This window comes from Arachis hypogaea, chromosome 17, assembly GCF_003086295.3.
Source record: "Arachis hypogaea cultivar Tifrunner chromosome 17, arahy.Tifrunner.gnm2.J5K5, whole genome shotgun sequence".
Lineage (NCBI taxonomy): Eukaryota > Viridiplantae > Streptophyta > Magnoliopsida > Fabales > Fabaceae > Arachis > Arachis hypogaea.
The window spans coordinates 27,284,560-27,356,648 of record NC_092052.1 but is presented as its reverse complement, the minus strand read 5'-3'; the positions used below and the strand labels follow the sequence as shown (position 1 = coordinate 27,356,648).

At 34.7% G+C, this 72,089-nt stretch overlaps 5 protein-coding genes and 1 long non-coding RNA gene across 10 annotated transcripts; 4 read left to right on the top strand and 2 right to left on the bottom strand.

The window, feature by feature from the left end:
• Positions 1 to 25,366: 25,366 nt before the first annotated feature.
• On the bottom strand, positions 25,367 to 26,478 carry LOC112766121 (uncharacterized). 2 transcript variants are annotated; one of them, XR_003184136.2, is made up of 3 exons: positions 26,167 to 26,458; positions 25,865 to 25,891; positions 25,367 to 25,715 (listed from the first exon to the last, which is right to left on the bottom strand). It is a non-coding gene; the product is annotated as an uncharacterized lncRNA (long non-coding RNA). The 2 variants fall into 2 exon arrangements; XR_003184135.2 differs by lacking the exon at positions 25,865 to 25,891 and having other exon boundaries at positions 26,167 to 26,478.
• A 559-nt stretch (positions 26,479 to 27,037) lies between these two features.
• On the top strand, positions 27,038 to 29,885 carry LOC140180928 (pentatricopeptide repeat-containing protein At1g19720-like). The gene has a single exon (XM_072222633.1). It carries the CDS (start codon positions 27,038 to 27,040, stop codon positions 29,732 to 29,734), a length of 2,697 nt encoding a protein of 898 aa, XP_072078734.1. The 3' UTR covers positions 29,735 to 29,885.
• A 145-nt stretch (positions 29,886 to 30,030) lies between these two features.
• Positions 30,031 to 37,421, top strand: LOC112764343 (jacalin-related lectin 3). Of its 4 annotated transcripts, none has more exons than XM_072222634.1 (8): positions 30,031 to 30,462; positions 30,551 to 32,024; positions 33,714 to 33,926; positions 34,882 to 35,433; positions 35,524 to 35,751; positions 35,847 to 36,173; positions 36,304 to 36,525; positions 36,943 to 37,421. In XM_072222634.1, the coding sequence occupies exons 2-8, from the start codon at positions 32,010 to 32,012 to the stop codon at positions 37,234 to 37,236; spliced, it is 1,851 nt and encodes a 616-aa protein (XP_072078735.1). In that variant the 5' UTR covers positions 30,031 to 30,462; positions 30,551 to 32,009; the 3' UTR covers positions 37,237 to 37,421. The 4 variants fall into 4 exon arrangements, with proteins under 4 accessions (XP_072078735.1, XP_072078736.1, XP_072078737.1 ...); XM_072222635.1 differs by lacking the exon at positions 30,031 to 30,462 and having other exon boundaries at positions 30,597 to 30,678; positions 31,888 to 32,024; XM_072222636.1 differs by lacking the exon at positions 30,031 to 30,462 and adding an exon at positions 33,003 to 33,040 and having other exon boundaries at positions 31,950 to 32,024.
• A 1,799-nt stretch (positions 37,422 to 39,220) lies between these two features.
• LOC112763064 (protein FAR1-RELATED SEQUENCE 5-like) lies at positions 39,221 to 41,440 on the top strand. The gene has a single exon (XM_025808832.1). It carries the CDS (start codon positions 39,221 to 39,223, stop codon positions 41,438 to 41,440), a length of 2,220 nt encoding a protein of 739 aa, XP_025664617.1.
• Positions 41,441 to 63,102: 21,662 nt separating this feature from the next.
• LOC112764526 (internal alternative NAD(P)H-ubiquinone oxidoreductase A2, mitochondrial) lies at positions 63,103 to 67,566 on the top strand. Its single transcript, XM_025810183.3, has 9 exons — positions 63,103 to 63,796; positions 64,858 to 65,071; positions 65,185 to 65,345; positions 65,436 to 65,501; positions 65,791 to 65,954; positions 66,372 to 66,486; positions 66,625 to 66,804; positions 66,924 to 67,086; positions 67,195 to 67,566. Exons 1-8 carry the CDS (start codon positions 63,332 to 63,334, stop codon positions 67,074 to 67,076), a joined length of 1,518 nt encoding a protein of 505 aa, XP_025665968.1. The 5' UTR covers positions 63,103 to 63,331; the 3' UTR covers positions 67,077 to 67,086; positions 67,195 to 67,566.
• Positions 67,567 to 67,660: 94 nt separating this feature from the next.
• LOC112764527 (selT-like protein) lies at positions 67,661 to 70,785 on the bottom strand. Its single transcript, XM_025810184.3, has 4 exons — positions 70,524 to 70,785; positions 70,374 to 70,453; positions 69,022 to 69,340; positions 67,661 to 68,010 (listed from the first exon to the last, which is right to left on the bottom strand). Exons 1-4 carry the CDS (start codon positions 70,695 to 70,697, stop codon positions 67,894 to 67,896), a joined length of 690 nt encoding a protein of 229 aa, XP_025665969.1. The 5' UTR covers positions 70,698 to 70,785; the 3' UTR covers positions 67,661 to 67,893.
• Positions 70,786 to 72,089: the final 1,304 nt, after the last annotated feature.

Sequence of the window (72,089 nt, the reverse complement as noted above, 5' to 3'; positions counted from 1 at the left end):
ACTAATCTTTGATCATTTTAGCATTGGCATTGTGACACCGAAGCAATCATTTTTATGTGTTGTGAGTTTTGTGAAATGTTACCTGTTCTATATGTTTGTGTTTTGGATTAATTTTAAGACATTTCTTAATTGTATCATATCATTAATAATTTCCTCTTTTGGTGCATGCGTTTATCTTCTTTTTTTAGTGCTGCTACTAACGCATATACTTAAAATGATGACAAGGCTATGTGTACACCACAAAATCAGTCATGATTTTTCTATTCAATTGTTTATTTTTTTATTAGATAAAGTAATTTAAAAAACATTTGGATATAAGATCTCTCTCATGTCAATTTGAGAGTGAAACACGCAATTCTCTGAATACACGATTTTGACATTGATGGCACAAAATTATAAATAAAAATTTTTAACAAAAAAAATACGACATCATGTATTATTAAGGTATATCAGAATAGCATCAATTTATAGATATTTGCTTGAATCTAAATAACAGTTTTGTTATTTTAAAACACAAGGAGTTGTATTAACATCATACGCATAACCAAATTATTAATTAATAAGTTGTCTTCGGGTGGGTTAATAACTTCGTTCACTTACCATATTTTTCAGGCTCTTGTGACTCAACTCGAACAGTTTACTTATGATTAGTTGATTTATTGTAGAGTAAGTTTAACTATATATTTTATAATAATAACTCTGTTCTCATTGTCACTATTTACGGAAACACTAAGTTTTTTTTTTAATATATTGAATGGTGTATTCATTATATTTTACCCAATTACTGCTAAATCCATTTTTCCAATATATGTTGAATATGTAAACTGTAAATAGGTAACCAAATTTTGCATCATGTTATAATGAAAAGATCTGCAGCAGCAGCAGGCGCTAGACCATTCAATCCATGAAGTTCTCTATACTCAGAAAGACCAGCAAATTTTGGATGAAGCTTATACATACAAACTTAGTCACTTCATAATAACATAGACATTGAAAACACTATAATATTAACAATACACTTCATGAGTTCAAAATATGGTGAATGTAAATTTTAGGATCCCAATCACCCACAGGCTTTAAGATCTTTCAATTGTCAGATCTACCCGGCGGTTCTGCAAGGAGTCCATCTTCAGGATAATGGTGTCATTTTCCTTCAAGTTATAAGTTTGACAACATTCGGCCCAATCCACCCCGAATTTCCACTCTGTATTTCTTCCTTGACTTTTGAGTAGATGGAAAAAAAAGATGTTATTGCCTCCGCTAGATGATGGACCAGCGATTTGCCAAATTGAACCATGTCCAGATAGAGTGAGATGTGCAACAAAACTAGCACCCAGGCACTACAAAAAATGAAGCATTGTTAGTGTTTTGGGAGAAATTATTAAGGTTATGTATCATAAATGGATAATCAGAATTTGATGTGTTTGCATAAAATTGATATGAATTATTTAGAATCAACTTACCAGTCTACTTCTGGTCACGTCAGTACGTGTCAATGTTTTTTTATAGGAAACCTGTGGATTGTACCTGCTTGAGGATAGCTTAAATTGTTAGTCTCCATCCTAAAATTTATCTCAATGTTATCTAGAAATAAAATTTATGGATAAATACATAAATTAAGTGTCACATTATCTATTGTCAGGTATTTCTTCTCTTTCAGAACTGTCTTCGTTCAACTCAATGGTTGAATTGCTTTCATCACACGCAATTATTGGATTGTTAGGGTTATTACCCTCCATTGTTGAATCTTCATCCTCATCTGATGAGTCTTGAAGCTCGGATGGTTCAGACCCGGATAATATCATAACATCAGGTGAGGAGGCGTCACTATTGCTGCTGTAATCTAGATGAAATGCTCTTTTTACATTGTGCAGTGTATTTTGGTCTAATCGGTCCCCCACACAAAAGTTTTTATCAGGAAAAATTTTAATTGGTTGGTTCATTTCATTAAAAAGTTAAATGAAAAATATCCCAAAATCTGCATAGGTAAACTGTATAGTATTCCCTCTCCCGACATAAAAATCCCTAATCAGGTCGAATGAACCGTTTGTTATGGCCTTCTGTTTATTTTTACTTTCTATATCCAACACTAAGTAATTATCCCACCCATCAATTCGTAGCACGAGGACCCTAATTCGTGCCCATAAATTGCTTCAAAACACGGTGGTAGAGCTCTGTCTCCCTATATTACATGTTACAGTTCAAATTAAATGCTGTAACTCACATGCTATTTACGATACATGACATAATATTACATATATTTGGTTACCTGCCCGTCGTATAGTCGAAACCTCAGAGTTGCTTCTTTTCCTTTGATCCAGTGTTCTTGGGTTGCCAGAAACCTCCTGAGAGCATATAATAGCACCATCATAAGTTAGTGAGACTTTAATTATTTGCAATGGAAGAAATTGACCCATGCTAACTTAAGTAAATAGTCATGTTTCGTTGATATATTTAAGCTGTATAAGAATAAAAACAAAAAAAAAAAAAACAAAAAATGCTGGGTATGATAGTAACATATAGACTACAAACATCATTAATGGAATATGATTGTCCAATGATTATTTTGAAACCATATACAAATTGTAGAAACTATAGTTAATTTCAGTTCCTGTGATAAATGAATAGAGTGGTAAAGAAATCTGAACTGAAAAATCTACAGTTAGCCAATGACATAAGTTACTTCAACCCAAGCCAAGCTTGATAAAATATGACATATCAAAAATGGTTACCTAAACAATAATTATAATAAATGAGATTAAAAAATTAAGAAAAATTTTGGTACATAATAACTTATTAATTTGTACAGTTATTTCATGAATCTTATGCTAATATATCTTTTTTTTATTCCAAAGAATTTATTCAAAACAACTACATAAAAAGTTATATAAAAACTACTAAAATAATAAAATTATTAAGAATTATTTTTTGTTGAGTTGGGTTAAATAACAACTATTCTTTTGATGTATATTTATTTTTAATTACTTAAAATCATTTTTGTTTGTCAATATCTCTATGAAGTTAGCTTTCTTTTTATACTGATCTCAAAACAGAGTTTGGCCATTTAATTTGAAGGACTTGTTCCAAAATGTGGGATAAGAGGACTCGCAATTTTACTAATCTAGAATAATAAGTTTCTATGTCATGTACCAACTGAGTGTTACTTGATGTTCAATTTTTTTATACACGCAAATCAAGTATCAATCAGGATTCAGATCTTTACCTATTGGCATCATTCCTATCTGCATGCATCGCCATCCAATTTTATGATGTTGCTAATTGCGTTCTCAGCACTGAAGAATAGACCAACGATTTTTTTCTCTTAGTATAAAATATTGTATTAGAATAATTAATAAAAAAAGGAATTTTTTTTGGTTTCTTTTTGTGTTAAGAGAGACGGTTAGAAGTTAGAGAGAGAGAGGAACATTTCACATGGATGGTGCAAACCTTGCTTTGCTCTTCAGAAGGATCTTGGATAGATGCTGCTGGTCTAGATTCTTCTTTTGTACTTCTACTGAAATTCTTTGCTTTCTAATCTTTGGTTTGCCTTGCTCACTAAAGACAGAGGAGTTACACTCTTTCATTCTCATGGACCCTAAAGAAAAATTCAATGGACATTATTTGAGCATGTGCGTTTACAGTTTAGATAGGCCATATGTTTTTTTTTTTTTTACTTTACATATGTGTGTATTTTTTATTTTCTTGGGCCCAACTTTGGGTCTTCCTTTATTTTTTTTCAATTTGTTGTTGGAAAAAGCTACAGCAATAATAGAAGTATAATGTCTAAAATTAGTTTTAGTATTTAAAGTATATAACTATAAGTTCTGGAATCAATTTGGGAATAATAAAGTTTATTACAGTGCACAAAATGAAGTAACCCTTCCTTACCTATTTTCTTCATTTATTTATTCTAATTCTTATCTCATTGAATTAGTTTATTGATATGTGTTTTGGTGCGTTGATATGGGGATTTTGAAATTGGAAATCTGCCTGGGCTATGGATGCTTTGTGTGCCATTTTTTAAGAGATACGATTAGAATTCAGAGAGACAGGAACATTTCACTTGGATGGTTTTGATGTAGCGATAGAAGTTAACCAATTTAGAGATTTCAATTAAGAGGACAGCGTTGCACGTATAGCTCTTAACCAGCTAAGATCTGCCTCACCAATTTAAAAAAGGGTTGTCACAAATTTTAGAAATAAAATACTGGGAGTATGAGTCCCAGGTCGTCTCCCAACGAGTTGTAGGAAAGAGTGCTATTTTATTAACTAGGGAGTTTCAGAAAAATTGAGTTTTGATAATGAGCAATTAAAATGATTAAAAATTAAGGTAGTAAAAATAAACTAAGAATAGTGTAGTGTAAAAAGGTTGTTGTTCTCACTCGGTTACCCCTTACTAAATAAGGAAAAGTATGGTGATTAAACTAACTCTTACCCTCAATTCCTAGTCCTCTCCCGTAGGGAGGTCTAGTGTTAGTAGGTATGGAATTAGCTAACAACGTCCAATTCAACCAAGCACTTGAGCATTCCAACTCAAGTATCTCCTTTTAATCAACCCCCATGTCAAGTAGAAATTTTACTCCATTGACATGAAAGAAATAATCATAAAAATATGAGAAGACATAATTAAATAAAATAGAATAGAGAATTAAAATTAATTAAAATAAAAATAACTTCATATATTAATAAATTCAAAATGCAACATAATTATCTGAATAGAGTCAATGAGTAACTAATTAAAAATAAGGAAGTAAAGAAACAAACTAAAGTAATGTCTTCAACGGAGGTAATGGCTCTTCAACATCCACAATCCCAAGCAAAAGCATAAACTATCAATGTAACACTAATCTAGATTCAGATCTAAAACTAAGAGTAATCCTAATGTGATGAATCTCAATGTGTGTGGATGCGTCCTTGAGTTTCTGCATGTTCCCTAGGTTTAGTCTGTGTTTCTGGGCAAAAAACTAGGTCAAAATGCGGCCCAAAATCGCCCCCAGCGTATTCTGTAATTTCTGCAGATCGCGCATGTCACGTGTACGCGTCGTCCACGCGTTCGCGTCATTCAGTGTTTTTCCTTGCCATGCATTCGCGTCGTTCACGCGTTCGCGTCATTCGTGCAAACTCTAATCCATGCGTTTACGTCAGGCACGCGTCCGCGTCGCTGCGAATTCTCCATTTCGAGCGTTCGCGTGGGCCATGCGCTCGCGTCATTTCTCGCTGGTCATCTCCTTAGTTTCTTGTGTTCCTTCCATTTCTGCAAGCCTCCTCTCCAATTTCCAAATCATTCGTGCCCTATGAAGCCTGAAACACTTAACACACGGATCACGGCATCGAATGGGATAAAGGAGAATTAAAATACATAATTAAAAGTCTCTAGAAAGTAAGTTTTCAATCATAAACAATTTTTGGGAAGGAATTGTAAATACATGCTAATCGTATGAATAAGTGGATAAAGATTTGATAAAACTACACAATTAAACACAATATAAATCATAAAATAATAGTTTATCAGGTTCAAACCTTGCTTTGTTCTTCGGAAGGATCTTGGGATAGATGCTGCTGGTGTAAATTCTTCTTTTGTATGCCTTCTGAAACTCCTTCATTTCTTATCTTTGGTTTGCCTTAGTCACTAAATAAGAAGATGAAGAATATTTTGGATATCAAAACTTAGTCCATGAAGGTGATGTTTTTTTTAAAGGAAAATTTAGCTAATTTACTAACCAACCATGGTTAGTAAAGTAACCTCTTGAGTACTGTTGTGTTGGAAGCCATCATTTCACAATTCATATTTTAAAGCAGCCTTATTTGTTAACACAGATACTTCATGCACAGGAAGTATAGTTTACAGCTATCTATTGTTTTGCTACTTAGAGTTAATAATACCCCAAAAGAAAAAGTAAATGTCATTGTCAACCATTAATGTTTGTTTTCAAAGGAAACATGTAAATTGTATGGCTTCTAGATAGCAAAGTCATAGAGTTTGTATTGTCCTTGCGATTGATGTGGTTCCATCCATTCTATTAATTGCACCAAGTTCTTAATAACAACATACATTTACAGTAGATGATATAAATCATAATTTAAAAACCTATTGAATAACGTTGGATTAATTTTTGGTTTGATTGCATACTCTAAACATAGACACTTTAACAATTTGACAAAAGTATCGTCATTTTTTATAAATATTAGTCTTTTGAAAAAAAAAATTTCATTAACTTACTTCATTATTATTATTATTATTATTATTATTATTATTATTATTTAAATTTGTGTTATGTCCAACAATTTATATAGTATAGTAGAACAAAATTATAAAAATTTCCAAAAAATGTTTTCTAAAGGGTCATTTGTTCGAAATTAAAATAATAATATAATCACATCATATGCAAATTATGAAAAATGATTAAAAATTCTAATTATACTCTTATTTTTTAAATATATAATAATTTAATGATTAATATTTGAGTAAATTAGCTTATACCATATATTTTTTTTATCTTAATTATCAGTTATCACAACTATTTTAAAAACATTTAAATCATTATGAACAGTTATTCTAAAAAAATTGTCTAATTATATATTGGAAATAATTAAATAAATAATAAAGATAAGATAAAAAAATTGTACAATTGTTACATTTTTTGCCTTTCAATAATAGTTAAAAGTTTTGAAAATATTCATCAAGGTTTATTTTGTTTCAATTTTGTTCTAGGAGAAGTTTTCACTTTCAATTAAATGTACTCTTCCTGAGTATTTTATAATTTATACACAATTTTGCAATTTTTTATTTATAGTTTTGTTTTTCTATACTATATAAATTGTTGGACACAACATAGCTTTGAATAATAATAATAATAATAATAATAATAATAATAATAATAATAATAATAATAATAATAATAATGACAGGGATGAAGTAAGTTAATGATTTTCATAAACATGATGTTTAAATGTTTACCAAAAGGAAATTTGATCGAAATAAAGATAATAATATAATCACATCATATGTAAGTTATGAAAAATGATTAAAAATTTTAATTATACTCCTATTTTTTAAATATATAATTGGTTGACATTATATAATAATTTAATGATTAATATTTGAGTAAATTATCTTTTATACAATTTTACTGTCGACGATATATTTAATTCAAATTTAAACATTTTTAGGATAAAATTAAAACAAAGTAAAAGTTAGAATATTCCTTAAATTTTAAATAAATTTCAGAGGCAAAAAATATATTTTACCCAAATTTGTAATTATCATCTACTTACAATTCTAAACTCTTTTGGAGGAGTTTTGTAAAAGAAATTCTGAAAATACGATTTTATTATAAACAATTAACATAGTAAGTTGAGTCTTGCTCCTTAAAAGCTCAGCTTTATTTATCCATCCCAACTTTTTCACTATTTAGTATTTTACAAGGTCATTTTGCACTTAATGTTAGCTAAACCATGCAAGACCTAAAACTTGTGAAATTTATTGCATGTTAGGAAGGTAGGTGTGCTTTCAATAACCTATTAACATTCTATAAATGGAGTTCACCAAGCATTGGTCACCACAAGGTATTGTTTGGAGTTTGTCAAGTACTCCATCTTACACTTTATATTTCTCCTTTTAAATTTTTCTTACAGTTTGAGATCAAGTATAAGTGATATACCTCCCACAGAAGTAGAGGTTCCACAACTCCCTGATGAGGTTATAAGTGAAATCCTCTATTTATGTAATGCTCTAACCATTGTCAGTTTCAGTGCTACTTGCCGTTATTTGAGGCAAAGGATAACTTCGTTTGACTTTCTCAGTCAAATCTCAAAGATATGGAATAGGCGTCGCTGCTCACTGTTCATTCACTTTGGGTTTGCATCTCCTGTGATCACGTCAGTGGATTGGATCATGAAGATTGATGCCGTTACCAGGGAAACCGGCTACTTGAACCTGCCTTTTCTTTTAACCTAACACGGTTGGTTTCAGCTCATTGGAGTCGAGATATCCGTTACCCCTCCTTTGGAAAAAGAAGCCACTTGGTGATTTAAAATCCACTTATTCAAATGCCTCGAGTACTAGATGATCCTTTGCAACATAGTTCTTGTGAGGGTTCCTTTACTTATGCCTTTGCGCACTTTTCGAATAGTGTTCATTATGCAATTTTGCATGTTTTTAAAGATGAACCGGAAAGCACTGCTCACACTTTATCTATGTATACAAGTTTCACTAGGAACTAGCATGTTAGGATTTCATGTCCTTCATATGTGCAACAGTTGGATCCTTCGTATGTTGCAGCCAGTGGTGTTATGTATTGGCTTGCTGAACGTGAAGACGGTGATCAACCATACATTGTATCTTTCTCATTGATGACATTGACTTTTGGCCAAATTTACGTCCCTCCTAAAGCTATGTCTCATTGTGGTTGCCTTTTGGTTAGAGATGAATGTCTATGTTTGGCATCAAATAATCACACATTCTATTTATACAACTCAGTTATATGGCAGGTAAGTGACACTGATGAAGGTGTTAACTGGTCACAACTATTTACATATAATGGAATAGGTACTTTGTACGTGCCAACTGTCATGGTTGATCATGATGTTATCCAAGTTATGGAGAGGCACCTACAACTGGTTGGGGCTCAAGTCATCGCGTACTCTCAGTTTTTTTTTGTTCGATATAACCCCATTGAACGCACAAGAAACAGGCTTCATCGGTTTTTTTTATGATAATCATGTTAAATTAGATCTATCCATGCATATGAAGAAACTTTATTTCTCGTATGATAGATTATCTAGAAAGTTGTAATAGTCATGCTTTGCTGCAAATTATGCTTGCTAGGACTTGGGGTTTAAAATTTTAAGGTTGTGTGCTATTTAGAGTTGGTTTTAGTGGAACACTATGTCTTTGCTTATTGTGGTTTATTTAGTGTGTATATGAGTGTTACCACCAATTTCAGATATTGGTTCGACTTGCATTGCCCAAGGAAGACCATGCATGGCATTGCTGGTTCGTTTGTAGTATTTATCCTTTATTTTTAAGTTCATCTGCCTTATTTGTGTTGTAAGGGTTTTTATTTAACTTGGTGCAAAATATTTTATTCATTATGCTATGTTTTTATGGTTATATACTTTGATGGGTTTGAAAAGAAATTGTTCGATCTCTTTCTCTTAAAAAGACATAACACATAGTGAGAGTTTGCCAAATGGTTTCCAGTTGTATACCGTATTTGATGAGTAAGTTATATTTAAAATATAAAATATTAAAGCTTTGGATGACTCAGAGAGTTTGATTTTGCTATGAAACAACTTTGAATAAATGAAAAAAAAAGTTGGTAACACTAACCATAGCATCCGAGTTCATTTTTAATGAAATTGTTTGGAAAGAAAAAAAGGTAAAAAATAATATTGTTTACATAAAATTCTCCTAGCATTTACTACCACAATAAAAAGTTCTTTGAAGAAAGAAAATAAACGATTTTATCATACACACACAATTCTAATAAGATTAAAAAATGTTTGAAAAAACTAAAATAATATTGCTATGCATGCACCAACATTATCACAAACAGAATAACACCTTACACGTTAAAGTACCGTTTTGTTAGTGTATTAACAAAAGTAATTACATTTAATATTTGTTTATGTCCATGCTACTTGAGTTATAATGAACTATGTTAAATGGGTCTTGACTTTCTCAAGATATTAAAAGGTACGTGTAATCATTATTTAACAATCTACTTTTACCTATATGTATATTTATTACTTTGCATCTTTTAAGACTTCACTCACTTATTATTATCAAGTGGTTCAAGATAAAAAATTAAATGAATATGGGACATGAAATATTGCTTCAGGAGTTCAGGTCATTTCTAAAATCTTTTCTTACTTATAGTGGAGTAGTTCAAGACAAAGAATTAAATAGAGATGAGATATGAAAAATGTCCTCCTGTCATTTCAATTTTTCTTACATTGCCTTTAGTATACTTAAAACTTAATAGATGCTAGATTAATATCAAAATAAGAAATAGAATTTGTGTAAGATATGATATTATTATTTATAATTCTACATTTGTTAAGTTTTTTAAATATTATTTACTATTTTTTAGGAATTATTAAGTCATTCAGAAATATAACATAGATATTGTAAAAAAATTTTAAATTCTTCATTATGCAATGACAAATTCATTATCATATCATCTAAAATTCACTTCAGTATACAGTCGATGATAATAATTATTATAAAAAAATGAATTAATAGAGATAAATCAAAATATGTACAAAATAAAATTATATGCTAAAATTGTAGATAATTATTTTTTGTAATTAAGTATTATAAATAAATAATGGTTAAATAGTCTAATTAGTGAAGATGGTTGTGTTCACATCATCATTTATTTTTTTAAGTTTGTTATCATCATTTATTTTTCATACTAAAAGTACAGTGCACGTAGCCATAATTTGGCAAAATATTAACACCAATAACAATAATTAGCCTCTTTATTTGCTTTTTGCCACCTTCACTATTTAATTTGAAGTTTGCATCATCTACTGTTTTCTTTTACATCTATCACATATTTGTCACGTAGCCAAATAATTATAATATTATGTCTTATTAGTTTATTATTTTAATGGTATTTTATGTCTTATTAGTTTTATTTTATTTTTTATACAAAATATTATAATATTATTTAACAATTGCTGTCATTTTATTAGTATAAACTAATGGAACATTTTTATAATTTACAACTTTTAAAGTTTTAAACTTTTAAACTACGTTCTAAGTAATTTTATTATATTTTTGCATATCAGTTTTAAAAATTTTAATAATTCTTTTATATTTAATTAATTTGGTACTATTTTACGGTGTGTTAGTTTTTTAGTTAATTTTTTAATTTTTAAAAAAATATATTCAAAATTCAATAAGAATTGTAATTGGGTGGATATCTCAAGCTGCCGGATTGCGTGTTGATGGAGACGGATAATGGGCCTGAAGCTCGCCAAAAATAAAAAGAAAATAAATGTATGGGTTCTGAGCAAAAAAGTGAAGTTAGTCTCATTCACTTCAACCCGCCCATCATCTCTCTATGTCGATTAGAAACCCTAAATACTATCTTCTCCTTTGTGCTCTCCTCGATAGCCCTGTCAATTAGGGGTGTTCAAAACCGATCCAGAGCGAACAAAACCGATCAACCGAATCAAACAAACCGAAAATCAAATAAACCAAAAAAATTATATTTTGCTGCTTTTTTTTGCGGTTCAGTTCGATTTTCGGTTCTGACTCTGAAAATCTTAACCAAACCGAACTGAACCGGTCACCTAAAAAACCCATTATCCCATTACCCCATAATCCCATTAGCCCAATCTCGTTACCCCACCGGCCCACCCCCATATCAGATTTCCCTAACCCTAACAGCCTAACCTAACGCATTCAAACTCAAAGGAAGCCCTCCTAGCACACAGTCGAACCCAGCCCTCCCATCCCCTCCCAGCTGAGCGCCAAACCCACCTCTCCCAACCTCTCCCAGTTGAGCGCCAAACCCACCCCTCCCAGCCTTGGTGAGACATGGAAGGTGGATATCTCAGTCAGCGATCCTCTCCTCTAGGGATGGTCTGGATATTTGTTTTTGTCTAGTACTGCATCTTTAACCTTTTTTATTTAGGGTTTCTTTTTTCTTTTGGTTGTGTTTGATTTGGGATTTCGTATGTGTTTGATTTCTCCATGGTTTGAGATGTTCAGATTTTTTGTCTCATAAAGTTTAAAATTCTAACCATGTTTTATTCAGATTGGAACGAAACCTTTTTTTTAATAGCTTATTTGTAGTAATATGACCAAGATTGAAAGCGACTTTTGATGTTTCAATATATGAAAATGTGCTTCCATGCTATGGTTGATGTAGCATAATTTACCATGCTTTTTCTAAATTACACTAACATTCCTGTGGTAGTAACTGAATCCGGATGGCCCTCGAAAGGTGGATCCAACAAGCCTGATGCAACAATCGACACTGCAAATACTTACAATAGCAATCTAATAAAGCATGTGCTGAACCAAACTGCAACTCCCAAGTGTCCTGGAATTGCTGCTAGCACTTGCATTTATGAGCTCTACAACGAGGATATGAAGCCGGGGCCATTGTCTGAGAAGAATTGGGGACTCTTCAATGCAAATGGTGAACCTAAGAAGGGAAAGACTCCTGATTCCTGTCACTTCGATGGAGTAGCTTCTATCTCCACCACGGATCCTGTAACACCCCAATTACCCTAAATCTTACCTCTAGCCGTAAAGCAAAGGTTAATCAGAGATTACGACAGTCCTAAGGCTTTTACATATTTATATATATAGAAGAAAATAATATATTCTAGAAGTCTGATGAAGGATTAAGCTAAAAAAACAGAATTTCAGAAGCGCAAAACGTTCACACGAAACTAATGCACAAGACTCAAGGTTTAGATGAAAGAATAAAACATATATATAGATACAAAATTTATTATAATCATAGAGAACTAGCCGCAACTTGCGGAGTTTAAGCCGACTAGTTACAAATAGAAAGATACAGAGGTTTAGAATTAAAATAGCTTATACAACCTATCTCTCAAATAAGCCTCTAAGGCCATAAGATAAATACACAAAAGGTGAGAGAATACTATGACGAAAGTAAAACAAAAATAAACAAGGAACAAACCATACTCCGCTCTATCACCATATCCGCAATCTCACCGAAGTATATTACGACCTGCATCTGAAAAACAACAACAAAGTATGGAATGAGAACCGGGGGTTCTCAGTATGGTAACAGTGCCCAATGATGTAAGATGTAAGGCTCCGGGATGCCGAAGGCAATCCTAGAACTCCACATCACATACAGATATTCAAGCTTAGGACAATTATAAATAAATATATACAGAACTTAAACTATAAACCATAAGCAGGGTTATCTAACTTAGGGGATTTCTAACTAATACTAGTCACACCGCTGTATCCCACAGCCCTCGCCAACCTAACCTCCGTGCGATCCCATCGCCGCCGCCTACCTAACCTCCTTAGCACCAGACAATCACAATTAATACAAACAAGTAAAACACAAATAATATTTATATACAACAAGTAGTTCAAGAAGCAGATAGGCATGTTATTCAATTAGGCAAGCCATTACAAGTAAACACAGCATACAAATAGATAGAAAATGTATATGATGAATGCCTGCCCTACTGGCTGTGATATCACATTGTCGGTTCAACTGCCAACCCGACACATCTCCATGAAGATGTCGCCCTTCGGATTTTCTCATATGGGAACCCTATAGTGCTCGGATCACTGTCCAGGTACCGGCGCCTGCACGCCCTATAGATCCGAAGGGATGCGAGCGGGATCTCTTGCCACCGTCCTCACATCTAAGCGCAAGCGGGATTAACCACCGTCCTTACGCCGCCGCCGCTACCTCGACAGGCGGGATTAACCACCGTCCTTGCCGGGCGCATAGCGTCTCATAATCACAGTAAAAACAACATATCAGTGGTTTTAGAAAACACTTTCAAAATACATAGATCCATCATCTCAATCCGAGTCCTCGACTCATCTCAACCACTGTCCATTCATAACTCAGGTTCCCAATATCAAAGTTCATCATTCCTCATCTCATGTATCAATCATCCTTCACCTATCATCAAACCGTTCTCAGCACACCAGAAACCTAGGCCTCCGTTTTCTAATCTATCATAAAATCATGTACTAGAATCCTTAAGTTTTATCCCATGTTCTAATACTCAAAACTAGGCCCAAAAGTCTTAAAATGGTGTTAAAGAAGCTTACAACCTTATTGGGAAAGTGAAATAGTTGAAAACAAAGTTTAAAATTATGAAACAGGGCATGTGCGTCCGCACAGAGGTGTGCGTGCGCACACCCAGGAAGATTTTGAAAGTGTGCGTACGCACAGGGGTGTGCGTACGCACAAGTACTAAAATTAATAAAATATGTTCCCTTGAACAAGCTGTGCGAGCGCCTCTAACAGACGTCCCTTCCTGACTTGTGCATGCGCACAAAGCCGTGCGTCCGCACAGGTCGTAATCCTTCATTGATGTGCGCGCGCACAACCTATGCTAGCGCTACCACCAGAGCCCTTTCCCCTGCCTGTGCGTACGCACAGGTCCGTGCGTCCGCACAGAATAACATTTTTGTAGAGTTGTGCGTGCGCACATATCAGAAAATCCTGAAATTCTGCAACTTTGCAAAATTTCAGATTTTCTACACCAACTTTGAATGATCATAACTTCCTCTACAAAATTCCAAATTTTGCATACTATATATCAAATTGAAGGGTTTTCAATAATCTTAAAATATAAACCAAATTCAACAAAATTTGAAAACCGAGACAAAAGTTATGATCAGACCAAATTTACCAAAAATCTATTTTTACCAAAGGCCTCAAAACTCTAATTTTTCCAAAACTCACAATTCAAAACCAAACCAACCACAACCCAAACATTACCAAAACAACATAAAAGCCCATACACTTTCTTCTCTAACTCAACCATCCATAATCCCAATTACACTACTCAATACCATCAAATTCCTTAATCATCAACATCCAACATCATCATAAATAATCTTTAACCAACAAACAAACATCAACAACCACTTCAAATCATCATCACTTAATCTCAACATTATCAATCATATCCACATTCATATTACCACACTCAACCTACACACTCTCCAATATCAACCAATATCAAAATATATAATTAACACCAACAACATCAATATTCATCATCAATTATCATCATACATTCTCACACATTAAATCATCAATATCCTTTATTCCAAACCACCACAACATTTTAAATTAACTCATTACCTTAAATTCTAATAATCCTCAATATTAACCAATATAATCAATCACCATGAATACTCATCAATACCAATAATCTCCAACAATCATCATCAACCACATTAATCCCACACAACCAACAATTACATCAATTCATATATAATTATTCATTCACCAACAACGTTCAATCCTATCTTAGGGTCAACTAGCCTAAGTGTCCAGAAACATTACATATTACATAAAGGAAACCGAAACCATACCTTGGCCGATTCCCAAATGCTCCAATCACCAAAGCTTGTTCCAAAGCTTCAACCAACACCAACAAACACCAAGGCTCACACTAACAACACATATATCATCAAAATCAAAACCTAAGATACATAAAATAACTAAACACAAGAGTTTAGTGAAACCTTACCTTACCCAATGTGATTAGGGGTAAAATCCAATATTTATCCGCTGCTAGAGGTCACATAAACAACCAAAACTACAAAATCTACTCAAAACCATAACCTCAAAAACACAGAAATCTAGGGCTGGAAAATGGGACGCGAAGAGAGGAATCTTACCAGATTTCTTTATATAAAAACGTAGAGCTCGACAAGAGCTTCGCGTGGCCACAAACGGCTCGTCAATCGGAGCTCCGGATCAAAAGTTATGGCTTCCGGAAGGTGGAGGTGAAAAGTGTCATCCCTCTTCTCCTCTCCCCTTTAAAAACCGCGGCCCCCTCCCCCTTAGGGCTGGAAAATGAGCTCAAAGCTCATTAAATGAGCTTATATATGTTGGGCATTGCGTCCGGTTTGAGCACGGTCCAACCGTTAGCGTTTTTGGTCCGTTTGGCTCATTTTGGTCCATTTGGCCCACTTTGGGCTAAAACCTTTAAGATTAGTGTCCGGTTTTCGATTCTAAATTATTTTTCTTCTTTCAAAATAATAAATCAATTTTTAAAATATTATTTTTCAAAATACGCGGTATTGTACAGTCTAGAGCCGGTACTGCCAGCTTAAACGCCAGTACGCATTTTTACAAAAAATTTTCGAAAGAAATACATTTTCCAACTTAGAAAAATTCACTGAAATCAAATTTCACATTTTTATTTTCAAATTAAAACTTCTAAATTTTGAATCTATTCTGGGCACTAAAATTATTTTATTAAAACGGTTTTACATGAAAATGCGGGTTCTTACAGATCCAAGTATGGTGCTATATGCATTTTTTTAGTTTAATTTAGCATTGATTAATTTGGAAATCTCTATAGTTTAAAAGCTCTAATAAAGTTCTTTTATTGTGCACAAATTTTCAATTAGTCTCTATAGCTTAAACATGGATAGTTAATTGCTTATACTGTGCAGAATTTTTATATCAAAAACAGCGATTCATCATCCAATATATAGGGACCTGATTAGGAAATGTCTGTTCAAATGAACTTGATTAAATGAGTGATGCATTTTTGTACGAGTGATGCATTTTTATCCACTCATTTTCAGATAGTAAATGAGGTCAACAGTTGAGAATAATATTCTTTGTTATGTTCTGTGTCCGTTTCTCTCATTTTTTTATTTTCTTATCTGCTTGATTTTTTAGTGCAGAGATACTCATCATTTATTGAAGTTTTTTTCTATTTTTAGTTATGAATTATTTATTTTTTTCTCGAAAAATATTCTTTTCTCTCTGTTAAGAAATTTTTAACTTTAATAGAAAACCAGATATTTATTTTAGTTCCACCGATGATATTAAATAATTTTTTAATATTTAGATTACTCATGCCATGTTTCTTAATTTTGTGCTTTCTATTTCTCAATTTTTAAAATATATAATTTGATGCCTTTGGAAGAATAAAATAATTTTGTTGTAAAATGTAAGAAAACCTATAAAATTTGATATGGTTCAATTCCAACTGCAGCCGTCCTCATTTTGTATCTTGAGAAGTCGTTACCTGTTTTCTTACTATTTTTTTATTTTCGTTATTTCTGGTTGTCCTTTTATTTTTGTCACAACCAAATTGAGTTTCAAAGTCACCGGTGTGCTTTTTTTATCCTGTTCTCTTTAAAGCCAAATTTTCCTCCGTTCCTTATTTATATATAACTGTACACGACTCATCGCTGAGTTTTTATCCTATAATTATTTCAGCGTTATTTATTCAGAGGTGTTATACAACAAGCAACGACTAAAGAAGTATGTTCTTGGATTATCTTGCTGAGGATTTTATTTCATGTTTAAAGTGCTTATTTTCTCCAAATGTCCCAATTGAGTTGGAGGCAAATAATTCATTAGAGACCGCCGGACAAACATGTATGGCTAATTTAACTCTAGCAAAAATGCATAGGATGAGGGATGTATTGCTGTAACGAGTTAAAGAAAGTCTAGATAATATTTGCCTAAGAGTTTTGGGTGATTTGACGATGAATGCCATTTGGATGGATTACCAAAGAAATCATTCAAGAATTTTTCATAAAATGTCACATTCTTGCCTGCTGTCGAGTCCAAATAATGATGTCGCACACCATGTACCAGCTGGAGGGATGCAACAACTACAAGGAGGAAGGCTAATAAATCAACAGGAATAAGAGAAACTTAAATATGTTTCCAAGGAACTAGATGACGCAGAGCGTCTGAAGACACTAACAATGTCCTTTGGAAGAGACTCTATGCTTACAACAGGCGTTATTGTAGATTTTTTTTCACCAAAAAGTTCGGTCATGTCGTTGACAAAGTGACACTTCATGCTCGGAAGGACAAAGATGCTGGCGATTATGCTTTTGTTCTTTCTAGTGATGCATCAATTCCGTGCATCATTATGAAAGATAAGAATGTTGTTCAAGATAGGCTGAATGGAAAGAATATTTGGATTAGATGGTGGACTAGAACGCAAGTACGCTATGGCAACTTTGAAGGAAGAATACCATGAATTATATCTTCATTTTACAACGGTATTTTAATTTGGATAGATATAAAGATCTTTAATTTTGTATGCTCCAATGAAATTTAAGTATTTAAAAGTTGTTAGGTATAAGTAGTGCTGTCAATAAAAACCCCAGCCCTAGGGCCAGCCCTAAACCCTTCACGTATCTTTTAGCCCGCGGCCCTACAATGTATTAAAAAAAATTATTAAAAGCCCTAACCCTAAACAAGCCCTAAAAAAGGGGGCTGGGATTGGGTTAGCCCGAAAGCCCCAAATCACCCTAAATGAAACAGAAATTATTTGTCAAAAGAAAAAAGCAAATCCCTAATAACCCCACGGCGCATGCTATGTTCATAGTGGAAGTGATGCTTGTGGAGCATCTCAACCTGCGGAAGAAGGGATTTCACACGTGGACGAGTTTTGGGAAAGACTGACTCAACTCAAGTGAGTCAGGTTTGAAAATGACTAGGAAATTTCGTCCGAGAAGTAGTTGTTTGAAATGTCTAAGATTTTCGAGGTAGGGAAGGTTCTGGGAGATAGTGAAGTTCCTTGAGCTTACGCATGAACTTGGAGTTAGAGAAGAAGGGTCAATTTTGTTCTCAGTTCCTTCAGAACTTGTGCGTCACCCCAATGTGTCTTTGATTCAACGGCGGATTTGGAATCAAATTGACTCTTTCTCTCTCTTTCTCTCTTATATGCATGCTTATCAAGACAAGTTCACAAGTTATCTCTTTGATGCATTCCTTGCCCAGTTGCATTTCTCTCTTTCATGTGACTAATCTTATCATTCTTTTTTTTTTCTTTTTGGAACTGTGTTGTGTTACCAACTAGGATTAGAAATTTGTTTTTTGTCTTAATCAAAATGAATTAGAACGTATTATTAAAGTGGGCTAAAAAATAAAAATGACCCGTGGACTGACCCTAAGCCCTTTGGTTTTACAGTACTTTTGGTCCTACAGACATTTTAAATAGTTAGCCCTGTAGGTTATAAGGCTATTTTTTTTTATCTTGGCCCTATAAGGTAGGGTCAAAGCCCTATAGGGCCAGCCCAATTGACAGTATTAGGTATAAGTAGTTTATTATATTTTATTAATGGAATGTATGTTACCAACATATTCTGGACTAATATTTTTTTATGACAACCAATATTTATCTAGTTATTAGAAATTGGTCTTCATTCATCCAAAGGTTTCCCTTGTTTTATGATAATGCATATTTTTAACTTTTTCTGTCGTAGGAGTAAAGCAATATGGAACTACCATTCTTGAATTCTATATTTCAATAAATTTCACAATTAAACAAAAAAATATTAAAGATCAAGAATCTAATTGAGTCCATTTTTAGTATATCTATAATTTTTTGGGCCTAATTACGTGCATAATCATTGCTAGTTTTTTATAATTCACTATTTTATTATCTGGGCTAGGCCCAACTATAACTTAATAGACAATCGCAAAAAAAAAAAAATAATATGATAGAAATGATGTGATTATTGTAGGGTTGTTTTTAACTTTTGAGAAACTTTTCTATTGTGCACCTGATTGGATCAGTAATTATCCATGTAATGACTAAGTATGCTAAGCTTAGAAGTGTTGTCCAAACCAAAAGACTAAACTGAAATTCATTTCAAAAAATCAAATAAAAAAATAAACTAAAATAAATTAATATAGAATAATTAAATTAGCTTGAATAGAATTTCATTCACTTGCAACTTGAAGGAATAATAAGGATTAAGTGACTGTTTTAGAAAACAATAACGGATAATTTATTACCTCTATAATTTTTCAATATATTATCCATTATTCAATCTAACTTTCTATAAGACTAATCTTTAACAACAAAACTTGGCGAGTTATCGACTGAATAATACATAGCAACAAATAAGGTCATATGTTACATCTGATTGGTGACATAATGCATTGGCAAGAGATACCAATATCCATCGAATTGATGCATGTGTATTGAGCCATGTGTTCATCAAGAATTACATTATTATCTTTTTAGTTTGTCATCACGTATCCACGTTCTTTTTGTAAAATTTTGGCCTCCTATTTCAATGAATTTTTATATCGCATGACATTAATTTCGAAAACTTCCACAGTAAACATTACAGAAGAATAATAAAAAAAAGTATTTACTCACTTCATTTAAAGAGTATAAATTATTCTTATCAATTTAAATTCTCTTGTGACATCATATCCATCGGTAGACTACTTTCGTTGATATTACGCATTTGTTGTAAAAAACAACACAAGTAATGGAATTAGTAACATAGTTTCAATAAGAAAGGGAGAAAAGAGGTCACACTGTATTGAGAGAGGGAGGTCGTTTATTTATTTCCATAACCGACGGTAATTCTAATTTAATTCAAATTTTAAAATACAAACTATTTAAAATTAACTAACTGCCTATAACTTAATTTTAATTTCAATTTAACCACATTGTACACATTGTACAAAACGTATATTGACTCTTCATACTTTCTCTTAAAAAATATAGAGCCAGTTAAGATACTCTCACACTCATCACAACTAAAAAAAATAAAATAAAGAGTCCAATAACCTTCATTTAATACATATATCTTAAGTTATTTTGCAAAATGGTTCTTTTGAAATAAGCGTTTGATTAAGCGTTCTCAGTGTGAAATACCAAAGATGACAGAGGTGAGAAAGATAACAACAGAAAAACTTTCGATGATCAACTTACTATAGTCCAATCTAAAAGCCAATTACAATATCACCTTTGTCAAATCATCCGTGTACCATGGTTACATCACAAGTCAGCAGCCCAAGCATATCTATACTCATTACTCGAGCTTACTTCAACACCATCGTTGGCTATTTGGTAACTCTCCCGATTCTACTTCTTAGTTCATAGTTTTGTTTAAATTTGGAAGCCCTTTTAACAATTGGAGTTGATAATCCTTTTAAATTATTCGACTCCTCTATGCCTCGGCTTCACATTTTAACTTGAAAACGTGTACTTGTTCTCAACTCGCACGCAATCAACTTTCACCACTATCAATCACGAATTCAACCCTTACTATGTCATCAGATAAACTAGAGCCAATCTCATCATAAGCCTACTCAAAATCTTCCACAAATTTCCAACTCTTTCAGCTCTCGTCATTTGATCCAACGAAACAATTATAAACAATTCGCAATTACTCGATAAGCTTTTCGACATTCGTAATGGATCGATTATTTTTCCAATACTATTTCATACTTGCATGAGCCTTGTCTGGGCATACTTGTGTAAATCCTGAACTTGAGAAATTCGCCGTGAGTGGAGTTGCTCACCTCCGCAATCTGCACTCTCCAGATGTCAGTTGAGACTTACTTGACTCGATGTCCCCTGTTCTCTCTCTCTTTATCACAGGATCAAGTTGAATTCCTTCTTACAATGCACTTTAATTTTTCTCCTTGTGAATGTTGTCATTCGTTTTAGACTTAGTACGGTCATAATACCAGATGTCCTTTCCATTTCATGTGAACACCATGTGTATGGTGTGAGTGTTTTTCAGTTTAGTATTTTCCAGAAGTTGCCTCGAGTTTGGGGAACAGCTTGTATAGTCCTAAATATAGCCATCAAGGCGATAACTCAATGGGAGCAAAACTTTTAAAATACGGAAGACGGAACGAGTAGTATACCACAACAAGAAGAGATCTGAAGCTTTAGTTTTGTCGACCGTGTTGTATGTGGTTCAATCGACGCGTCAATATGCACTGATTACTTAGATGCCCTGATATAACAAGTTTTCGAACTTTGAAAGCAGAAAGCGACCTTTGAGTCGAGATTCATCATACCTGAACCTAATGACACATTAACCAAGAACTTAGGAAGTGGGTGGATGCAACCTCATGGTGCCATGACGACACCTCGATAGAAAAACTTTTAGCAACGATCGAAGGATTTAATACCATTAGGTAATTGTGAATTGAATGACAAAAATCCATCTACCTTTCACCCATCGGAGGAAAAATGACAAGGCTATACGTTAAGGTGTCGTGGTACGTTAGTCACACCGGTATTAACCCAACCCCGAAAGATTTGACAACCTAGGTTCTAAATTGAAAACCTAAACAATAGAGATAGGGTTAGTGAAATTCAAACTAAGATTCTAACCACGCGATCCCAACCAAATGATTAATTGGAAGTGAAGACATAGATAGTTAGAAAAAGGGAAGTTGCACTTTCTTAGAAATTATTTCAACGAGGTTAGGAGCGGTGAGCAATTGAGACCAAGTGATTAAAACCAAGGAGTATTGAATCCGAAACGAGATGACTACCAACACCTCTCTTCAGGTAATTGAATCTGAATTTTGAGGACAAAATTCTTAATTAGGTGGGTAGGATGTAAACTCTAGAAAATTAGCGAATAATTAGTCAATAAATTAACTTTTAATAAAGAAAATTAAAAATGTGAATATTATATTAAATTAGGATAGAGCTTATTAAAACGAGAATTTTGACACCAATTTTAAAGAATTTGGCCCAAGATTAGGCCAAACCGGTTAAACCGGGCCCAAAATGGGTCCAAGGCCCAACTAGTCAGCCCAAGTAATTAAAGAAGGGGCACTCTTCTTCCCTTCACTCAGCAAACACGCTGAAGCAGCACCCATGGTGAAAGGGAAGAAGACATAAACCTAACACCACCTTCTATCCACTATAACTTCTTCATCCGAGCTCCGATCGCCGCACCATTTGCGGCCATGTATTTGCCGCATCGAGCTCTACAATTCTATCAGAACAATTTCTTTGGTAAGTTACTCTAACACTCCAGCCTCTCCTTCCCCTCAATTTTTAAAAATTATGTGTGCCCAAGTTGAGAATTTGTTAATTTTGATTCTCTAGGTTCAAATTAGCTTGTGGAGCTTGTTGGTTTTGGCTCTCTTGGTCCCGCGTACGGTGAGGTTTCTTGCCTTGGCCAAATTATTGGTTTTGAGTATGTGAATTCTAAATTTTGAATCATATATGCATAATAGGTGTGAACTAGGTGTGTGTATACAAGTTTTGGGATTGAATTGTGGACATTTGAAGGCTTGGTGAAGGATTGGCATCAAAGTCTTGGCGGTTTTGTGAATTGAGGGGCTGTGTGTATGACTTAAGGGTTGCCTTGGACCAACGCGGGAATCGGCCAAGGTATGGTTTAGGTTTCATGCATTTAATATGTAATGCTCTGTGAAAACTTACACTAGATGACCGTAGGATAGGAATGAATGTTTGAATATGTGAATGGCTTAGTGCTTTATTGATACATCATGAACAAGGTTGGGTTTTGGTCTGATGTGGATGTTGGTGTTGGAATTAATGATGTTGTTAATGTATGATGATGAATATGAGTTTATTGGAATTAATGATGATGAGTTAATGATGTTGCTAATGTATGATGATGAATATGAGTTTATTGGAATTAATGATGATGAGTTAATGATGTTGCTAATGTATGACGATGAATAAGAATTTGAGGTGGTTGATTGATGAATCTTGTAGACTAGGTAATAAGTGTTTGGTTTGAAGTTATGCATATATATGTGTATATAGGTTGATATATGATATTGTGGGGTTGAACTATAGTAGTTTTGGGAGGATTATTTGGTTGATTGATGTTACATTAGGCTGAAACTGAATTTCAAGGAAAAGAGGTTTTGAAGCTTTTGTGAAATTTAATTTTTGGCCGAACTTGGGCGACTCATAACTTGGCTTCTGAACCCCCAAATGGTTTCATCATGGTTTTGTATGAAAATTAGGTTCGTGAAGTTTATACCGTTCAAAAAATGGAGGAAAAATGTTTTAAGACGGAAAAGTTATGCGTGCTGGAAGTTCGGGGTTTAAAGTGGCAAAGTTGCAAATTCAGGCTTGGTGGAAAAATTTTTTGGAAACTCGTGCATCCACGCGTACGCGTGGCTGACGCGTACGCGTGGCATGCGTACGTGTAACCAGGGGACGTGTACGCAACCTGAGCTAAATGCCTACCCATGCGTACGCGTGGCCCTGTTTTCTGCAAAATCATATTTTGAATTTTTAAATCGAATTCTAAATCTCTAAACCTCTATTTTTATTCTTTTAACCCTAGATCTTATTAGTAAGCTTAGTAATTAGTTGAAACTAGGAAATTGAGGTAACTCGGGGATGAAGAAAAGGGTAAACGTTGATGAATTATAAGATAATGATGTGAAAGCTAAATGAATACATGTTGCTATGGCTATAAAGAACGAATGTAAGGAAATGATGATGATAAATGATGAGATTTGGGGATGATTGTGTGTGGCTGAAATGGTCGATATGGCAAGTTGAGGAAGGAAGTTCCCTCTCTTGTTGTGATATAGATGTGGGGAAGGTGGAAAGGCACTCTCCTTCGTATTATTTCCCCCACATTATTCTCTGGTTGCAAGGTGGAAAGGCACACTCCTTCGATGTGGAAAGGCACTCTCCTTCGTGAAACCTTCAGGAGAAGGTAGAAAGGCACTCTCCTTTGTTTATGATCCTCCTGGAGATGCGTAACCTAGAGACTAATGTCTGGGTTAGCTACCAGATGTGTCTGGTTCTGGCAAAGTAACCGACACGTGAGCTCACGACCAATAGAATAGACATTCATCATATGCATTTTGTTTGTTTGTTTGCTAAGCCTTACTTGGGATTGCCTACCTAAATATATATTATGCTATTTGTTATATTTGCTACCTGCACTACCTATTTTCTACTTGTGCTTGGAATTGGTTGGTTGTTTGTCTCTGTTAAATCATTGATGATGGAGGAACGGAGGAAAGGTGGATCGATTTGGTGATAAAGTTAGGATTAAGTAAGTAAGTTTAGTATTCCTTAGAACACCTACCCTTTTTATGGCTTCTGTTTAGAATTAATCTTTATAACTGAGTGTCGGCGTTCTAGGATTGCCTCTGGCGTTCCCAGGACCTTATATATTATGTGCGTGGCACCTTTACTATGCTGAGAGCCTCCGGTTCTCACCCCATACTGTGTTGTTGTTTTCAGATGCAGGTCGAGAGGCTCCTCACTAGGCGTTTGGATTCTTGAAGCGGAGCAGTTTTTGGGTTCTTTTGCTATGTAGCTTATGTATATAAATATGTATTTAGCTTTCTCTCCAAGAAACTTGTTTATTTTGTCCCTCATAGAGGTTAAAGGAGAGTTAGGTCCTTATTTCTGTATTCTGGGTATTTTGGGATAGTTATATATATTTGTAAATATTCTCTGGCCAGCTTTGGCTTCGCAGGCTGAGTCAGGGGCTAGTTATGTTATATTCTTGGCTCTCTATTCACTCTTTCACTTAATCATATCTATAACCTTTAGGTTTCTTAGCATGCAAGTAATTCCGTTTCCTGAGCGTTGCGCTTTTTATTTTGCGGTTTTGTTTTACCTATTTTTTAAGACTCCTAGTATATTATATTTTTTCACTATTATACGTATGTATTTTCTGATTAGAGGTCCGTAACACCACACTACTTATGTTCTACGACTTAAGCGTAAAGCTCTGTGTAATAGGGTGTTATACACTCTAATACTAAGGAAGCTCACAGTGTTTATTCTTCTCAAATTCTTTATCATTACACCTATGTCTCACTTGATTATAAACCTACATGCTACTGTAGCTTAAAATTTATAAATGAAAAGAAAATCATGAGACAAGTTCTGAAGTGGAAAGTCCTTTTTTTTTATTACAAGATTTGTAAGAGTATGGCTTTTATAATGTTGCCACCCAACTTAATTATCTTATATATATAGATCAATCAAATGCTAACTAATTGGTAATCCTCTTGTAAGGGCTATTCTTTGCCAAAGAGATTAAGGGATGTGATTAATAGCCGGAAGCAGGGAACATAATAAACTAATAGCAGACGATTAAATCATTCCATGTGACTAACCTTCCCAGAATCACTAGGATTTTCAGCATAGATTAGATGCGGAGGTGGGAAGAGATTTACATCCAAAGGCTCATAAACTCCATGTCTTAGTTTATCCATGTTTTCCTTGTTGAAATCCTATAAAAGCACCAAACAAAGTCAAATGACTTATTAGCATTCATTCATCATTCTACAACAAGATTTAATAACATATATACATACATGAGCACCATCAGAAAATAACATTAAAACAAAAAAGGTGGCTTTATAAGATGGATGAAGCATACCTTCTTCAAGAGCAATTGTAACAGAAGCTGGACGGGAACATTAAACAAAATTCGACGGTAAATCCGACAATTAAACAAAATTAGAAAACATGAACAATTAAACAAATTAAACAAATTCAGCAAATAAGAACAAAAAGATAATCAAATATGAGGTATTAAACATGAACAATTAAACAAATTCAACAAATGTTTATTCAAAAAAATTCAACAAACTCTCATCCAAACAAGAAAAGAAACAGGAACAGAGAGAATCAAACATGAACAGAAATAGAAGTAGAAACAAAAGAATCAAACAAACTCACATCAAATTCAATGGGGACGGCGCATCAACGGGATGCCAGCGAAAGGGACGGCGATGACAAACGCGAGTGAATAAGCGAAGGGAATGGCGACGACGAATGCGAGCGAAAGTGAGGCGAAGGGAATTGCGGTGGAGGAGCAGCGTGGCATTCTGCTAGTAGTGGAGCACACCAGGATTATGATAAGTGACGGCAGACGACCACGCGACGGATGCCAAGCGGAGGAAACGCGGCGACAGGGGAACTCAGCGAAGAACTTAGGGCAAGATATAAGTGTGGTACAATGTGAAGGGGTATTTTGGAATTTTAAAAAATTAAAGTCTCTTTAATTAGGTTTTTAATTTTAACAGTAAGAATATTCGTTTTTTTAATAAAATATTCTGTTATTTTAAACGTTTTTGTCACGGCAAGAATTAAATTGAAAATAAAATTATGGTATAGGACCAAATTAAAAAGAAAAAAGTATAAGGACTAACAAAGTAATTAAACCAAAAATTAAATTAAAAGACAACCGTGTTTAAAAATGAGATTAGCTTATTTAATACTTTGACTAAATTTGACTTTAGTGTGTAAATCCCTTTGTATTATTGTATATTCTTTCAAAGTATAATATCAGAAATTAGAAAATAAAAATTAAATTAAATCATATTTATAACTTCAACAATAACGCGATTTCAATGGAAATATCTCATACTCAACAAGTAACACAATGAGTGAGTGAGTAACAAGACATGTAGATTTCCATGTCCAGCACCTTATCACCGGAAACACCACCAATACACACATTCCTCATCTTCCCCACACTTATGCAAAACCCAACTACATAACAGAATTCCCAAAAAAAGAAAAGGAAAAAACAAAGAAGTGAGGATCAATGGAGAGGAATCTTATTATCATACCCAATAGACCAAGTCCTCCACTTTCACTCCCTTCGTATCATTACAGTGCCACCCAGTTCGAGTTCCACAGAAAAACAAGGTTCCATGCAAGTTCCAACCTTGTTTCTGTCACAAAAGACTCACACCTAAAATCAATTGAAGCCCAATTGAACCGGCTATGCATCAATGGTCCCTTAACTGATGCTGTAGCAATTCTTGACTCACTGGCTCGGCAAGGTTCCAAGGTGAGACCGATCACGTACGTTAACCTTCTACAGTCATGCATTGACAGGGATTGCATATGGGTGGGTAGGGAATTGCATGCTAGGATAGGAATTGTGACAAATTTGGACCCTTTTGTGGAGACCAAGCTGGTGAGCATGTATGCGAAATGTGGGTTTTTGGAGGAGGCACGTAAGGTGTTCGATGAAATGCGTGAGAGGAACTTGTTCACTTGGTCTGCTATGATTGGTGCGTGCTTGAGAGAGTGTGATTGGGAGGAAGTTGTGGGGCTGTTCTATGACATGCTGCAAGATGGGTTCTTGCCGGATGAGTTTCTGATTCCGAAGATTCTACAGGCATGTGGGAAGTGTAGGGATTTCGAGACTGTGAGGCTGATACATTCGATTGTGATCCGGCATGGGATGCAGTGCGCTCTGCGAGTGAGCAATTCAATTCTTGCCGTGTATGCAAAGTGTGGGGAGATGAGTTATGCGAAGAAGTTCTTTGAGAGTTTGGACGAGAGGAACAGCGTGACCTGGAATGCAATCATAACAGGGTGTTGCCAGAATGGTGAGATTGAGCAAGCTAGGAAATATTTTAATGCAATGCAGGAAGAAGGGGTTGAACCTTGTTTGCTAACTTGGAACATAATGATTGCCAGTTATATTCAGTTAGGACATTGTGATATTGCAAGGGATTTAATGAGGAGGATGGAAACTTTTGGGATTTCTCCTGATGTGTATACTTGGACTTCCATGATTTCTGGGTTTACTCAAAAGGGTTTTATACATCAAGCTTTTGATATATTGAGGGAGATGCTTTTATCAGGTGTGGAGCCCAATGGTATTACAATTGCCAGTGCTGTTTCGGCATGTGCATCTGTAAAATCACTATATGCAGGATCAGAAATCCATTCTCTTGCTATGAAGTTGGGTTTGGGTGATGATCTGGTAGTTGGTAATTCACTGATTGACATGTATTCCAAGTGTGGTAATCTGGAAGCTGCTCAGCGAGTTTTCGATATGATGTTTGAGAGAGATGTATATTCTTGGAATTCAATTATTGGAGGATATTGCCAAGCTGGTTTCTGTGGCAAAGCCCATGATTTGTTTATGAAAATGCAGGAATCTGATTCACCTCCTAATGTTGTTACATGGAATATAATGATCACAGGATATATGCAAAATGATGATGAGGATCGGGCCTTGGATCTTTTACAAAGGATTGAGAAAGATGGGAAAGTTAAGCGAAATGCAGCATCATGGAATGCGATAATTTCTGGGTACCTGCAAAAAGGACTACTGGACAAGGGTTTGCAGATATTTCGGCAGATGCAGGCTTACCACACTTCTCCAAACACAGTTTCAATGCTAAGTATTCTTCCTGCTTGTGCAAATTTGGTGGCCGCAAACAAAGTGAAAGAAATCCACTGTTGTGCAGTGCGTAGAAATTTCATATCTGAAGCATATGTATCAAATATATTCATTGACACTTATGCTAAGTCAGGAAACATGATGTATGCAAGAAAAATATTTGATGGATTGTCATCAAAAGATATAATCAGTTGGAATACTCTGATTGCAGGTTATGTTTTACATGGCCAATCAGAGTTTGCTCTTGATCTTTATGGTAAGATGAGGAGGGAAGGACTTGAACCGAGTCGAGGTACTTTTGCAAGTATTATCTTAGCTTATAGTGATGTTGGAATGTTAGATGAGGGGAAGCATACTTTCTCCAGCATCAGTGAAGAATATCAGATTAGGCCGAGTCTGGAGCATTATTATGCAATGGTCTATTTGCTTGGTCGTTCAGGTAAACTTGCTGAAGCACTGGAGTTTATCGAAAACATGCCCATTGAGCCTACTTCCACCATATGGGCTGCCTTGTTTGCTGCCAGCAGGTGTCACCGAAATTTTGGATTGGCTATCCTTGCCGGAGAACGCATGCTTGAGTTGGAACCTGGAAATAATTTAACTCAGCTTTTACTTTCTCAGGCATATTACCTATGTGGGAAGTCTTGGGAAGCCCCAAAACTTACAAGGTTGGAGAAAGAAAAGGCTGTAAAGATACCGCTTGGGCAGTGCTGGATTGAAAGGAAAAACATGGTTCATACTTTTGTAGTTGGTTATCAGTCTAAGACATACTTGGACAAGCTACGCTCTTGGCTAAAACGGGTAGCGGTAAATGTCAACGCTTCCATTTCTGGCAATTTGCCTTCCATTGAGGAAGAAGATGAGGAACATGGTAGCATTGTACATAGTGAAAAACTTGCCTTTGCATTTGCTTTACTAGACTCTCATCATGAAGGACCTCAAGTTTTACGAATAGTAAAAAATTTGAGAATGTGTAGAGAATGCCATGACACTGCCAAGAATTTATCGTTGGCATATGGATGTGAAATATACTTAAGTGATTCAAATTGCTTACACCATTTTAAAGGTGGCTACTGTTCTTGTCAGGATTATTGGTAGAGGGAAAAGATGCAAGAGAGAATCTATTTTTTATGTGAATAGATTACATAAAAATTTATGAAATTCTATCATATGTATCATATGTATAGTTGTTCTTGTATGTTGGTTTCTGAACAAATCTACTTTATGAAAATAAACCTTTAACACACAAGTTTTTGGCTTCGCCTTTTACATTGTTTACATATTAAACTGTATCCAACTCCATTTGGTTATTGTACAGGCAGATTAATATATTATGATACTTTCTGGATGGAAGATTTGAATGTTTGATAGATAGATTGTACAGACACGGCATATGGTTTATAGATATCCATTAGTTTGATAGACAGATTGTAAAACCTTTCTACTTTGAAGATATCCATTAGTTTGATGATATCCACTACGTAAAACTTTTGAAGCTAAGCCTTAAACCCATGGATAGCCTAATATGTCTACTTTGAATCAATCTAATCCTTAACTGATCAAGGCAGATGATCAATTAATCAGAGCCAGCGTTTGGTTTACACAATGATGCTCTACACAAGAGTGATCATCACCAGACACAAGTTCTGTTTTCTACATTCAATCATAAAGGACCACTTGAGTTGAGTTGTTCTTTTTAAATGGTTGTTTGATACTATGATGATTATAGTGACAAGAGCAACACCCCTTCTGGTTTTATTCTCAAATTGAGGAAGCACATTTGGACTTGGAGGCTTGGAGATGTTAGGAAGCTTGGCTACGATAGGGTATTACCCCTACCTTTTTGTTCCCCTATTATTTTGTAGAAATTTATTATATATTTTATAATTGATTTTTGTTTTCTTTAAACTGCAGCAGATTATTCTCTTTAAATTTGGATTGAGGAAGAGTGCAAATTATGTTATATTTGATCTCTATGCTGACGGGAATATCCTCCTTACAGATGCTAACTTTATGGTCCTGACTCTCCTGAGATCTCACAGGTTAGTTCTTGTGCTCGTCATTAATATCATATCGTTCCTTCCCCACGATATGTATACTATGAACTATGAGGCATTAATTATTAGTACACAAAACAATGATAACAAATGCTTGTACTTTGTAATTTTTTTTACTAGCTTAACTGTGATAGGAGTTTGTGATAAAAGAATGTGTTGAGACAGCAAATTGGAATAGTTGTAGAGGATATGGAAACTGTTATAAGATGTTAATTTCTTACATAGCACATACGTAGGATTGTCAATTTTCTTGTGCTTTATTCTGAATGTTATGGAAGACCAGGCTTATGTCCTGGTTTCACAAGAATCTTCCAACTTCTATTTTCATTTTTCTTGGATTCACTTTTATTCATTATCCTTTTAATGATAAAGTTCCTCATGATCAACCTAGGAAAAATATTTTTGCAAAATAAAATATGCTATTCCAAAATCCTCAAATTAAGTTTATAGTTTAGGTCCGAAATTCTGCTTATAAGTTGAGTTTTAGGATTCATATTTACGTAAGTTTCAAGAGTTTAAGTGAATTATAGGTTTGATAAATTTGTTCTGCATTTTGCATACTCTATTTGACACATGATTTGATTCTTCTCTTTCTTTTGTTTGATACTCTATAGGCCGTAACATAAAGAACTTAGCATAAAATAAATTACTCTCTTGTTGGAAGGACAAATCAATAACATTCTTCAAGATATCTGAAATAGCAAATATCAGAAAGTTATTTTACATAACAAAATCCATGTTTGGCACAAGTTTTCAGTTTTTAAGAGAAGGGACTCTTACTATTATAAACCCAGACAAACTAATGAAAGTAAAATCTAGGTGGTACCAAGAAAAAAATTTTAAGACTCTGTGTAACTTTAATGAAAAATCTACATAGAAATTAAATAATCATAAATGGATAGGTAGCAATATGTCCTAACTAGCCAATCAATGAAAATCCCTCCATCTTGTACCATCTATTCTTTCTCCGTTTGATTTCACCTCAAAATTTGATTTTTCTTTTTCTTTTTTTTTTCCAGCAGATTCCAAGCAACATTAAAAAGAAATTAGACAGCAAAAGGAAAATTTCACTTTATGTTGGGGTTGCAATTGCTAATTTAAAGTGATGCTACTACTATCTTAGGATAAAGTTAAAAATAAAGCATTATAATTTCTGAATTATAAACCTTCAGTTTCGGGCATGCATTTTTTTAGCTCTAGATAGATGGCATAGGGCTTGGAAATAGAAGAGGAGTTGGACAGTTAAAGATGCCGTTAACTTGTATGATGAAAGGGTTGCTGGTACTGATGATACTCCTTCATTGAAGAAAATTCAGATGGAAGTCTCATTGGTATGTTAGAATTTATATAAAACTCTTCATGTTCTTAGATTAAAATTTATCTCTATACTTGAATAATAGTTAATTGCTATCTAGATGATGTTTTTTCTTAACGTTTCTTAAATTATGGTCTAACAGCAATTTTAGTTGCTTTTTTCACTCTCTGAGTGGAATGAATTATTTTATTTTATTGCAGCTTCTGCTCGATATGTTCAACCCATGTTGCAGATATCATGAACATTAGATATATATAGAAACACTCCATGATCTTGTCTGATTTTTTATTCTTTAGAGATCACAGATAAGTTTGTTCAAAATAGGGTACTGTCAAAAACAGTAAATGATGTTTTTGGTGTTGCTATGATAGAAGCATACCCAAGCAGTGGGATTAATAGGAATTTTTCTTGTGTTTGATAAATATTGTAAACTTGTTATTGACATTGTTAATTTAATTAAATATTTTATTTTGTTAGAATTAATTTAAATATATGTATATTATGTACAAGTGATAATAATTGTTGGCAAAAATAATTTTAAAATTTATAAAAATATAGGTTGTTATCTCTCATGTAGCAGTGAGTAGAACTAAGAAAAGTTTTAAAGTTTTAGCGGCAACCAAATGACAACTATAAGCAAATAACATGACAATTTTAAAATTAATTTTAGTAACCATATAAATTACTGAGAATAATAGTCCCTAAAAGTTGTAATTTTTTTTTTTTTGCGGCCACTAAAAGGAGTTTATCGGTGAATGTTATAATGGCCGTTAAAACCCTTCAGCAGTGAAGCATAAGCTAGCCAATATATAATTGTCCGTAAAAAGTTGGGAGGTTTCAAGTCATAATCTTTTAGGTATTAGAAAGTGATTGGGACTAAAGGGCACCAAAATGAAGTATTGATGATTGATTATGTGATATAGGAAAGGGGGTATCTGTAATAAAAGAAGTGAATAGTGATGTCGTACTCACCCAAGTTCTTGAACTTCAACAGGTTTCCATCAGTTTGGTCAACATTAATCATGAATGAAGGTACCAGATTCTTCTATTAATAATAAGCAGCATATTATGGCTGAAAAAAGTTTCACAACTAACATAAAGTGCGGTTGAATATGCAATTATCATACATAACAGAAACAGAGAAAGCTGTACCGTTCCATTCACAGATGTGGTAGAAATAGAATATGCAATTATCATGCTTTTTCAGTGGTAAATCTTTTCCTTTTCTCTCAATCATATGATTCTTAGTATGGGGAATAATATTGTGGAAAGAAAATGATTCCCCAGAAAAAATAAAAATAAGTTCGTATGCAACTTTCTCTGATTGATTTCAGAGTGTGATTTCTATTGGGGGGGACCTGATTCCCTGCCTTTCAACCCCTTCCCTCCATGGTGGAACCAGAATAGCTTCTTCCACATAGTTCCTCATCTATATTAATTTTAAACATAGTCCTGTCCCACAATCAGACACTTCCCGCGGCCATAAATTGATCTTGTTCCTTCCCCTTGCTACCCAAATAAACAATATCACTTCCATTCTGGTGTTTCCAAGCTCCATACTTTGTTATATTAGTTTCTTCTAACACAAGTAGAAGAAGATGGTAGTGCATGCATGAAGCATATTTTATCTCAGATTTTATTCAACAACTTTGTCTTTGCCACCTCTTGTTAACAACTTGGAATTACATGATGTTTTTGGGTGCAGAATTTCGATGATTCGGTGAAGAAACCTGCATCACATGGGCCATGGGGAGGAAGTGGAGGATCACATTGGGATGATGGGGTGTACTCTGGTGTAAGGCAACTGGTGATAGCTCATGGGACAGGAATTGACTCCATTCAGATTGAATACGACAAAAATGGGTCCTCTATCTGGTCACAGAAGCACGGTGGAAGTGGCGGCCACAAAACTGATAGGGTAAAAGGTTTCATATCCTTAGCTAGTTAATCTTGTGATATAGTGTGTTAGTTTCAAATTGTTTTTGACCATAAAAGGAAGCTTAAATTTGATGCTGGAAAACGTTTTATACCGTCTTTTAATCACATCCGTTCTTTTCGAATGACCATTTATGTAGTCAATGTAAAAAGTAGTTATTTTTGCTGACGTGGCACTACGTGATTGGATACATGTATAAAACTATTTTACACTAACCTTTATACAGTTTTTATCCAATTACATCCGTTCTTTTAGATGACCCATTCACGAGTTCAATGTAAAAAGTAGTTGATTTTGCTGACGTGACTTTACGTGATTGGATGCACGTGTAAAACTCTTTTACATTGACCCATTGTTACACTGTCATTGAATCACATTCGTTTTTTTAAGTGATCATTCACACCATCAATGTAAAAAGTAAGTATTTTTGCTGATGCTGCGCTAAAATTGCTTCAGAGAATCAAAATTAAATTCCTTTTTTAGTTGAAAATATCACTTCTTTTCTGATAAACACTAAACAAATTAACTTCTAACAAAAATCAAATAGGAAAATTGTGTTTTTTTTTTTTACACTTACTTGATTGGGTAAAATATTTTAGATGACAATTCATGCGATTAATATAAAAGGTAATTATTTTGTTGATGTTGTGTTACATAATTAGATATATGTGTAAAATTGCTTCGGTGCATCAAAATTATAATTTTCTTAAATTGAAAATATAATTTCTTTTCCGAAAAACACTGAACAGATTAACTTCGGACAAAAGTCAATTTTCAAAACAAAAATCAAGTAGGAAAATCGTGTTCCTTTTTATCTGAATATATCTTTTCAAGCCAATTCAGAAACACAAGCACCTATAATTTGCCACATTGAGCAAAGGAAATTATGATTGTATGGTTAAACTTAAGCATACTACTATCTACAAACTTGTCACAGGTGAAGCTTGATTACCCTGATGAGTTCTTAACTTCAGTTCATGGATATTATGGTAGCTTAAACCAATGGGGGCCAAACTTTGTTCGGTCACTAAGTTTCGTGAGTAACAAGAAAACTTATGGACCATTTGGTGTTGAACAAGGGACACACTTTTCAGTGTCAGCGAGTGGGACCAAGATTGTTGGGTTCCATGGCAAGTGTGATTGGTACCTAGATGCCATTGGAGTATATATGAAGCCCTTGAAGCAACCAAAGCCTTCCAAACTTCTTGTTCAGCCACAGAACCAGATTGCTAGTACTAATAATTTTGGTGGTTTTTCTGTGATACAAGGAAGTGTGGGTGAAACCTATGATATTGTTCTTGCTGTAAGGCAGAAGGACAATTTCGGTATGCTTCAACCGAACAATGTCCCAAGGAAGATTTCTCACATCAAAGAATCTAAATATACAGAACACAAGGAAAAGGTACAAGAGCCTGAGTCTCAAACTAATAATGTTCCTGGGAAGATTTCGCACATCAAAGAATCCAACAATATAGAACACAAAGAAAAGGTATGAGAGACCATGAATCAATATTATCTTTGGTGTTTTGGCTTCTGCACACAACTAAACCTTAGAAGTTAGAATATGTCTTTGTTTCAGACAGCACAATTGGAGAAGTTGCTTCCAAAGGTCGCAGGCGTGGTCAAATACAAGGCATGTGGTGGCACTGGTGGAATTCTTTTCGACGACGGATGCTATACTGGAATCAGGCAAATCAACTTGTCGCGTAACGTTGGAATTGTATGGATTAGAGTTTTGTATGATTATGAAGGAGAGTCCATTTGGGGATACAAACAAGGTGGGACAGGAGGATTCAAAACAGATAAGGTGAACGTCAAGTTTACATGCAAATCAAGCGTTATTTAGTAATATAGGGAAATCAGATTTGATTTGTTAAGTGATTCTTGTGCATCATTTTGCAGATAGTATTTGATTTCCCTTATGAAGTGCTGACACATATATCTGGTTACTATGGACCTATGATGTACATGGGACCTATTGTTATAAAGTCGCTTACTTTCCACACAAGTAAGAGGAAGTATGGTCCATTTGGGGATGAACAAGGAACTTATTTCACCACAAAGGAGAAAGAAGGTAAAGTGCTTGGCATTCATGGGAGAAAAGGTCTATTCCTAGATGCTATTGGTGTTCATGTAGCCGAAGGGAAAGTTATCGTGCCAGCGGCAACACCTCCCAGAGAGATCACAGCTACCAAATTGATGCTAGCTAAATCAGGAGCAGCAGAAGAGGTATATATCCCTCTTTCATTTACACAATACTTTTTTGATAAATCACCTTTTTGAAGATATTCAATGCATTTAAGAATTTTGTTATCTATTTTTATTGCTTACTCCATTCAATTTGCCCCTTCTTTCCAAGGTTTCTTGTGGCGTAATCAAAGAACCAGCTCCGTGTGGACCAGGCCCGTGGGGTGGAGATGGAGGTCGACCTTGGGACGATGGCGTCTTTTCGGCCATCAAGCAGATTTATCTGACAAAAGACAAAGAAGGCATTTGCTCTATTCAAATTGAATATGACAGAAATAAGCAATCTGTATGGTCTGTAAAGCATGGTGGCAATGGAGGAGACACCATGCACAGGGTATGTTTCGTAGCTTCCACTTTCTTCATGCATGTTTCACTACTTCCTTTCCTTTCCTTAGAACACTCCTCTTAATTGTGAAGATTAGATTTGATATTAAATTATGGGTTAGTTGCACTTTACCCTCCTTAACTTTACACCATGTACAAATCAATCCCTGAACTTCTCTAAATGTGCGTTCCACCAAAAAATACCCAGAAAAGGTTTACAAATACCTTTGTTCACAAAATTCTAAAAACTAAAAACACTGAAAATGAAAACTTAAACCAAACGCACCCTTAAGAGTCAGGCTTGCACATTTTTAAAGTTTAGGGGGCTAAAGTGCACATGGTGTAAAATTTAGGAGGAGTTGATCCTGAAATATGCTTTCAGTACAAAATGAACTTGACCATTCATCTATTCTTATTGTGATTGTAGATAAAACTGGAGTATCCACATGAAGTCCTTAGTTGTATATCTGGCTACTATGGATCAATCATTAAGGATGAGAAGCATATAATTATCAAATCACTGACTTTTACTACCAGCAGAGGGCAATATGGTCCATATGGTGAAGAAGTAGGGAAATTCTTCACCTCAACCACTACAGAGGGCAAGGTGGTTGGTCTTCATGGGAGGAGCAGCTTTTACTTGGATGCCATTGGGGTCCATATGCAACACTGGCTTGGACATCAAAAAGCTTCAAGGCCCTCACTCTTTAAGCTATTTTGATCATGTGTTCTTGAGCAATGATGCACTAATTTCGTATTTGGAGAAGTGTTTAAGGGGTTTCAATTTTTTTAGTAATAATAACACTTGAAGAATAATCATGTGATCAGATTTTAACATGATTATTTGTATTCTGTGTATGACTAATAATTTAGTATTTTATAAAAATATATAATGAGTATTAGAGACGGAGGTGAGCTAAGTTAAGGTTGGCCAAATTTAAGTTATGCTCACAAAAATGGAGTTTGGTTTATTAACAATTTGACTTGATTTTAAAATAAAAGCTCAATTCACTAAAGGTCATAAGTTAGTGCAACTTGATCCTTTTAAATATTATGAATCCTATTCGTAAATATTAACTACCTCTATACGGTCCAAAAGAATAAAAGATCAGCCTACGAGATTATAAACTTTTGTCTATTAATTTGCTAAATGCTAACAAATCAAGTTCAAACAAATTCACTCCCTCATTCCTACCTTGGTCAATATGTATAGAAGAAATTTTATATTTAGATATTTTGATACATCAAAAACCAAATTGAACCAGGCTACCATAAATCCATAATCATATTGTTACATATTGATAGACTATGACATCAAGTTGAGGCTTTAGAGAAATTCTTAAACGCTTTTTTTTATACAACTTCCAAATTATGTTATTAATGTCTAAGTTTGAACCAGGGATTAACATTTCAGTAAACTCTCATTTTTTTCTTGATAAAAGTTGTCAAGGACAAATTGTCTTTGTTGGAAAAGACAATTTGGCTATCAATTTATAATGGTCAAACTGAAAATACTAAATAGACTAAAAAACTGATTTAAAAAATATATAAAAGAAATCAGGACTCTCAGGTTAATAATTAATGATATAGTTATTGGTTTAGACAATCAAAAAGTTTTCAATTATGATTTTAATACACTCGTAAAATACTTGTACGCAATCTTTCTGTATAATTATTTATAGGTGATTTCTTCTAAACCCATGGCAATCTTGTGGGTAAATTACTCTTGCATATGTGTCTTCATCTCAATTATTGATCAAAAAAATTGTCAACCTCTCATTAATGCATTCATTGGTTATAGCAAAAGCTTTTAATGAACATATACTATAATAGATACTACATTAATTAGAGTATATACATACTGTATAGTGTATTGGGGAACATTTACAATTATAATTTCTATTATTTAACTTATTTTTCATTTTAAAAAGTACCCTCCATCTCTTCCTGAAATTAAACATGCATCTTTCAGAACTTGAAAAACACATAGCCTCCAGCACTGAAATTTCTTATCCTAGTACCCACTACCCAACCCTGTTTGGTTTTTTCTCTTTCGTTCAGTGTTACACCAGAGAGTAATCCACCCAGCGTCCATTTAGCAAGAATGATCTCCTTCGAGTAACAGGAGCCGGAACTGGTACTTTGGTTCCATCGGCTAGGCATCGACGTCAACTGAGGAGATGGTGAATGCTAAACTGATGTGGCTCCAGTATTCAAAATTTGTTACTGAACTTTTGCTTGTGACGAAACTGTGGCTGGTGGAAGCTGGTTTACCATCCCCATTTTTTGGCTGACTTCGAATTAGGTGCGTTGGATTAGGTAAGGTCACCTCCCTTCGGGAGTGCATTTTTTATCCGTTCAAGCTCAACCTTTGGTTGTCATCAAGGTATGTCCGATTAAGTTTTTTTGTTAATCCAGATTAGTTTAATTTTGATGATAGTCTATACCTTTTCAACGGTTCTCTGTTTAGGGTGTTGGGTTGCTATTCTGGAATTTGGAAATAAAGTAACATTGTCCAATTCTATGCTGTGGCTAGGTTTGGGAAATTGTAATTAAAACCTAATTCTGGGGTCGTAAAGAATTGGGTTAGTTTAATTGGATTTAGTTCATTTAATTTTACATGCAGCTTAGTTTAGCTTCCCTTCATTGCTGCCATTGGCTCTGTTTATTGACATTTTTGGGTAAAATTATGGCAGGGTTAAATTATGTCCATAAACGAGGATGATGTGAAGAATGATTCTGATAATGATTTGGGTGATGATTTCGATTATCAACCGAATGCAGAAGACGACGATGTGGATTCGCTGGATTCTACTAGCAAGAGTGAAGAAGTTTGTGGTGTAAAAAGAATAGCAGATTTAATGGTGGAGGATATTTGGAACCTGGAGTTTAGGATAGAGGATGAGGCCTGCCAGTTTTATAATGCTTATTCTTGTTGGCATGGATTTGTAATGAGGAAGGACGACGTGGTTAGGGATAATCAAGGTAGAATCATTAGTAGGCAACTTGTTTGCAACAAAGAGGGCTGGAGGAATATGAGGTATCTTGATCTGGATAATAGATCAAGGGAGGCAAGGTCACTAACGCGAACCAAGTGTCCAGCTCGGCTTAGGGTAAAGCTTGACTACGGCTGCGGTAGATGGAAGGTATCATCTTTTGTGGAATCTCACAACCACGATCTGACGCCACCCCAATTTGCGCATCTGGTTCTGTCCAATCGTCGTCTCACTGTCACTGATAAAGTCCAAGTGGAAAATCTTCATAATTTTGGTGTCAAGACCTGCCATATTATGGGGTATATTGCGTTCCAGAAGGGTGGATATTGTCATGCTGGCTTCACACGCAAAGATTTGTACAACCACATTGATCGTTATCGTCAGTCAAAGGTTAAAAACGGGGATGCTAATGCGGCAATAAACTATTTGATTGGCAAGTTAAACAACGATCCGCCGTTCTTTGGAAAGTATACTTTCACTAGTGACGAAAGGCTCGAGCATATTTTTTGGGCAGATGGGCAGTCAATTATCGACTATCACTGCTTTGGAGATATCGTTGCCTTTGATTCAACCTACAAGAAGAATAAATACAACAAGCCTTTGGTCATTTTCTCCGGATGCAATCATCACGGGCAGACTGTTATCTTCGGCTCCGGCCTACTATCCGACGAAACCACAGAGACGTATAAGTGGTTGTTGGAAACCTTTGTTGAAGCGATGGGTGGGAAAAATCCTAAAGCAGTAATAACTGACGGAGACCTTGCCATGCGAGATGCAATCAAGAATGTTCTTCCTGATGCGACCCATCGGTTATGCGGATGGCATCTGCAGAGAAATGCATGTGAAAATATAAAGAATCCTAATTTCCTGCACGATTTTAAGGGTCTTATATACGACAACAACGACCACAGAGACTTTGATCAAAGATGGGCAGCTATTTTGGATAAGCACAACCTTGTTGGGAGTACCTGGATGGAAAAGACGTACGAAACTCGTTCGATGTGGTCTCATTGTTTCCTCCGGGATAAGTTTTTCGGTTACATAAGGACGACATCACAGTGCGAAGGTATAAATTCTCTCATCAGATTTTATGTTAATCGCAAAAACACCCTCATTGACTTCATGCATAACCTGGATAGGGCCTTAAAGGAGTATAGAAACAACGAATTAATCGCTGACTTTAAGTCTCAGTTCTCAGAGCCAGTGATGATTACCTCATTGGAGGTATATGAAAGATTTGCATCATGTTATTTCACTCGAAACATTTTTAAGGAAATTCGTAATGAGATTCAAAGGGCAGGGGCTTTGAATATCAAGGTACTAAGCACAACCTTGGACAAGGTTGAGTTCAGTGTGACTGCTCTCGGAGATTCGGCCAAAGATCGACGGGTGGAAGTCGATAGAGGTAAGAATCTGTTCTCGTGCTCGTGCAAGATGTTTGAATCACGTGGTATTCCCTGTAGTCATGTCTTCTATGCAATGAAGTTTGAAAACATACTTGAGTTTCCAGATTCGTTGATCTACAAAAGGTGGACAAAGAATGAAAAGAACGAATTTATTAGCACAGAAATGCCTGTGAATGATGACGTCGAAAGGGTCTTAAAGTTTCGAGTTGGTGCATTGGCATCGAATTGCAACAAGCTGTGTGATATTGCTTGCAAGGATCTTGCAGACTTTGATGAAGTCCAGTATGAACTTGTCAATTTAATTCTCCGTCTGCAGTCACGCAAACAAGTGAAGGAGTCACAGCAGGACAAGGGACATTCATTCACAAACTATGAATGCACTGTTGATGATGTCATGGATGAGAAATGTGACACACCACATGTGCAGATCGATGTCCGAGATCCATTTCCATCGTCAATGCCTTGTGGCAACAAACAAGGATCGTACATGGCATTGTTCACGTCGATGCATAGGACACTTTGACCAATTGGAAGAATTAGACTTTTGAATTTAGTGCAATGCAAATATTTGGTTCCATAAGCATGATTTGTCCTGATTTACTAACCGCAATGTATTTGCCATTGCTTCGTATTAAGGAGTTTTAATTTGTTGTTATTTACGTTAACTGTGAATATATCCATTAGGATGATAATTATGTTCCTTAATATGTACGCGTTTTGCTTACATTGCTGTATTCTAGTGGCAGTTAATTGTGGTTGAATTTTGGGTAAGGAGTTCCTACCATTGTGAATATGCAATACAGTTGAAGAATTAGAGTTGTGTTAATTGATTTTTTTCCCGTCTAAGTTCATTAGGATGATAATCATGTTCAATAATATGTATGTGTTTTACTTACACTGCTGTATTTTAGTTGCAGTTAAGTTTGGTTGCATTTGGTGTAAGGACTTCCTACAATTGTGATTAGGCAATATAGTTGAAAAATTAGAGTTGTGTTAATGGATTTTTTCCCTACTTAGTGTATTTGATTTACCAACCAAATTATTAGATTGAATGCGTCGTAGGCTCCAGGGTTGAATTATTCATCGATGGTTGTACCTATGTTGTGCTACTTTCAGGTTGTGAATCCCTTTTGTTATTATGGATTTCCTATATTCGTCGAAAATTTTCTTAAGGGGAAATGGCGCCATGTACATGAAAATAGTTTCAAATATAGCGAGTGTTTCTTGTACCGTTTTAGGAGACTGGTTATGTGTCATGAATCTGTTATATATGAAGCAAAAAACGTAAACACAAACACATTTATATTTGAGCATATCATACTTTCGATTATTGGGAACAATTACATTTTGAAGATGCTAATCTTAGATACTTGATGAGAGTAACTTTTGCGTGGTCTAGAATTTTGCGGATAAATCCTCGTTGCAAGTATAGTTTCTAAACCTTCAAAAGTCCTTTCATACAAACGTTTTGGGTGTCACAAGTAACAAACCCCTTTAAAAATTGTTAACCGAGTATTCAAACCTCGGGTCGTCTTCTCAAGGAACTGTGAGGAAGTATGTTCTTATTATTGGTTATAAAGGTTGTAATCGGGGTTTAGAAGATGAGAAGCAAGTAATTTAAATAACAAATAAAGTAAATGGCAATTAAAATAAACAAATACTGTAAAGCAGACTTTTGGCAAGGTAAGAGAAGTTGGAGGTCCAACGTAGTTATCTCTCTCAACTATAATGAAAGTTGAATCTAAAATCCACTTGATCAACCTGTACTAGGGCAACGGAAAGTCAAGGGACTAATTAAATTGACCTTTGAATCCTATTTATTTCCTAAGAAAAAGTTGGGATTACTTAAGTTCAGCTCAATTAGCAAGATAACGATTATCAATTATGTTGAGTTTAATAACTGTTGAGTTACTGAATTCTTAACCAGGACCAAAAGGAAAAAAAGTAAAATTGCTAGAATAATAAAAATATCCTTAGATGGGAAGCAATGGTAACTTAAATCAAAGAGAACAATCATAAACTGAAAATACCTCAAATATTATTAATTCAGATAACAATCTGTAACATGGATGAAATTCATAAATTCACTAATCAATTCAAGTGCTGGAATAAATAAAAGTAAAAGGAAGCTAAAACAAAGGAACGTAAAACCTGGATTGAGAGTCACTCTTAAAGCAAGAAGAAATCCTAAATCCTAATCCTAAAAGAGAGAGAGGAGAAGATCTCCCTCTCAACTAAATATAAATATTGAAAAGTAAAATATGCGAGCTCTCTTTGAATGGGTGCATTCCCACACTTTATAACCTCTGGTCTATGCTGTCTGTACTTGGATCTGGGCCAAAAAGGGCTTCAGAAATCGTTGGGGGCACATTCTGTAAATTATGATACGTGGCCTCTGTCATGCGTCCGCGTGGGTCACGCGGTCGCATCATTTGGAGCTTTTCCTTGCCACGCGGTCGCGTCAGTCATGCGACCGCGTCATGTGCGTTCTGCTTAAGGCGCGCGGTCGCGTCAGTCATGCGGCCGCGTCGCTACTGATTTGTGCTTGGCACGCGATCGCGTCGTCCATGCGATCGCGTGGATACCAGTTTCCTTAAAGCTCCGTTTTGCTTTCTCATTCCATTTTAGTATGTTTCCTTTTTCATCCTTTAAGTCATTCTGCCTTAGAAAATCTGAAACTACTCAACACACTAATCACGGCATCGAATGGAAATAAAGGTAATTAAAATAATTAATTTTTAAAGCTTAGGAAACATGTTTTTTACAATATGACATAATAAGGAGGGGAGAGTAAAACCATGCAGTTAATATAAATAAGTAGGTGGAGGATTGAATAAATTACTCAAATTAAGCACAAAAGAACTCATGAAATATGGGTTTATCAACCTCCCCACACTTAAACACTAGCATGTCCTCATGCTAAATCCAAGGTAAATAATTAAGGTTAAAGTGTTGGAATGTCATGCAATGCAACCTAAATTAAATGCAACTACCTAAATGAATGATGCATCATGCAACTCTAATTTATTTACTCATATATAAAGCTTACATGTAGCCAAGTTAATTCACATTCTCAAGAAGTTATGTATATATATATAGCCAACCCTTAAATAATAAAGCATTTTAGCAAATGAGATGGGAAAGAAATCATTGTACAAACTTGCAAAACAATTAGTAAATTAAGTACAAATATATGTTGATGAGTTATAGAACCCTCATTGGATTTTGTGTTTACTCTCTAGTCACTCAGTGTTTATTGGGTTTATTCACTCTATTTTCTTTTTATTCTTACTTTCTATAGCTTTGTTCTTCATCTAACCAATCAACAATTATAGAATATAGTCATACCAAAAAGTCATGAGGTCTTTAATTGAGGTTGTAATGTGGTCAAGGTAAAGGTAAGGAAGGATCATATGGTGGCGAATGGTGAAGAGAAGCTTGTGAGTGTGGTGGTTCGAGGTTATGTTGAAAGGATGGTTTATATGCACGGGGTGGGGCTTGTTGGTAGTTACAAGGTTATCCACCATGTCTTTCATCTAGGTTTGCACTGTAGAATGGTCTTTGTCCAGGATATCTCGGAGGGTGTTGCTGCCAAAAGGGTTGATTAGATCCTCTTGGTCCCAACCATCCTTGATTGGTCTGACCTTGATGCACATTCCTGCTGTAACTTCTATTTCCCTTAACAATATTAGAACCAAACTCAAAGCGAGAGGGGTGAGAGTTTATAGTAGCAATTAAAGATAAAAAGGAAAAACAAAATTACATAAACAAGCAAAAGAAAAAAAAATATTTACAATAACCAATAATAAGGCACACGTTAGCAGTTCCCTGGCAACGGCGCCATTTTGATGAGAGTAACTTTTGCGTGGTCTAGAATTTTGCGGATAAATCCTCGTTGCAAGTATAGTTTCTAAACCTTCAAAAGTCCTTTCATACAAACGTTTTGGGTGCCACAAGTAACAAACCCCTTTAAAAATTGTTAACCGAGTATTCAAACCTCGGGTCGTCTTCTCAAGTAACTGCGAGGAAGTATGTTCTTATTATTGGCTATAAAGGTTGTAATCGGGGTTTAGAAGATGAGAAGCAAGTAATTTAAATAACAAATAAAGTAAATGGCAATTAAAATAAACAAATACTGTAAAGCAGACTTTTGGCAAGGTAAGAGAAGTTGGAGGTCCAACGTAGTTATCTCTCTCAACTATAATGAAAGTTGAATCTAAACTCCACTTGATCAACCTGTACTAGGGCAACGGAAAGTCAAGGGACTAATTAAATTGACCTTTGAATCCTATTTATTTCTTAAGAAAAGGTTGGGATTACTTAAGTTCAGCTCAATTAGCAAGATAACGATTATCAATTAAGTTGAGTTTAATAACTGTTGAGTTACTGAATTCTTAACCAGGACCAAAAGGGGAAAAAGTAAAATTGCTAGAATAATAAAAATATCCTTAGATGGGAAGCAATGGTAACTTAAATCAAAGAGAACAATCATAAACTGAAAATACCTCAAATATTATTAATTCAGATAACAATCTGTAACATGGATGAAATTCATAAATTCACTAATCAATTCAAGTGCTGGAATAAATAAAAGTAAAAGGAAGCTAAAACAAAGGAACGTAAAACCTAGATTGAGAGTCACTTTTAAAGCAAGAAGAAATCCTAAATCCTAATCCTAAAAGAGAGAGAGGAGAAGATCTCCCTCTCAACTAAATCTAAATCATTGAAAAGTAAAATATGCGAGCTCTCTTTGGATGGGTGCATTCCCACACTTTATAACCTCTGGTCTATGCTGTCTGTACTTGGATCTGGGCCAAAAAGGGCTTCAGAAATCGCTGGGGGCGCATTCTGTAAATTCTGATACGTGGCCTCTGTCACGCGTCCGCGTGGGTCACGCGGTCGCGTCATTTGGAGCTTTTCCTTGCCACGCGGTCGCGTCAGTCATGCGACCGCGTCATGTGCGTTCTGCTTAAGGCGCGCGGTCGCGTCATTCAATTGAGTTGCTTTTCGCCTTTGAATGCAGAGCAAGTCGTCTCCTTCCTTTTGGGTTAGGAAGTGGCAGGCTCGGAAGTCATGCGGCCGCGTCGCTGCTGATTCGTGCTTGGCACGCGATCGCGTCGTCCATGCGATCGCGTGGATACCAGTTTCCTTAAAGCTTCGTTTTGCTTTCTCCTTCCATTTTAGTATGTTTCCTTTTTCATCCTTTAAGTCATTCTGCCTTAGAAAATTTGAAACTACTCAACACACTAATCACGGCATCGAATGGAAATAAAGGTAATTAAAATAATTAATTTTTAAAGCTTAGGAAACATGTTTTTTTACAATATGACATAATAAGGAGGGGAGAGTAAAACCATGCAGTTAATATGAATAAGTAGGTGGAGGATTGAATAAATTACTCAAATTAAGCACAAAAGAACTCATGAAATATGGGTTTATCAATATTGACAGAAGATAACATTACTAACAATAAAGGTATGAAACCCTGTGGACATTTCCGTTAAGTTTAACATTAGTGAATCTTTCTATGTTTTCAGCCACTTGACTACAGTATGACTTTGATAGGCAGGGTTTTGCTTCCTGGGATTTCTGCCTGAACGTTTCCAAAATATTTTCATCTGGCATCCGTCACATTGTAGACTATAAATACCTGATATTAAAATTTAATAAACAATCACTGTAACAAAAATACATGTGAAGACATTTCAAGAAAGCAAAGACTGCAACATCATAATTACTTGATTTATGCAGCCATTTGAACATGCAACTCACCCATGTAGTCACCCAAAATCCACAGTCGCCTCTTGCACAAAAAAAAAAACAAAGTTTTGATCAATTTATATTAAGCATATGAATCTCATTAAGCAGTTATAGAAGCATCAGAAATAGTGCATTTACAAAGACAATACAACAACAACCTAGTGTTATAATTTATATTAAGCATATGACGGTCATTAAGGAGTTACAGCAACAACATATATAGTTAATTCACGGGTACACTACAACAACAACCTTGTGTTATTTATTGTTTCAGGTTGGTTTTGCCCACTTCATTCTTTCTTATTGTATTGTCTTAAATAGAAACTGAAAATGGGCTATCAAAATCGATGGGTTTGGAAGTTCCATCCAAGCATGGAATGAGTCTATGGGATAGAATAATGTAAAACGTAGCAAGAAAGAAGATGATAGTGTGTGATTGAATGAACTAAACACATAAAATTTATCTATTCCGATACTAACCGATTTGTGACACGTCGTCGCCGCATCAATGTTTGATACAGAACGCGTACCTCCATCTCCGGCTCATCCTCATGCATGTAGATGAGAATGTGTTAGAATAATTTCCAATATGACATTCTGTGTTAATTAATGTTAAGCTACTAGCACTATAACAAAATCAGTTGCTAGTTCGTAATTTGTAACGAAGGTCATAGATAACCGTTAAATCTGATATTGTTGGAACTACCAACCGAAAATAAAATAAAAAGAAAATGGAGCATGAAAGAAGATATCAGTATTTGGTTGAAAGAAGGTTGGCACAGAATTGATGAATTCCTAGGATTAAAGCATGGATATTTTGTGGTTTTTAAGTGTAAAAGTTAATCCAAAATAAATTCATGGTGATTCGTTCGAGTACCTCAGAGATCGATTATTTAAATTTGAGAAATTTTCGTAACGATCGCAACCGTCTGAATCGGAAAATCATTTCCTACACAGCAGTGATCGTCACGGAAATTTCTCAAACTCGAATAATCGACATCTGAGTCACCGTAATGGATCACAACGAATTTAAACTAGGATTTACCTTAACACGTATATACCACAAAATACATAGACTTTAATCCCAGTAAATTGAGAACTCTATACTAAACCTTCATTCAACCAAACGCCAACCTCTTCTTTCTTACTCTCTTTTGCGTTTATTTCATTTCCGCTTGGTAATTCCAACGAATTTGAATTTCAGAGTATAAAACAAAACCCCTTTTATTTGGTTTTCTCCGGACAAAATTAGTACAATTTTTTTTCTAAAGGCATACCCAAGGCTAAATACAATAGAACGTACCGATTCATCAAGAGTTAGCGGAAGGAAAACGGCTCCTGGCACTGTTTACAGATAGCTAATTCATCTAACCCGCAACAAGGAAGATTGCCACTTAGCATCATTTTTGAGTGCTCCAGTCAGGTAGCGATTCTTTAGCTTATATGTGTTCCAGTATAGGTATATGGGGCCTTCATACATCCTTCGTGCTGCAGCAAAAGTTATTGACCATCATCGTCACTATTGTCCGCATGTACCTCATCCGTTAGTATTTCCGGATAGACGGTGGCCTGAACTTTGACCTAAGTACCAACCTGGTTGCACAAACAACGAATCAAAAAATAACATAGACAGAAATTCACAATCAATGACGCAAATAAATCATACATTCACATACCCGGAAAAAAAAAATTGATCCACCAAACTACAACTAATCCTGTTGCGTATGGGTTTTAGGTTTTTCATCAATTTCCTTTCCAGGTGGCCGCAACCTACTCCTTGGTGTTACCCATGTTTCAACAACTGTCCATATGACTTCAAATCGGGGAAAAAAAATTACAAGTGAGAAACATGCATTTACTTATAATGAATTATGTAAAAAGTCAGTATTCTTAATCAAAGAGGAAACGAATGAGAACTTACGATAAAGAGATGTATTTGAACCCCCGAAAGGAACTCACCACCGCTAACATGATACGGCAGATGACTAAGGAAGACTATATAAGAGTATGAGGCGACTGACTTTGTTGATGAATATGGATCTGCCTCTAATGACACACGCTTATGGTTTCCTTCGAATATATCTAGTCTCTGCCTCTGATGACATATGGCTTCCATCAAACATTACTGGTGTGTGCATCCTTCTCGAGATAGGGTTTTTTCTTTAACATATCATGGACCAATAAAATCAATAACAAAAAGCCCACACCACATCCGACATTTCAGCCTGACTAGATCTAAGCCCAAATACAATAAATTTCCCAACATTGATTCATTAATAAAAAAGTTACATTAAAAAAAACATGAGGTTCTCTTGTCTTATAAACTGATTTGGCCAGATCTTTTAAAAAACGTTTGTGCAATTACCAAAAAAATTCTCATGTAACCAAATTCCAGAAAAAAACAATAGTTCTCCAACGAAGAATGGTTAATCAATTTTTGGGAGAAAAAAAATTAGTTGAATGTATATCAAAGGCCAACAAATAAAAAAACTGTTTCATCTCCACAGGAATAAATTCATTCTTGCATTATTTCCAAAAAAAAAGGGACATTCTTCCATTTGATGTTGAAAAAAAAAATTTCTCATCAAGTTAAAATGACATATTCAATTAACTACGTACAATAACCTACATCATTTGCGAATGCGATTCTGGTTTAGTTAATACCCAAATTTGTTTTCAAATTCATCACATGCATAAAAGGCAACATAATTGTTCAACAACCAAGAAACAGATAATCTAGTTTCATACTTCTTAAAACTACGGCATAAGTTTTATCATCATACATGGACAAACATGTCAAACACAGGCGTATTACTCCTTCAGTTCCTCATCCTAAGGCATCCTATCTGCATCGAACCTGGATGATCATCACTGGCTCAGTGGATATCACCTCGAAGATCCCTACACCACCCGGATTGAAGTTTCACAAAGAAGCAAAGTTCTCCCATCCTCCAGAAATTACGCCGAAGCTACCGTCCCTTTTTCCACTGTAGCTTGTATATGTAGCTTCGACCTCTATGTGGCCATGTGTAAGGATGATAGGGTACCTCTGACCAGTGAAGTGACTGAGATGATGGACATTCGGCTGATTTTAACACAAGATATTTCAGTAAGTATCAGCTAATTTAATGCTTCTTCAATTAAAAAAATGATAAACAACAGGTTGCAATAAGTTAACGCTTACCAACAATCGCGACGACATCATGCGAGCAGTTAGGTCCATCACAAAAAAGGGCCACTTGGTTTTTACCTTAGCGGCAACGGCTTTAGCACTGGCAGAAGGAGGGATGTTGATACACTTTACAATTTGATAGTCACCAGTCCTTACATATGGTGATTCTTCAAGATCACGGAGTTGGTATGAATTCTCAATCCGGGCTTCGAAATTGGAGTTTCCTTTGTGTGTGAAATAGAGCATGGAGTCCAGATTGATTTTGTACGTCTGGTAGAACTCCTGCCAGCCACGAGTCAATGCAATTTTGCCACTTTGGACTTGCGACCAAAAGCACCGAAAGGGGTTATTCCTTCCGTCAGGCACAACCAGGTCCAGGTACGGGGTACAGTTTGGGAGCTCATCCGGAGTTATAGGTAATGACTATTATACATAGGTCAAGTTCGGTCAAAACATCGATAGCATCGCACAAACTAGAAAATTCAAAGGTCTGTAGTCAAGGGAGGTGATTTACCAGTTTGAACATTGATGGCCTTATTATTGGCTTCAGAAACCTCAACTTGTATTTCTGTGTGGTACCCGGATCCATCGGTAGCTTTCTCTTACCCTTGTCCTTCGAAGACGTCATCTATGGCAAGTGTAACACAGTGTTAATGTTTAAAAATGAACTAAATCAGAGTTCATGTAAAAAAAACTCATACAAGTGACACTTACGATTCAAAATGTACAGACATGCATGTTTTTGGTATTGGAAAGAAAGTGGTTGAATTTTTTTCACAAACAGTCGAACTTCATTTTGTTGAAACAGGTGAATGTCGTTAACTATTGAATCTTTAATAGAACAATCTTAAGCAAACCTAAATGCATAATATCCTTTTCTGATGAACAAATGACAAACCCAAATCAGTCACTCATTCATTTAAAAAACCTTAAGTGGCTTATATTGATTTTACTACGATTACAATTTTATTACATGGACATTGCGTGAAGATGATGATAATAACCGATCGCTATCAGGATAAGTGTTAGGATAGAGTTTTACCTTGGTCGAGATTTTCACGGAGAAAAAGCTCTTCGAGTCGAAACCTTCAGCAGCAAAGTGTGTTAGCTTGGGATTACAAGGAGCAGTGTTTTACGAAGGAAGATGGAAAGTGAAAAGTGAAGGATACTTAAGTTGCACGCTTTTGAAGGAAAAAAAAATTAAATTTAAAATGAGGTATTAAAACGCAGCGTTTTATAAAAAAAATTTTAAATTTTAAATCAGCTATTAAAACATGGCATTTTTGATAATCTTCATCAAATATTCCGTTCTATCCCAATAACTCCCCGTAAATTCCCCTCCATCAATGCCTATGGTTTAGGATAATCGCAACAAAAATTAATTTGCCTTCGAAAAAAAATAAATTCCTAGGAAACTAAAATTATTCAGTGTTTGCTATTAACCCAATTAATGTTACCAAAGTTGTTGAAGCACATTTTATGAATTAAATAAAAATTTTGAATTAATTTGATTAATGGGTTTCTACGTAACTACTAGTATTTTCTTTGAAAATTAAATTCTTCAACATTTGTTACTAGCGCAATTAATGCTAAATTAAAATATAACCGATTGAATGTTGAAACAAACTGTTTTATTTTTTAATATTTAAATTAAAATTTTGAAATCATTTGATTACTGGGTATCTGTTATTATTTTTTTATGACTATTACTACGTATTTTGATAACTATTTAGTGTTTAAATTTAAATTCTTCAATGTTAATTATTAACGTAATTAAAACTAAAAAATATTTCCTGGTTTAAGCAAACTTTACTGGGTAAATTAAAATTTTGAAATCATTTGGGTGCTTGCTTTCTTGATATCTAATAGTATATAACAAATAAACTAGTTTGCAATTCAATTCATATTTAAAAATAATTTATTTATAACATTTTCTTTTCTTTATCAACAACGTGTATTAGCAAGGGATAACAATTTTGAAAACATTACCGATTCAATTAAAGGGGATATCTGCAAATTTATAAACGAGACATTTCCAAAATATTTTGATTATCAATTAAACGGGACTTTACGTTTTCCAAATATTAGGATAACACAAAGAATTGGCTAATATTAACTACCCACTACCACTGATTCGACGTTTGGATTAATTTCACATTAAAAAGTTTAATAAATTCTCAACTAACATAGTAACATAGCAAAAAAGAAAAAAAAGTAACACCCATTAATCAATTATTCTTCGTCTGTAACACTTCCTTGGCATCTCCCTCCATTCAACCACATCCATCTTCGCAGTAATTAAACAAGAATGGAACCTGGATTCAGGTAAGCATCTTCTTCAGTCTTTTACTACCTCCTTTGATAACAGCTGTATCTGTGAAGAATTAAACTGAGCATATTTACATAAATGCATGCAGAGAACCAATTAAATAAAGAGTCACGAAATGTTTGGCTATAAATCATCCCTTCTTTTAGGTTTGACTACCCTGTTTTTCATTTGTCATTGTTTCTTCATGTTGGTTAGGTATGTTAATGCATTAAGGAACATACAACAATCGTATAACCGGTTTTATGTCTTCGGGCTCTTCGCAACAGATGTACGTTAATCCACAACTTTTTCTTGTTTCGTTGTTATGCGTCTGTTAAAAAACCTTTGGAACACTAACTTGCCATGGTTTTGTCTTGTTCCGCCACAGGATGACATCGAGTTCCCACCTCATATAGTGCATCTATTCAAGTGGTACACTACAACGGATCTTTACTTAATTGTCACTCAAGACAACTGCCTCCACCTGACGCCCAAGAGAGATGGTGGCATGTTCTGGATTAAAGCAGCTGACATAGGGAGGATTCGACGCATGTATAGACGATCTTCTTTGCTAAGTGTTGAGCTGAGGTACGTTGCTTGGGGTGTCTTCTACATGATCGTCAGGGACATAAATCGGAAAGAGGAACCTCCCTGCGTGGTTGACGAGCTGTATGCCTCGAAGGTGTTGCCCGAACACATTGTACACAACCTAGAGTCGAGGTGTGGGGCTTACTTCAACAAAGAGGCCCAACTAAGAGTGTACGAAATAGAAATGTTCCTTAGGGCGCACAGTTCGAGCCAAGAGCACCATCATCTAGATACTGAGCAATCAAAGTAAGAAAACACTATTGCACTATTCTCTGCACTAAATTGTTATGTATCAAATTGTGATGCCTAATTTTTTGAACTTTGCTACAGTGTAAACAAGAGGCAACAAGGTAGGGGGGCTGACGCAGGTCCTAGTAAGCGGCAGCGACCCACAACCTCCCCTGACGCGTCCGTCAACCAGGGATCATCCTAGCGGGCACCTGGATATCTCTAAAAGTTCATATGTTACGTATTTATGGTTAACTATTTTTTGGAATTGTGTTATTTACTCTATAATGCTCTTTTTGAAACATTGTGTGAATGTTGGTATATGTTTGTAAATATTTGAACAGCATCATCTAATCAAGTAAATAGTAATCCACATGAATTATGTGTTTATTCCAATTCTGCATGTTGATAAAATATGTGTTTTCTTTTTTTGGGTCATACATACATTCCTACACACTCACTCACAGACACAAATTTCTGGCTACCACTGCTAGAAATCGAATGTCTCTGTCTTTTTTTTGGGTCATACAAACACACTCACACACACACACACACTAACCCACCACTACTAGGATTTGAACCTGTGTGACTTTATTTTGAGGCAAATACTTTTGCCATTACATTTCTTTACTTTGAGGCAAATAATTTTGATACAAGATATCATTCCTCAGCACATATACTTATGTGTTAATTTGGAAGCCCTGTCGGTTCAGTGTTTAAAGTAAAAAAGAATTTGAAAGTAGGATGTTGATAAAATATTAAAATCTGAATAGGTCCATTATCACTGGCCCGTTGACCTTCAAATTGGGTTTTTTGGGCATACTGTGCATAGTCACACATTTTTTTTACAAAAGCTTTAGGGCCCTTGAACCACAATTAAAACAAAAAAAGATAAACAACCGCAGACACGATGCAGAAAATGTCAATCTACAAGGGTGCTATACAGTTTGTATGGTTACAATAAAAGAAACCTGATTTAGGCAGTTAGTTTCTCTCACAAAAATAATGTGAATGTAAAAGGTTTATCAAAAGCTGCAGAAAAATTCAAACTAAAAGGGTGCTATTGAAGTTGTATGGTAGCAAAAAAAGAAACCTCGTTTAGGCAGTAAGTTTCTCCCAATAAATTCAAAATATGTGAATCTAACAGGTTTAGCAAAGGCTTTAGTGCTAAAACAGAAATGATAAACAACCACATACACCATGCAGCATGTGTCAAACTAAAAGGGTGCTATTTAAGTAGTAGGGTAACAATAAAAGAAACTAGTTATCTCCAGTAAGTTTCTCCCAAAAAATTAAAAAAATTATCCATCCAATTTGTTTAACAAAAGCTTTATAGCTAAAACAAGAATGATAAACAACCACATACACCATGCAGAAAATGGCAAACTAAAATGGTGCTACTCAATGTGTATGGTGTGAGATGATTAATTTGTGACTGACATGGTGTTCTTTAGGATGAGGGGTTCTAATGGTGCGATAAGAGGAAAAATATTGGAAATCAAGTTGATACGTAAACAATGACTCACTAATTTACCTAGATAATGTAAATACACATAGAGACTCAGTTAGCAAGATAAAGTAAAAACACTTTCTGGACACATGGATTTGGTTCGCACGTCTTTCCACTATACAACAAAAAATTGGAGGCTGCTTCTAATTTCAAATTAGATAAACAAAGAATCAGAGAAAAGTAGAATGTTGGAACTCCCACATAATTTATTTGCAAGCATAGCCAAGGCTTTGGTAGACGAGCCAATTTTAATGGTACACAACACCTAGTTCAAACTGGTTACAATAACACCGGTAAACACAATATTCTTCCATTTAAAATTCTCATTGGATGAAACATATGACAACAATTAATAAGTTAGAGAAATTGAAGTTCATTACTTATAAGCAAACCAGAGACTTCAACCAAACAAAAAATACACCAAACATAAACGTACCAAAAACCAAGACTACCAAACGTGCCTCGAGAAAAATGACTAAATTCCAACAAAATTATCTTCCGTTGTTCCGGATGAACTGTTGCAGGAAATCTTCTTGCGAAGTAGTGCCAAAGTTGTAGGAAGATGTATGTGCTTGAATAAATTCTGGCTCCGACGCCTGAGCCAACCAGAAACATGCATACAACACATGCGAAGGCAGAAGGTGTTAGATCAACATCTCTTGTTTCATGTTAGATACTCACTACTGTTAATGGGTTCAGATTCACTATTTGTAGTGGATGCTGCTTTCGGAGAAGAAGTTCCTGTTCAGCAACCTTTCGGAGTTGACATCGATGGGTGGTTTCGTATTGTGGGAGTGTCAAACGGGATCATATGTTTCAAGTTCTCCCGTGGACAAGACGACACAAGACTTCTGGTATGGAATCCAACAACACAACGATCTAGAGAAATTTCGGACCCCACAGGGACCACGATAGATCATATTTCCCAGCATATGGTTTCGGTCATGTCCCAAGCACAGATGCTTTCAACATCATTCATATGTGCAAAAGGGACATAGCTGATGCCTATGTTTTTTTCTCTAGATATTGTTCAAGACGTTCTACATGGTTTCAATGTGTTAATTGTCTTCCTGGTGTAGAAAAAATTGACCCTAACTCTGTTTTTCATAATGGTCATGCATATTGGATTACTGGTACAGGAGATAGTTATGCTACACCCAAGTCTGTTTTATGTTACAGTGTCGAAGATGAATCTTTTAGCGAGGTGTCTATACCTTTAGGTGCAACATATACGGTTAACAATTTACTGACCCACAAGGAGAAAGTTGCACTTCTCGCTCATACACACAATGAATTTGGTTATGTCGCATCAATTTGGCACTTGAATGAGGACGCCGGTGGAAACAAAACATTACAGCAATACTACAGGTTTGCGAGTCGAAGCATCAGGGAAAATCCAATACTATTTGTGGATGATAACCTAATTTTGTTGGTGAACAATTCAAAGGAAAGAGAGTTACTCGTCAATTACAGGTACCGAGAGCTTGTGTTGGCAGAATATGACAATCAACATGGCACTATAAATCTATTGGTGAGGAAAGCATGGCGAGACCCAGGAATGCCACACCCGATCACAGTTAGGTCTACACTGAAATATTTTGAAGGGATCTTTCCGGTTTAGAAATAATTGACATTTAAATCTACTCCAACTAAATGTATTGTGGAACTTTGTTGAACGTCTTTGTTTAGTATTCTGGTTGTTGTTCTTTATGTTTTTACATTTGGTTTATGAAATCCAGTATTAATTGTTATAACATTGGTTAATTCTAAGTTTTTGTTATTTCAGTTAATCTTTTATATGTTTTACATTTGTTTGAAAGGCCCAAAATTAAGACAAATGGTTCTATAACAACTTCATTCTAGCTAATTCGATGTGTCATGTAGTGTTCCTCGTGTATAGGAGATTTATAATGGTGTTATTCTATTTGTAACCATGGTAGTATATAGATTACGTGACAGATATCAGTTAACCAACAAACATTTTACGCGGATATTCAACCAAAAACTGATATTCAAACAAAAAACTACTATTCAAACAAATAATGAGCATGGTAGGTGTAGACAGAGACATGAATGAAATAAATAGTTACCTGGAGAATCTTAGTTTGGCTTAAAATTCCGGAAAAAGTTGGGCTTAACCGGTTTCAAGCCACATGATGCATTAGTCCTCAGCTGAATTATCTACTAATTATTTTGGTTGCTGGCCCAAATTGGCAGCTAGCCTACTTTACTTTTAGAGAGAATAGAACTACCAAAAAATAAATGTTTTTCCAGGTTAGTTCACCGAGCCCAATCCCAACTACATCAGAAAGACTAAATATTCACTTAATTAAAGTAACTAACACTGGGAGAAAAAATATCGATCACATTTACGATTCTACTATAAAACACCTTAATTCCTAACAACAACTCAGCGGGAATGATCATGAATCCACACATGAATACAAAAATCGACCTATAAATCGACATCTTATTCCCTATGTAACACGATTCCACCAAAAATGATGACATATAAACGGGCATGATGATGAAACTACTTGAAATAAGTTAGAAGACAAACTTACATGATGGTCACACATTTCAGGACCACAATTGTAGACACCGCTACTGTCTCGGATGATGGCACAACCAAACCCAGTACATGGTAAGACCTGCAATAAGCCATACACTCATTCAATATTACTATATAAGAAGAAAAACATATCAGCCCAGTACATGGTAAGACCTGAAATAAGCCGTTAGCACCCTATAACAAACTATAACATACTCCAGCTTGCACTCTACCTGCACGGCCACGTCTCTGAAATTATAAACCCATTAGCACTCTCTCTTTGACTTTGACTTACAAAGTAAGAGTAATTAAATAAAGTGTAGGAAGAAGGCAGTAAAGTCAAGCAAATTTAGCAAATAAAGGATTCAGCAATAGTGGCAAGCTCCGGTTATAGAAAAAAACAAATGTTTCATTTTGAGCATTAAACATCATCTGCAAGGGGATAAAGATGATGATCTACTAATTCAATACCTGATGAGTTGAAGCCTTTGAAATCGATGATGGTAACAGACAGGCTAGCTTATTTAAAGCATCATAGCTGGTCCCAATTGCTTTACAACAGTCTATGACATACACCACACCATCTATGGTGATGCTACTCTCGGCAAAATTTGTTGCTAGGACAATTTTTCTACAATGCGAAAATAACAATCATCAAAATTACAAAACCTGAGAGTTAATAATAAATGGCAATCCAGTTTTTGCTGAACAAATGACGTATATTAGAACCAAGTAGTGGCCAATCATCATGGTTAGATAAACTAGCAGTGTTAACATTTATTTAGGTTCAAGGGATTAGGAATTTGAAAACCTATGCAGGAAAATTTCGGAAAGGAAAGCAACTAAACTTGACTAACAAGTTGCAATTCACCCATTTTCCCAAGCCTAACATAAAATTCTGGTTTAGTTTCAGCTTCTTCATTCTCTCATATGTCCATATTTATGCTGCACACTAGTATATTAGAAGAAAAACAGATCGTGTCAATTATCTATTGTGGTGGCAGCATGATTTGTCATGGAAGTCACCAAATCATCAGTCTATATAGTCATGCCATTCTCCTTCCTACTCTTACAGAATTGTTGAACATTGAGTTATAACATGACTGCAATATTCAGCATTCATGTCACTAAAAAAAAGGTTGTTTCTTTCTGGTATTCGGACTGACTTACTACAACATATTAGCCTTCATATGCTATTGAAATTGGTAGGGCACTTCGATAACTCACTCACAAAAATATATAACATAAAATGTATATGTATGTATAGGTAAAACAAGAACATGTAACTAGAAACATAATCAACTTCCAACCATGTTGCCCATATAAAAAAAAGTCATCGATAATTTTTCCTTTAAAAGCTTCAAGCAATTGTGTGTCTACATTCTAGTAGAAAAATTCAGATAGAAGGCAATTATTCTTAAGTTTCTGAACCTAATAGAGGTGCTTCAGGTTCTGGTTTTCATTTAATCATTAGACTTTGTTGATGAAGCCTCCATCTCTCTTGTAGCTGCTTCTCTAGTCTTCTTCCTCAACTCTGCTTCTCTACTTTTCTTGTTCAGCAGCTTCTCTATGTTTACTATTCTTTCCTCTACATGTGCTATCAGGTTATCCATTCCCAGATGTTCTTCAACATGATTCCGCTTCCCATCACCCGATCCCCTTGTAGCCTCCCCCGCTCTGACCCTTACAATGTGGTCATCAACCCAGAGAAAGAATTTGCATTGTGCTTTTATCACCTAAATCAAATAGAATACAATGAATGTATGGTGGTACAAAACACTCCAATTCAATCTAATCCACATATGTGACTGTAATTAATCCCTAAAGGTTAAATATTAAAAATCCTTTCAAATTTTAAAGCCATTTTTTATATCAGATCAGGTTCCATGTGAATTCATGTCAAAATCAACATTTTTAATCTAGGTACATCTGTTTTTAATAAATCAACTTTTTTCCAGTTCTCGATCATTCTTCAAAATTAACCAGCATCAATATCAAATCATATGGAATATCAACCCATTTTAACAGCATATCGCTTATAAAATCAAATCATTTTCATAACCAATAGGCATGCCATTCCAAACAATTCAAAATCACATTCACAACAACTTGAGCTAGGGAAAATAACCAAAATCTATATTCTAAACCTCCATTCCAAAAATTCAAAATCAACCCAATTTTAGCATAAACTTAGTGATCATACATAAAGAATTGGGTCCTTACCTTTAACAATGGGCATCCAAAAAATAGCCTATTCGGATTGGTGTCTGTCTTTGACATGTAACAGATGGCATATTTTTCACAGAAGCATTTTAGGGCCACACCATCTTTTACATTCCCAGGTTGCAGCGAACTTGAACTTGCATATCCAGCTATCAGTTCCTGTTCTCCGCCTACTTCGCCTCTGCCTCGTCTCGTGTTTGAGGAGCATGCATCACTGGCCATCAATCTGATTAACATTAAACACCACCATGAACAACTATTATCAACTATTGCATTCAAAATTGAAACAATCTGCTTCGATCAACGGTGATTATAGAAAGTGAAAATCAAAACAAATCACACAAAATTGGTTGTCAAAATCGACAACAAAAACAAACGAATTACCTAGAAGAAGAAGCAGCAGGCCTTACAATGGTTTTTCGAGAGGGTTTTGCACGTCGATCGCCGGAACCGTTCCCGGAAAGGGGATGAGTTACGTTCTTCGACGGTTTCGGAAATACTTCACTCTGCCTGTGAATCACAGAATAGGACACCCGCGTAACCCTAGACAAATAAGCAGTAGGCAGGGTCTTCGACGGGGTTCGGGCAAATCTGTCAATAAAGATGAGTCACCAAAGAAATCAGAGGAATGAGGTAGAACAAGAGGCTGTGGACATTAAAGCGGTATTTGGGGGAAGGTTTTGTGAGTGGGTCGCCGGAACAATCAAACGCTTCACCTACAGGAACAGGTCGAGGAGCAGCGTGATAGAAGAGGAAGCTCTGGACATTACACGGGTATTTGGGGAAGGTTTTGCGAGTGGGTCGCCGGAAAAATTAAACCCATCACCTATAGGAAGGGTAGAAGAAGCAGTGGACATTATAGAGATATTTGGGGAAGATTTTGCGAGTGGGTAGCCAGAAAAATCAAACCCATCACCTATAGGAAGGGTAGAAGAAGCAGTGAGATAGTAGAAGAAGAAGCAGTGAACATTATAGGGGTATTTAGAGAAGGTTTTGCGAGTGGGTCGCCGGAAAAATCACACCCATCACCTACAGGAAGGGTAGAAAAGAAGGAGCAGTGGAAAGAAGCGTAGAAGAAGCAGTGAGGTTGAAGAAGAAGCAGTTCATTCGAAGTGTATTTTGAGAGGTAGAAGAAGAAGAAGAAGCTGTACACATTCAAATGGTATTTGGGGAAGATTTTGATTTCTTTGGTATTTAGAAAGGGATTTATAAAATCAACTATTTGCACATTGCACACAATATGAATACCTTATGTGGTATAATGTAAATACTATAAAATACAATGTAGTGTAAACACATTTATTGAATCAATTAATGCAAGGTTAAAAATTTTACTTGATCAATGGCTGAGATGAAGACACATATGCATAGATAATTTACCCACAAAATTAGCATGAGTTTAGAAAAAATCACCTTATTTATATACTCAATATAAAAATAAATTATTTTTATTATATAATATTACGTAATTAAAATATAAATATAAAATTATTTTACACTATAAAAATAAATTAACACTATTAAGACTTAAGAGTATACACTCTTAGTTGATGATAAAAGTAGAGTAAAATTTAAATTTATCCAAACTAAACGTATCGATTTTTCTTTCTCATTCTAATTTAAAGTATGCTTATTGTATTTGTATGCATCCAAATATTTTTTTTGGGGAGCACGTAGCAGTGACGTGCCAAAACCAGTCGGTCTAATGATGCCACCATTTGTTTCTTCGCTCAGATGACATATTGATATTTGTATTACCTGCTACTAATTTTTCTTGTCCGTGGTGCCAAGTGCCAACATTTTTCAGCTATTGAACGACGTGAAATTTACAAATGTAAGGCATATACAAAACAGGTCATGTTTTCAAATACTCTGGTAGAGGCAAGAGAGATTTTGTTTTAATTATTTCTATATCTTTTCTTTCTTTTTTTTGAAAAAAAAAAACTTGATTATATAATAAAATAATTTATTTTCGAATATACTAGTTATATACTTCGTTTCATATTTTGTATTACACATACAAATTTTTTACTTAACTAACGTCCTAAAAATTCCAACATCAATCAAATTTCATCCGTTATAAATTTAAACTCCACAAACTTAAAATACAATTTTAAATATATTAACAATCCTCGTCTATGATACACACAGGATATGACACGACATAAGAGGACACATAAATTTAAATTTTATAGGATACAAAAATATGATATATATAAAATATAAATTTTTTAATGTTTTTTTAATTATATAAAATATTTAAAATATTTTTTGTTTTATTAATTAATAATATATACTATTTTTAAATTTATTTTAAAAATATATATTAAAAATAAGATTAGATACACAACATACTAATACGTGAAGATATTTAATTATATCCAAACATATTTAAAAAAGATTTTTATTTTTTATTAAAATATAATTTAACATAAAAAATACGTGTGTCAAACAAATATCGAAAATTATCGCATATTTAACATGCAAATACAACAAATTAAAGAGCTGTCCATGCTGATGATGCTCATATATGAGCTCAATTGCTTCAAAATATATATTTTCTTAAATCTCACATTTGAAACAATCGAAAATTTTAAAAAGACAACACATACAGAAAATGAATCCAATATAAGAAATTGAAAAATATGTTGTTGACTTCCTTTTAGTAACTTCGATAGTGAAAATCTTGGAAATAAGAGTAGCAAAGGAATAAAAAAAGGGTAACAAATGAAGCAAATGATATTTTAAAGGTTAATAGTTAAATTAGTTTTAGAAAAATAATTCGTTTTTCAAATTTAAATTATTAATTAAATTAATTATTTAAAAATTATAAATTAATTATTTTTATTTTTTAATTATTTAATTAATATTTTTGTTAATAATTGATAAAATAGAAGTATGAAACGTTAATTCATATTATATATGACACCTAACATATTCAATTAAATGTTGAACAAATATATTTATAAAAAATTATCAATGGGTTAAATTAGGACTAAGGTTTATATAATTGAAAAATTAGACTAAATTAATAGATTTTAATAAACATATTTGTTTAGCATCTAATTAGATATGATATATATTATGTATACTATCGGTTAATATTTTACTTTATCAATCATTGATAAAAATTATTAAGAAGTGACAAAAAAACAAAAATAATTAATTTATAATTTTTAAAAATCTAATTTAATTGATAAACAAATTTAGAAAATGACTTATTTTTCAGAAATTAATTTAACCATTAATTCTATATTTTTAAAAGTGTAAGTTGTAAAAATATTTAGTGAAAATTTAAAACCATTATAAAAATATTATTATACTAAACTTATACTAAAATTAGTCACTAAAATTAGTTATTAATATAAAAAATATATTAAAATATAAAATATATATTAAAAATTAGTTATACACATATATTTATATATAAATATACGTAAAAACTTATATGCACATAAAAATAACTGCATGTAAATTTTTAAGGGATTAATTTTTAGGTGAAAACTCAGGTGCAGTGAACTTCACGTGAAGTTGATATCTGAGAGTCGTTGGATAATTTAACTGATTTGACTAAATTTTCATCTAACGACTCTCAGATATCAACTTCACATAAAGTCGATTTCAGCTGAGTTTTCACCTAATTTTTAATATATACATAGTATTTTGATAAAAATAACCTCCCAAATGAGTGAAAATTATAAATTTTTGACGAATTTGATTGATGTTAGAAGAAAATCTGAAAGAGTAATTTGACTAAAAGAAAATTTGAAAGATTAATTTAACTAATATATAAAATTTAACTAACCAATTTAATTATTTAACCAAAATTTTGTTTCACAAATAATAATGGATGCCTTGGGACGATGCTGTGTATCAATGTATGTAATCAATCAAGTGTAGCATCCTTTCTCGAGCGTCAAACAAAACAACCCGCCAACCGCGCTCTCTCTCTCATCTCACAAAACAGAAGTCAAAGTCTGAAACCCCCACTTTTCTGGAATTTCTTCGCTCTTCTTTCTCCTTCTTCTTTAATTCTCTCGTCTCCCTCCCTCCCTTCAAACAAAATCACAAACCATGTCCGTATTCCGCAACCTCTCCAGAATTTCCCAATATTCATATTCATCAAAACCCCACACACTTAACACAATAGTAACTAACCGTTTCCATGCACCTCTCTCCACCTTCCTCTCTCACTTCGCCACTGCCACCGCTACTAACACCCACACCGACTACCTTGCCCCTCATGTGGGCCTGGGGCCCACCAAGGCCCACGAGAAGTCCCGTGTGGTGGTTCTGGGCACGGGTTGGGCCGGTAGCCGGCTGATGAAGGGCCTTGACCCTAACATCTATGACATTGTTTGCGTGTCCCCGAGGAATCACATGGTGTTCACGCCTCTATTGGCGTCAACGTGCGTTGGAACGCTTGAATTCAGATCTGTTGCTGAACCCATTGCTAGGATCCAGCCCGCCATTTCCAGAGAGCCCGGTTCTTACTTCTTCCTTGCCAATTGTACTTCCATTGATACTGATCACCATGTGGTATGTGCAATTCTATGTTAATTGTTCATGATTATATTGTATATATGAGATATGAGATTAGTAACTTTTAGGATTTTGAGCTGGTTAATGATTTATAAATAGAAAGTTTGTATTCGTACTTGGAAGAATAAATAATTTCTATGCCTTTATTATATTGAAAGTTTAAATATCACTATAATGGTAACCTTAACCAACTGGTTAAACGAGACCTCAATTTTTATCCAATAAAATTGTAAGTGAGGGAAACAAAACTGGTTCAGTTCAATATGTTCATAATTGTGTATTGGATTAATTTTTTTTTTTTTCACTTACACGACCAATAAACTGTAGGAAACTGACAAATCATAGTGGATAACTATTATTATGATCGGTAATTGGGTAGTTATCTATGTGGATATTGCAATTTCGTTAGTCGATCATGCTTACAAAGTAATTCCTGTGTCAATATTAAGTTTCGAAACTTAATTTGTTATTCCCATTGATGTGGGTTCAAATTCCTCTAAAGACATTCAATCCTAGTTGGTAGGGAACTCTACATAGGGAGGTTTTCTATTGATTATGGGTAGTTGGTGAGTCTTGATGGCTTTGAACTAGCTCAGTTCAGAGAGATATAAATTTGATATGTGTAGACTGTAGAGCTCAGTAAATACCCCCTACCTCTACTTGCTAGATCTTGATTTTCATTACAAAAAAAGAAAAAGAAATTCTTGTGTTCATGATAAGTTCGATCTTGGGGGTGTGCATAGAAGTCAGTATGCCAGAGCCACCTTCTCAGTCAATTTAGCAAATTTAAGTTTGAGAGGATCGATTCTCAAGATTCATATGGATACATGGTGAGGAATACAAGAAAAGGAGGATGTTTTGAAGATCTCATTAGATCAATGATAAGTTCCTGAAGAATATGAATTGTAATAGTTACTTTCTTAGTTGAATTTCCAATACTATGTTCTCACTGTTACTTCCCCTTCTCCTCAAACAAAAGGGTATGATGTTAGGTTAGTTGAAACATTGGTTCTAACAGTAAGGCTTACGTTGATAGAATCTAATTTGTGGTTCTGAAGGTGCATTGCGAGACTGTAACTGAAGGAGAGGAAACATTAGACCCTTGGAAGTTTACAATTTCATATGATAAGCTAGTAATTGCATTAGGAGCACAACCCACTACTTTTGGAATTCATGGAGTCTATGAGCATGCAATTTTTCTTCGTGAAGTTTACCATGCACAGGAAATCCGTCGCAAGTTGCTCCTGAACTTGATGTTGTCAGATGTTCCAGGTTTGCCATAATCTTACAATACTAGCCTTAAGACGAAGTCATTTGACATTTGACAAAAACAAAAAAAAAAGTTTGTATACATCATATGTAATTTGCACTTGATTTGGATGCAGGGATCGGAAAAGAGGAAAAACAAAGGCTTTTGCATTGTGTGGTTGTGGGAGGTGGTCCGACTGGGGTTGAATTCAGTGGTGAACTCAGTGATTTCATCATGAGAGATGTCCGACAGAGATATGCCCACGTGAAGGATTATATCCATGTTACTTTAATTGAGGTATGCTTATAGCATTAGATATGTGATATCACTGTTCTATGTATTTGGAGGTAATTGTTGATGTTAACCAAGTTATTTATGCTTTTAAAGGCAAATGAGATATTGTCTTCCTTTGATGACCGACTTAGGCGCTATGCTACCAAACAGTTGACAAAGGTGAGCTCCTCTCTATTGTTTGAAAATGTTCTTGTTTATATTCAAAACTCTGATATTCCATTTCTTTCTAAGAGGGAAAAAAAAAAAACAAAAACAAAAAATCTGTGGTAGACTACCAAAAGGCCTTTATAATTGCTTCTAGCAGAGCATTTGGAATTTTTCACATAACAGATGGACCCATTAGATAAGTATCAATCAGTATGCTGAAAATTGATTGACATTTGACAGGCTAGATATCAAATTTTTCGGTATTAGTTTTATTGTCTACTAATATTGAAGTTTCTATCAGTCAGGGGTTCGTCTTGTTCGTGGCATTGTAAAAGATGTTCAAGAGAAGAAGATCATCCTTAATGATGGTACTGAGGTTCCATATGGGTTGCTTGTATGGTCTACTGGTGTTGGTCCATCACCTATTGTTCGCTCTTTGGATCTCCCTAAATCCCCTGGTGGAAGGTTTGTTCTTGTTAGTGGCTACGCCGCATTGTTGCATTATATATATTTAGTACCTTGACCTGTCATATCAGAAAGTAGGACAAGTTTGTCAAAGAAAAATTACTTTTCAAAATTATACAAGAACTAAGCCTTATCGTACTAGATGTAGTCGACTAAACAGATCAAATGATACTTAAGTGCACTATCAGTGTTTAAACCATCTATATGTAAATCTCTTCTACTATTTTCCTTTAAAGTCTCTCTGTTAGCTATAATAGTATTATCCGAAGAGTATGTGTTGTGAGCTTTAATTTTGGATGGGAAGGAAGGAGATTGAAGTCTCTTTATTCTCAAAACCTTCCCTATCATCTCTTCCTCTCCAAAACTAACTTGGAAACATACCCTAAAGGAAATTCTGAAAATCTTTTCTGTTCCCAGGATTGGCATTGATGAGTGGCTCCGCGTTCCTTCAGTGCAAGATGTGTTTGCAATAGGTGACTGCAGTGGATTTGTAGAAAGTACTGGAAGACCTGTACTTCCAGCTTTAGCCCAAGTAAGTGATGTTTGGCTCAATAGTGTCTTGCACATTTCATTGTGGATATCTTCCATTTATTTCTGTTGTGCTATTCCTTTATTTGTTCTCTTCCTAAAATTCGTTGGCAATTTGATGTATTCTTACCTAATTCCTTAGGTAGCAGAGAGGCAAGGTAAATATTTAGCAGCCTTATTAAACAAAATAGGTAGAGCCAATGGAAGCCGCGCAAATAGCATCAAAGACATGGATTTCGGTGATCCATTTGTTTACAAGCACCTTGGAAGCATGGCTACCATTGGCAGTTACAAGGCTCTTGTGGACCTTAGACAGAGCAAGGTGTTCTTTTTTTTCTTTTTTCTTATTTATATATTTACTTTAATCATTGTTGTTCCTTTTTCTTTTCTTGTGCTCTAGAAACTTAAATGTAGTGCTTTTCAATTGTGTATCTTCTACAGGAAGCAAAAGGGTTATCTCTTGCAGGGTTTCTCAGTTGGTTTGTTTGGCGTTCTGCATATCTGACACGCGTTGTCAGTTGGAGGAACAGATTCTATGTAGCTATCAACTGGGCTACAACATTTGTGTTTGGTCGTGATATAAGCAGAATATAGGATTTTTGAGGTAAGGTACTTCCAGCATGATTGGTAGTTGAGCCTCACCCTCTTCAGATACACTTGTAATGTTAGCAGGACCTGATTATGGTAATTTTCTCTATTGACTGCTTTGCAGGTTATTTTTAAAGCAATAAGGTGAATTTGAGTTTGGTGGAGATATCTCAAAAACCATGGAAAGTTTTGGAGGATGTACTAGGAAAGCGGGAAAGCCATTCAGTCTTGTGGATAGGAAGGAACTGTACTAATTCATAGAAATGTGCACGTCATGATTCAATTCTATAAATAATTCAACGTTTCATGTTTATAAACGGTACCAAATGTATGATCACAATAATACTATCTGTCAATAGATAATAGATTATTTCCGGTGAAAATGTTTCACAAGTCAATTCTTGTGTCTCTCCCACTACAGTTGCACTTGGATAAGTGTTTAGCATCTCAAATGTTATGACATTTAATGAATTTGATAAAACCTGAATTTAATCTACTTATTTTTTTTCAACATAGATTAATATTTGCCTGAATTACCTATTAACTATTCACAGTAGCTGAAAATATAACAAGCTCTCAGAATGTCTCAATTTTAGAATGGATGTGCAAGTTGCACCAATAAGAAGCTTAAATTCCTGGACTCTTCTCAGCATTACTTGGTCATTTCAGTATAGAGTTCACATTCTAGTTTTTAAACAACTAAAGACATTGTAACAAAATATTCCTATGATATCTATACACCAACCTCTACTTTACAAAGCAGAGGCAGGTCCAGTTCCATCATTTGTGCTCTGTATTCTAACTTTAACAAAATGTAGATGACCTATGGCCACAATTCTGGCACACCATCTGCAAGTCTAGAATTAGCCATCTTTTTGGTAATCAGATTTTTCAACTCTATTTCTCCGGGAAACCTTCCTTCTTTCAGTTTGGAGAACACCTTCAAAAGAAACAAAGATTTAGAACAGGTTATGAAGAATTAAAAAGCATTGAAGATGACACATGTTACCATCCAAAAGGATACATAGGGAGGCAAAGTTTGACCAAGAAGAATTTTTCTAATTGATGAGAATACATCCTTGTTTTCATAATTAATTTACCAGTGTCCCATTTGTTAGGGGTTATACAAGTAAACCCTATAAGAATTAGAGGAAGCAACTTGAATAACCCAATCATTGATATCAAGAAATATCAATGAAACAACACTTAGAAGAATAGTTCATCACCCTAAGGTATACCCCAGTACCCAACATCAATAATCACAAATTACAAAATTGAAAATGATGGAACACAAGAATCCTAATAAAGAAAATATTATGTTGCAAAACGAAATGCCTGATAAGTTGAAAGTTCAACACAAGGTGGGAAACCTCTCCCCCAATTACTAGAGAGAAAAAATGCGAACAATCATAAAATAGATACTGCAAACTACGAAGGTTGCTATAAGCATTTCACTGAATAACAATTATTGTGGCATAACTGACAGAAATGTTTTTTTTTTATAAGTTATTGATGGAAGATACTCCCCGATGCCCCCAACTCTAAATCTGCTAACTCTCCAGAAAATCATAATCTAGTTTTACATTGTCATACATAAAGTTATACAATCCAAATGCATTCAACAGAAGACACGGAGTTTCCATGAATAAAGAATGATAAGTTGCAAATTTTTGTACAAAAATAATGATAGGGCTAGCAAGATATAAGTTAGTAGCTATAAGTTTCCCAATGGGGACTCTCCTAACAGTGAAAATCATAATAAATAATATAATAAATATTAGAACTAGTCATAGTATTAGCCAATCGAATATGACTGACGTGTGCTAAAACAGTTAAAAGTCATGAGGAGAGTTGCATTTGCCACAGTGAATGATCAGAACTTCCTATAGTGAAGAAATACATAATAGAAGTTACGGGGAAAATAGATCATAAAAAGAAGTAAGGCACCAACCAGTTCACCATTGAAGTAAACTTCAAATGCCCCGGAGCTGTGTAAAAATGACTGCAGGGCATTCCCAAGAAGCCAGGTACTTGCAACAGTTCCAAACTTATTTGCACGCAAGTTATAATACCAAGGAGGGGGTGCAACAAAACCCAACATTGGAAAAATCTGTTCTCCTGCTACTACGATCCCTATGACACCAATTTGAACAACTGGGACTACCTTGCTTAGCAGACGCTTTGGGAGAGGTGGGGGATAATTTGCAAGAATAAACTCAGTACCAGGAAAAGCAATCTCCAACATATTCTTCATAGCTACTGCTTTTCCCCTGCACAAAAACACAATGTCCCATTCATACCAATTACCCTATTCTAAGCACAACCATGTCTAACAAACAAAAGTAATGAACTAAATACTAAGGGTGAAAACTTAAAGGCATAAAAAGGAATGATATCTAGTAACTCCTGTTGGTGAGCTATTTTTATGCACACCTCAATAGTATGTCACCACAAATAATGAAAAAGGAATTGGACTTCAATTTAAGAGATTCGAAATCAAGCAAGTGTGAAATGTGTAATAGATGGCCAGAAAAGATTGAAGATCTGGAGCTTGAAGTGTAATGAAGTTCAGCTAGCTTGGTTTTAGGCTTTTGAGTTTTGAGGGATATCAATATTACTATCCTATTGCAAAATATTTACGATGGAATTCTCTAAATATGATGGAAAAAAAAAAGACTCAAAAGAATCTAAGGTCCGGTCCTTTTTCTTAAAATTTTGTAGAGTTTTCCAACGAGTGCTCTAAGGAGCCAAAAGTGGAAAATCTTGTATAGAAAATTAAAATCTCTAAGTTTCCAATACATTAATTCTCTTCAAATTTTCTCCACTTTTGGCACCTTTGCCACTCTAGCAAAATACAAAATTTTACTAGAATTACAGAATATACCAACTAAAGTTTTGTTCCTTCTACCTGCTCTAATATGTTGATAAATTCAAGAACCTACAAACTAGAAATTCATCTCGAACAAATAAGAAAAATTTTCCAACGACAACCTAATTCTCCAGAAATCACTATTTAGATGAACTGGCTCTCAGCAATGTTTTATATCGATAACATCTTCATACTGATACATAAACCCGAAATAAAAGAAAGAAAAAAATAAAAAATAAAAACACAAAGGGAAGATGCTTGAGATAATTAGTCAGAAAGCATTCCTAATTGCTAGCTAACTAAATTAGATAGATAGGAACTAATAAATAATAATAGCGATGGAAGCAACAGTAAGAAAATGAAAATTAGAAAAAAAAAAAAAAAAGAAAATTTAGAAAAATTGAGACAAGAAGATTAAGGGAGAGTTTATAGACCTATAGGAGCAAGAGGAGCAGTAATTGATCGTAACGGTGTTGCCAAGTCCAACACCTCCAACAATAGTAGTCTCCGGTTTCTGAAATCATTGTATATTAGAAGCAATGAAGAGAATTGAATTGAATTGACAGAATTGAAATAATAGATACCTCGGATGAGGGCTCTACAGTTGCAGGGTCAATCGCTGGTCGGTGGTGGTGGTGGTGGTGAGAGGGCTTCGAAGAGAGTGGCGGCGACGGCGGAGAAGAAATGAATAGGGATAAGAGGTCGGAACAGAAGAGGAAGAGTGGCAATCCCAGAAGCAGAAGCTGAGCGCGATCCATCGTTGAAAACTGGAAACCAAAGAGAGCAACGTCCTTCGCTCTTCGCGCTCTCAGTCTCGCACTCTGTTATTAGCTGAGATGGATTTAACCAAGTTTATTCTTTTTATTGACTATTTAAATACTTAATGTGAAGAGTAATTTTTTAGTTAATGTGAAATTTTTGGATTTAAATTTTTTAAATTTTAAATTTAATTTTAGAGAATAAAGCATAATTTATTATTATTTATTTTATAAGTGGGATCAAAAGAATATATAAGAAAGAAAATTTTTAATGATACAAAATTTTATTTTATTCTTTAAAGTAAAAATCTAAAATTTAGAGGATTCAAATTCAAAATTTTTTATTTTATTGATACTTATGTTAAGTTTTTTTTTTTTTTTTTTTACGATAAATTTATTGGCTTTGTGTGATATTTTCTGTTATTTCTTTTCTTTTTTTCTTTTTTTTAAGGCCATGCTACACATATAAGTCTTTTTGGCTTATAAGTCCTACAAGTTGGCCAAGCTCAATAAAACACACGCGCATTAAAACTCCCCATACTCGAGCGTAGATACACGCGCGTTACTCAACCGTTTCATGTTTCCAAAACGCGCTACTCACCATTATAAACGACTCTTCCTCTTCATCCTCAATCAAAACCCTAACCCTCGAGATTCAAGCCTCGTTCGAAACCAACTGCAATTGTGAAGAAATTGTCAAACTCCTCGTGAAAACTAGAAGAAATCAAGAAGAAAACATCTAAATCTCCATCAAAAAATACCAAAAAGAACGAAGAAACATTATTGAAGGTATTGTTTCAATATTCTTCTAGGTTTTTCAGATTTCTATTTCTCATTTCGAAGACAAAGCATTATCGTCGTATTTCTCTCTCTCTTTCACTATTCTTGATTTAGGTTTGATATTACGGTTCTGATGAAACAGTTTAAGTCGTTTACGCTGTTTTACATACTTCTAGTGAATGGTTTAACGTGTTTTCGTCTATTTTTGTCCATATTTTGTGCTTGTTTGCATGTTTTACAAGTGAGTTTGTATACATATAAACTCTGTATTGTATTTCTAGTGAAATCATTTTTGGGTGTATATTGCGAATATTTAGGTGTATATGTCCGAATTGGAATGTGACTAGTACTTCTAGTGGCATTTGAACTTAAATATCATTCTGAACTCATATAATGTCATGTAATCAAAAAATAAAAGAGGTGTATGAAGTGATATATATATATATATAAATTAAGAGTATTAAGCTGTAACTGGTGCTGTTGTACCTTTGCTTGACCTTGTAGTATCATTGTATGCAAGTTTGGTTGATTTGAATATCAATTTTAACTTATTTCATTTCGTGTAATCAAAAAAATAATAAATATGTATAGGACTGAATTTGGGTGTATGAG

Excerpts from the sequence above, each read along its gene's own strand:
- LOC140180928 (XM_072222633.1), top strand. The coding sequence starts at position 27,038 with ATGGAGAGGAATCTTATTATCATACCCAATAGACCAAGTCCTCCACTT.
- LOC112764343 (XM_072222634.1), top strand. Across the intron at positions 33,927-34,881 it reads GCGGCCACAAAACTGATAGG|GTGAAGCTTGATTACCCTGA; the intron begins GTAAAAGGTTTC and ends AACTTGTCACAG. Across the intron at positions 35,752-35,846 it reads GAGGATTCAAAACAGATAAG|ATAGTATTTGATTTCCCTTA; the intron begins GTGAACGTCAAG and ends ATCATTTTGCAG.
- LOC112763064 (XM_025808832.1), top strand. The coding sequence starts at position 39,221 with ATGTCCATAAACGAGGATGATGTGAAGAATGATTCTGATAATGATTTG.
- LOC112764526 (XM_025810183.3), top strand. The coding sequence starts at position 63,332 with ATGTCCGTATTCCGCAACCTCTCCAGAATTTCCCAATATTCATATTCA. Across the intron at positions 66,487-66,624 it reads TACTTCCAGCTTTAGCCCAA|GTAGCAGAGAGGCAAGGTAA; the intron begins GTAAGTGATGTT and ends CTAATTCCTTAG. Across the intron at positions 66,805-66,923 it reads TGGACCTTAGACAGAGCAAG|GAAGCAAAAGGGTTATCTCT; the intron begins GTGTTCTTTTTT and ends TATCTTCTACAG.
- LOC112764527 (XM_025810184.3), bottom strand. The coding sequence starts at position 70,697 with ATGGATCGCGCTCAGCTTCTGCTTCTGGGATTGCCACTCTTCCTCTTC. Across the intron at positions 70,454-70,523 it reads CTGTAGAGCCCTCATCCGAG|AAACCGGAGACTACTATTGT; the intron begins GTATCTATTATT and ends CAATGATTTCAG. Across the intron at positions 69,341-70,373 it reads TGCTCCTCTTGCTCCTATAG|GGGAAAAGCAGTAGCTATGA; the intron begins GTCTATAAACTC and ends GTTTTTGTGCAG.